This window comes from Miscanthus floridulus, chromosome 8, assembly GCF_019320115.1.
Source record: "Miscanthus floridulus cultivar M001 chromosome 8, ASM1932011v1, whole genome shotgun sequence".
Classification (NCBI taxonomy): Eukaryota; Viridiplantae; Streptophyta; class Magnoliopsida; order Poales; family Poaceae; genus Miscanthus; species Miscanthus floridulus.
The window spans coordinates 75,578,533-75,650,621 of record NC_089587.1 but is presented as its reverse complement, the minus strand read 5'-3'; the positions used below and the strand labels follow the sequence as shown (position 1 = coordinate 75,650,621).

General features: G+C 45.8%; 1 protein-coding gene and 1 long non-coding RNA gene across 3 annotated transcripts; both read right to left on the bottom strand.

Annotated features, from left to right (window-relative positions):
- Positions 1–19,208: 19,208 nt before the first annotated feature.
- LOC136476723 (uncharacterized) lies at positions 19,209–29,746 on the bottom strand. Of its 2 annotated transcripts, XR_010763706.1 has the most exons (5): positions 28,857–29,746; positions 27,603–27,738; positions 25,788–27,527; positions 20,025–21,628; positions 19,209–19,615 (listed from the first exon to the last, which is right to left on the bottom strand). XR_010763706.1 is itself a non-coding variant. In XM_066474661.1 (4 exons), exons 1-4 carry the CDS (start codon positions 29,567–29,569, stop codon positions 20,738–20,740), a joined length of 3,480 nt encoding a protein of 1,159 aa, XP_066330758.1. In that variant the 5' UTR covers positions 29,570–29,746; the 3' UTR covers positions 19,974–20,737. The 2 variants fall into 2 exon arrangements, 1 of the variants encoding a protein (XP_066330758.1); XM_066474661.1 differs by lacking the exon at positions 19,209–19,615 and having other exon boundaries at positions 19,974–21,628.
- Positions 29,747–40,078: 10,332 nt separating this feature from the next.
- Positions 40,079–40,902, bottom strand: LOC136472635 (uncharacterized). Its single transcript, XR_010762395.1, has 3 exons — positions 40,876–40,902; positions 40,594–40,779; positions 40,079–40,256 (listed from the first exon to the last, which is right to left on the bottom strand). It is a non-coding gene; the product is annotated as an uncharacterized lncRNA (long non-coding RNA).
- Between the last annotated feature and the right edge of the window lie 31,187 nt (positions 40,903–72,089).

Genomic DNA, 72,089 nt, shown 5'->3' with positions numbered 1-72,089 from the left:
TTTGCAATCAATCATTTTATTTAAGCCCCTTTTATGCTTTTTGACTTTAAAGCACTACGTGCTTAAATAATGGATGCGACATTTTATGTAAATTTTATCATCAATTGTATAACGCGCATGTTCCCTACTTGTTTATTGGCCATACACAAGGTAGCACCAATGTTGCTACTGCGGGATCTACACTAAGTAAACACTTAGTGACTATCCTCAACATGCGTACCCAACATCATAAATGAGAACATTTGGTCTACATCCTTTCACAAAGATGACTACCGTTAATTCGCATTTCTATTGGCCATACACAAGGTAGCACCATAGTTGCTACTGTGGGATCTACACTAAGTCCACAACTTAGTGACTATCCTCAACGTGCATACCCAATTCATTTGCGAATTGACTAAGGCCTACATCATTCTTGATGACTACCTTAAGACGTATTTATACAACTTGCATAATTACTTGACATCTACTGTTAATATAGACTATGCCCAATTTAAGGTCTACACTTTTATGGTGACTACCTCCATTATTTCATTATGCACATGATATCTTTACAACATTAATAATACAAGATTTATCTTGTCTCTATTTTGCATCCCATAATTACAATACACCACAACATTTTAATAACTTAAAATGTTTTGATGGTTTACGTCGTATAGGATCAATGACCGTCAAAGAATTTGATTTGCTTGCTCTAGACGGCCACAATTATCCCACATGGGCTGTGGACGTAAAGGTTAGTCTTGCGTCCCGTGGACTTTATTGAGCTGTGTTACCACTCGAAGAAGGTGTTGCACCACTTGAAGATCAACATGTATACACGGCCCTATATCTCATTAGGAGCCATATTCATCCTGACCTTAAGGCTGAATACTTGTTGGAAGAGAACCCACGAAATCTATGAAATTCTCTTAAGCAACGCTATGAACAACAAAAGGCACTTGTCCTGCTTGTGGCCAACTATGAGTGGACGCAACTTTGCTTACAGGATTTTAAAACTGTGAGTGATTACAACCATGTTGTTCATAGGATTTGCTCAAAGTTGCAATTCTACGAGAAAGAACCTACAGATGCGGATAAAATAGAAAAGACTCAGTCTACTATGCTTTCCTCTGAAAGGATTCTTCAACAACAATACCGTGAAAGGCGTTTCCAGGTTTATTCTAAGCTTATACAAACTTTACTTGAGGCTAAAAAACATTCTGAACTCATGGTTTGGAATAATCAGTGGCGCCCCATAGGGTCTGCTCCATTGCCTAAAGTATATGCCTACACTCAGAGTAAACCCAAATTTGATGGTGGATTTTCTAAGACCCATACTCAGGGAAATTCTAAGAAAGGTAAAAAACAACGCAGACGCAATAAGAAATCCCAAACTAGTGTTTCCAACAAGGGTAAGAACATTCTCAAACACAGGAATGACAAACCTGTGTGTCAGAAGTGTGGTTGTTATAACCATATTATAAAGAAATATCGTACCCCAAGTCATCTTGTTGATCTCTACTTAAAGTCTGTGGGTCGCGGACGTGCTGCACCAGGACAAAAGTATGAAGCCCACTTCAACATTCAACCTGACACCACCAGGAATGAGGCTGGTTGTTCACAACAAGTTGCAATGGAACCAAGCAACAACAACATATGAGGAGACGAGGATCTTGCTGATACGGGGAATATGATCGTGGAATATGCATCCAACGACATATTTGGAGACTTTGAATAGGCTCCCAATCCCTTAGATTCTCATGTCTTTATATCCCAGTGATTATAATAGTTAAAATAATTTATGTCCTATGTGTTGTAAATATTTAATAATGTCATCACTATTTAGTTTGAATACCCATTAAATGTATTGTACACATTTGATGTATTGTACACATTTGATATTCAATAAATAAAGTATGTATTCTATATATCATCAAAGAGTTTTATATCAAATTCTTTATTTATATATAGTTTCTACGGGGGTCAATCTGATGGAGGAGGAATTATGCCTAGTGAACAGTGGTACCACTAATTCTATACTTAGAGAAACAAAATATTTCCAAACTCTTACAAAGGACAAGGAAATGTTTTGACAATCGCCGGGCGTGATGCTACAATAGTTGGCTCTCGTCGTGCCACTATTGTACTCTCCATGGGTACCCAAATTACAATTGAGGATACATTATTGTATCCCGATTCAAAGCGTACCTTGTTAAGTTATAGAGATATCCGTCAAAATGGTTTCCATATAGAAACCCGTGATGACAATAATGAGGAAATTCTCCTTGTTACTAAAAATAGCGGATATGGCAAACGAATTATTGAGAAAATTCTCTCTTTTCTGTCCGGATTGTACTACACATACATCAAACCCGTACCACATGTTGCGTATAAGGTAATTTTTAGAATGTTGACGCATTCAAAATTTGGCATGAACGCCTTGGCCATCCTGATATAGGGATTGTTGACGAAATATGGTCGGCAGTCTACCTAGTGGTATACCCAAGGTAGTAGATTGTCAGCAGACAGATGCGCAAGCCACAAACAAGACGGTGACGCAAGACAGACATGAGGTTTTATCCAGGTTCGGCCGCCAAGAAGGCATAATACCTACGTTCTGCGTCTGATTTGTATTGCTATATGTCAATGAGAGATGTTTTTTAGAGGGATCCCCTGCCTGCCTTATATAGTTCGGGGGGCAGGGTTACAAATCTAGAAACCAATCCTAGTCAGTTATAATTGCCATATGTGGCTGGATAAGGATTCCTATTCTAACCGACCAGGATCCTGCTTGATCACCAAATCCGCCTTGACTCCTTGTGTGGGACTCCGATCAGGTTGGTTGGGCCGCACATCATCTTTCGGGTGGACCGGACCCATCGATCCAGGCTGGCCCAAGCTTAGCCATAAGGGTATAGGGGTTAATACCCCCACAGCTAGTCCCCGAGCACCATGTATTATGCTGGGAAACGCCATTTTAACCTTCTCCGACAAGTAAGGCTTGAGTTCTTGATGTTTCTAACCACCGTCATCGCCAAAGAAGTAAGTTGTCCAAAGAATGTATGGTGCTCTTAAGAAAAAAGAAAAAGATTTCCGTCTTAAAAAGTGTGCCCACTTGTATTTCTAGAAAGAAATGTAAGTGGTCTTGAAGCATAGCGTCCTTGAATCGTCAGAGGTGTAGGGGTCAAAAAAACCAACACATTCACCGCAAGGTGAAGTGTGCCCACTTAGTCCCTGAGCCTGGTAGTAGGTGACGTAGGCACGTGGTGCCAGGGTCTAAAAAGACTTTCCAGTTAAGTTGAGAACCCAATTGTCGTACAAACAAAAACAAGATGCACCGGCAGGTGCATCATACCGACGTAGTCCCCGAGCTTGCTAGAAGGCGATGTATGAACCTTGTAGCAAGGTCTAAATAAATATCTCTCAACTGTATGTGAGTACAACTCACATGTAGTCGAGGAGAACCATTCTCCGAGCAGTGGTCGGGACAGTCCCCGAGCACATTGATAATCCTTACAATCATTCAAAGCACAGGGGTCAATTAAAACACATTCACCACAAGGTGAAGTGTGCCAACTTAGACCCCGAGCCTAGTAGTAGGTGACGCAGGCACATGGTGCCAGGGTCTAAAAAAGAATTTCCACCGAAGTTAAAAATCCAATTGTTGTACAGGCGATACAAGATGCACCGGTAGGTGCATCGTACCGACGTAGTCCCCAAGCTTGTTGAAAGGCGAAATATGAGCCTTGTAGCAAGGTCTAAATAAATGTCTCTCAACTGTATGTGAGTACAAATCACATGTAGCCAAGGAGAACCATTCTCTGAGCAGTGGTCGGGACAGTCCCCGAGCACATCAGTTGTCGGAGCAGTCCCCGAGCACGGTAGTGGTCGGAGCAGTCCCCGAGCATGTCAGTGGTTGGAGCAGTCCCCGAGCACGGTAGTGGTCGGAGCAGTCCCTGAGCATGTTAGTGATCTTGGTAGTCCACGAGCATAGCAGTGGTCTGGGCAGTCCCCAAGCATGGCAGTGGTCTGGGCAGTCCCCGAGCACGGCAGTGGTCTGGGTGGTCCCCGAGCATTGTAGGAGTCTGATCCATCCTTGAGCACAAAACAAGCATCGAAAATACGAACGCCATTGATGTATTTATTTGGTGTATTTATTTATCTCCTTTCTCTGCCAACTCCAGTCTGACACGTCTGGTCAAAAAAGCAGATGGGTATAGTACGTCATTCTATCTTCTTACTCTTTTCTATCAAACAGTCGCTTGGCACCTGTATGGAGGTGCGTTAGTGTGGGCCCTCTTTCACTATCAACAAAGAGGCGCGTACACTGGTAACGAAGGGGCACGTTTATTGGCGTAGATCTTGAGGTTGTGTGAACAACCGTCTACAGCGCGTGCGCATGTCTCCCAATAATCTTGGGCGGACGAAACGATAGAGCTCTTTGTTATTTATAATGTAGATCTGGTAAGTTACTCATACCATTCCCCATTGTCATTCGCCGCTGCAACCTTCTTCTTCCTCTTGCCGAATCCTATTCCTCCAAAAATCATCGCCAACCCCCTCGCCACCACATCCACCCCCTTAGTAAAGACAGACTAATGGTGAAGAGAGACGCCCAGAAGAAAGGCAGAGTCATGGCGAAGGAGTGGTGGAAATCGCGGAGCAATGAGTAGACCATCGAAGACCTCGTCACCATGGGAGTGCTCCACAACAAGGCACTCGCGGGATGGCGTGCGTCGGAAGGAGAAAGCTTCCCCGATCCACAACCAGGTGAGATTGTGGTGTTTGAGGATTTCTTCAAACGGGGTTTTGGGGTTCCAGTGCACCCTTTTTTTCAGGGTCTCTGCTTGTACTACGAGATTGGGATTTGCAATCTACATCCCAACTCGATTCTTCTTGTCTCTACCTTCATCCATCTCTACGAGGCTTATGGTGGCTTCCAGCCCCATTTCAACCTCTTTCGCCACCTATTATGTCTACGAAAGAAAGAGAGCGGCGGCTCGAAGATAGCCGGAGGCGTCTACCTCAATCTTCGTGATGGCATGAAGACCTAGTACCTGCACTGCCCCTGGAACACCTCGCTGGACAAATGGTACAAGAAGTGGTTCTACATCCGTGAAGAGCCAAACACAATCACCCTCTATGACGTGGGGTTGATTCCGGAGAGGAAGAACAGATGGTCGGAGAAGCCCGAGAACTTGGAGCAGATCGCAGAACTGCTCGGGATGATCCTATGGAGAAAACTGGATGGTCCAAGCGTGGTTGGGAACTTCGTCAGCCGAAGGATCCAGCCCTGCTAGAAGAGGGTACATCCTAGCTTTGAGTACTAGGGAAGCGCAGATCCAACAAGGACCAGAAAAGAGGCGCTCGACAAGATAGAAGTCAAGGCCAGGATTGGGGAGCTATTCAACCTGGCTGATTCCAATTATGTCAGGTTGAACGACATCGAGCACGCCTTCAAGCTGGCCCAACCTCCCCCAAAGGTAAATGATGTTTCCTTTTAACTGTAGAATCATGTTGTAACAAGAAATAGACTGTTGTCTCCGTTATGTGTCTCAGAGTAATGGTCGTGACCGAGTAGCAGTGTTTGTGTCTCCACCCCCCGGTGTGGATTGGCCACAAGTTGCCGGCCTAGCTGCCCAGACCAGCGCTAGGACCGATGACGTCCATTGGGCGGCACTTGAGGCTATGGAGGATGCATCAACCAGAGCCGCTAGCAAGCGTTCGACTGCCAACAAACGACACTAAGCCATCTTCCCCCTTTCGGACGACGAAGCAGAGGATGCGGACATCTTTTGGCTCGTCCCTTGAAAGAGGAGGAGACAAATGGGGTCGACAGAGTAGGGTGACTCCTCTGTGCCAGCAGTGATCGCGTCACCGACCACTGCAACACAGAAGACAAGCGAAGGAAATGCCGAGCATCAAACCCCGACGCCTGTACCGGTGGTGGAAAGAGTTTCGGTGGAACCTGCCGAGCACGCGGAGCAGGGATGGTCGAGGAGACGCTCCTTTGCCACATCATTCCGTGCTTCGAAGCTATAAGTATCTATAACTTTGATTTAAGCTTGTAATTTGTAATGAATACTATTATCTTCTGAACTTTTCTCTGATAAATTAGGTCGGCGTCCACCAAGAACCCCGACCAGCTAGCCGGGTGTGGCACAACTTCACCAGCACTGGTGGGAAAAACTGTCCGGCAGCTAGCCATGGAGGAGCCTATAGAAGGAACTCTGCCGGGACCTCAGCAGGCGGACGACCAGACATTAGTCCCCGAGCGGCTGGTCGAGAAGACAGCCGAGCAGAATACAAGTGCCCCAAGCACAAACCCTGCTGAGGCGAATACCTTAGCGCCAAGGGAGCCGGATCAAGCCGAGGAGCAGTAGCCGGAAGTGGCACAAAGCACTCTTGTAGATGCAATGGCTCATGGAAAAGCCATGGTGGTCGCAGAGACTACAGACTCTAGACCAGCACCGCCCCCTAAACAGGAGGCTAAAGAGGATGAAGTAGAAGAGGTCCTGGGCCATCCCCAAGATAAGCGACAACATGTATATGTGTCGCGCTGGCGGAACAACGAATGGGTTATGCACGAAGAAATCCCAGAGGTCGAAGAGACCCTAAGAGTCGAACGGGCAGCAAAGCATCTGGTGACTGAAGTCTAGGTATGTTTGGCTTGACCACTTGATCCTATTATGTAGTCGATCTGTCTAACTTAGCTTATTTATGTGCAGGACTTGATGAAGACCGTGAAGTACCAAAAGAGGTGCTTCGACCAGATTGAGGGGATCACGGCGAATAATAAAGAACTGGTGGCCGAGGTGGAACAACTGCGCCGCCAACTTGAAGCCACCGACCAGAAGAGGGCAGAGCTAGAGGCACAAAACCAGAACCTGGTCAGCCAACTTAATAACAAAGAGTAGGAAAGAATAAGTAAGTTGTCACTTTATCACAGCAAGTGTGTAATATGTATTGTTGTGTTGCTGGTAGTGACAGCTGTAATGCAGGCTTAGAAGCTGAAGTAACCCGCCTCCAAGAGGGGAATAGCCACGTGACCGCAGAGTGTGGTCGTCTAAAGGAAGACAACGAGAAACTGGCACGCAGCTAGTCTCAACTCTAGGACCACACCACCAAAATGAAGGAGGAACTAAAAAGTAAGTATTCTAGACCACCTTTCTCATTTTGTTGCCCGCCTTGTCTTGTCGAGCCATAACATTTTGATGTCTCATACGGTGTTCAGTTTTAAAAGTCAATGCCAAGAGGCATTTGGAGGCCGTGATCAAAGAGTGTGATGGCTGGAAAGCACGATGCCTCGAGGCCACCGAGGAGCAGGACACGTGGAAGAACCAGTGCCAAGAAGTGGCAACTAGCATTGTCCTCGTCCTCGACCTTATCGACCCGGCGCTCACAGAGGAAGAGCCAAAGACACCCCAGCTCGGACTGGTCGAGAGATGCAGACAAGCGTGGGGATGGTTCCAAGAGTTCGTGAAGGAGGCGGGTGAGTACACAGGTGCTCATGTACAAAGCATGGTACATGCTCACTACCCCCTGATCGATCTCAAGCGCCTGGAGGCTGGGTACCCGAAAGAGGTAGACCTAGACAAGGCGGAGGAACTTCGGACAGCCTAGCTAGACTTGTCGTTAAAGATAATTGGCAACATTAACCTATGTGGAGGTGGGACAGCACATGTACAGGGTACGCCATTAACAAGTCAACTAGAAATGCCATCAGTTGCAAACCAACCAATGAAGCCTGCGGTCTCGACCAGCCAGGCATCGGTGGGGCCATCCCCTTCAGCTCGACTAGCACAAGAGTCCCCAAGACTCGAGTAGGATGTTGGAATCAGTGAGCAGTAAGTGCCACATGCCCCGACCAGCCAATGTAATAGGCTTAGAGCTGTAGAAGGAGGACATAGTTGTGTTATTGTAAACTTGAGCCTCTTTCGGTAAGCTTGTAATAACGTAACTGTATATCATTATAAGCTTGTTTGCTTTGTATAAAACTTATTTAAGCTTGAAACTTTATGTTGGTGTAACTAAGTGAGAATATGTTAACGTTCTGTTTAGTTGTACCATTTTGCTCGACACATCATCCTAAAAAGTTTGTGCGGCCCTAGCTTGCCATGTGGTCGGAGTGTGAGGTACAGTGACCTATGCACACGTAGACGCGGACAAGTCAAACCAAGGGGTACCTGCCGATCACCCGTAACATAGAGAGTGGATCCCATGCACGTGTTGGGAGGAACCAGAGACAGGGCCTGCTCCAAAAATCGTAGAAGGAGTGGTGGTCGGCTTTTACTGGCTAAGTTAGAATAACCATAAAATTCAAAGTGACACATTAGAGTGGTCGGAGGAATCATAATTGCTTTATTGAAGTAAATCGAAAGTACAAGAGGAGTACATATCTCAGTAGTTAAGCATAGAAACATCTAAGCTTGTCGATGTGCCATGAGTTTGGTACGTCCGTACCGTCCAGGTGAGCTAACCTATAAGACGTTGGTCATGTGACATCCTTGATCATGAAGGGTCCCTCCCATGGGGTTGCGAGTTTATGGACGCCAGCCTGGTTCATCTTCTAGTTCAGGACTAGGTCCCCGACCATGAAGAAACGCTCTTTAATGTTCTTGTTGTAATACCAGCACAAAACAGCAAGGTACTTGGCCATACGTACACAAGAATCGAGCCTTTTCTCTTCTGCACTGTTCACTTCTAGCTCCCGTACTTCATTGACCTTGCCTTCGTCGAAGTTCTCTACCTGTGCTGATCTAAAAGTTATATCTGGTGGGAGGACTGCCTTAGTGCCGTAAACCATAAAGTATAGTGACACACTGGTGTTACGACTGGGCTGAGTTTTGAGGCCCTAGACCACGGCTGGTAACTCTTTTAGCCATCGTTCAGGAGCTTTGTCGTTTTCTCTGTACATCCACTTCTTCAATGCATCTAGGATCATGCCATTTGCCCGCTCGACTTGTCCATTAGCTCTAGGGTGAGCCACTGAGACGTATTTTACTACTATGCTCCTTTCATCATAGAAGTCCCAAAAAGCGTTCCCGATGAACTGAGTTCCCAGATCGGTGATGATGCTGTTGGGTACGCCGAAATGATAGATGACCTAGTCGAGGAATGTGATAGTCTTCTCTGAGGATGCCTATACTAAAGGCATGTATTCTATCCACTTAGAAAATTTGTCGATCAGCATGAAGACGCATGTAAATTTCCCAGGAGCCAGTTTGAAAGGCCCGATCATATCCAGTCCCCAGCATGCGAAGGGCCAAGAGGCTGGAATCATCTGGATCTCATGTGCTGGTACGTGGATTCTCTTGGCGAAGAACTGACAACCCTCACAGTGGCAGACTAGCTTCTCTATGTTGGCTACTGCTGACGGCCAATAGAACCCTACTCAGAAAGCCTTACCGACCAGTGTTCTTGAGGCCACGTGGTTGCCGCAGGAGCCAGAGTGGATTTGGTCCAGGAGATGTTCGCCTTCCTCCTGGGTTATACACTTCATCAAGATTTCCTCCTTTGTGTTTTTGCGCCATAACTTGCCACCGACGAGCAAATACTGCTTACTACGATGCATCAGGCGCTCATTTTCTGTCCGATCAGTATAACCGCTGCCATCTATTAAGTACTTGATGAAAGGTGTTCTCCAGTCTGGCTTATGAGTGGTCGGAGGTAGCTCGGTTGTGCTTGGTGCCGGAACCATAGCCACCAATTGCTGGTCTAGAGCTTTGTCAACCGTGGAATCTTCCTCTTCGATGGAAGGCATGAGCAGGTCTTGGACAAATATGCCATGTGGGATTTTGGCTCGGGATGATCCTAACTTTGACAGCGCATCCACTGCTTGGTTCTTGTCCCGGACCACGTGTATATACTCAATGCCATAGAACCTGCCCTCTAGCTTTCTTATCAATTTGTAGTATGCATCCATCTTTTCGCTCGTCGTGTCCCAGTCCTTGTTGAGTTGGTTGATGACCAGAGCCGAGTCTCTGTAGACATAGAGACGTTTAACACCAAGCTCAACCGCAATGCGTAAACCATGCAGGCATGCTTCATATTCGGCGGCGTTATTAGATGCCGGGAAATAGATCCTGAGGACGTACCGGAGCTGCTCCTTGGATGGTGACACGAAAAGAACTCCTACTCCCGCACTGTCAATGTTGAGAGAGCCATCGAAGTACATCGTCCAATATTCGTTAGATCCTGGAGAGGCAGGCGTGCTTAAGTCTATCCACTCAACGATGAAATCGATGAGTGCCTAAGACTTGATTGTAGTACGGCTTGCAAATTCCAAGGAGAAGGGGCATAGCTCCATTGCCCATTTGACGATGTGCCCGTTCGCATCCTTATTGCGAATGATGTCCCCCAAAGGGTACTCGGTCATGACCACCACACGATATTCGTCGAAGTAATGTCTCAACTTTCGGGATGTTATCAGTATGGTGTAGAGCAGTTTCTGAACCTGCGGGTACCTGGTCTTGGATTCGTTGAGTACCTCACTAATGAAATAAATTGGCCGTTGTACCTTATAGGCGTGGCCCGACTCGTCGTGCTCGACCACCATGGTAGTGGAGACCACCCGATTGGTTGCCGTAATGTAAAGTAGGAGAGTTTCGTCTTCTCTAGGAGCAGTGAGGACCAGAGGTGATGTAAGGTATTGTTTTAGCTGCGTGAAGGCAGCGTCTGCTTCCTCCGACCACTCAAACTTCTCAAATGCTTTGAGTAGTTTGAAAAATGGTAGCCCTTTTTCTCCTAACCTTGATATGAAACGGCTGAGAGCAGCCATGCATCCGGTAAGCTTCTGGACATCCTTCACCTTTTGGGGGGGCTTCATGTCTAAGATAGCATTGACTTTCTCCGGATTAGGGCATATGCCATCGTAACTGACGACGTTGCCTAGCAATATACCAGAAGGAACACCAAAGATGCACTTCTTTGGGTTTAACTTCCATTGGAATGTATTAAGGGCTGTAAAGGTACGTTTTAGGTTGTCAACAAGGGTATGTGCTTCCTTGGTTTTGACAACTACATCATCCACATAGGCCTCTACAAGGTCATCTTTTATCTCGTCTGTTAGGTAGGCCTGAATGGCGCGTTGGTATGTAGCCCCAGTGTTCTTGAGCCCGAATGACATAGTTGTGTAGCAGTAGGCGCCGAAAGGCGTGATGAAAGACGTCTTGATCTGATCGTCCTTTTTGAGAGCGATCTGGTGATAACCATAGTAGCAATCAAGAAAGGAAAGGAGCTCGCAACCGGCGGTTGAACCTACGACCTCGTCTATGCGAGGTAAGCCAAAGGGGTCCTTAGGGCAGTGTTTGTTGAGATCAGTGTAATCAATGCACAATCTCCATTCATTATTCTTTTTGCGTACAAGAACCGGGTTGGCTAACCACTCCGGATGATACACTTCTTTGATAAATCTGGCTGCCAAAAGCCATGTCACTTCTACCCTAATCACCTCCTTTTTGTCGCGAGCGAACCATCATAGCTTTTGCTTGATAGGTTTGGCCTTGCTGTTGACATTCAAGGAGTGCTCGATCAAGTTCCGAGGTACACCAGGCATGTCGGCAGGTTTCCATGCGAACACATCCATGTTGCTCCTCAAGAACCCAATGAGCGCATCTTCCTATTTGGGATCCAGGTTGGCCCCAATAAGGGCCATTTTGCGGGAGTCGCCGTCGACCAGCTGGATCACCTTGTGCTCCTTTGACTTGATGTTCTTGCGTGGAGCCTCGAGGTCTGGGATCTCTAGGTGGTCGGCTGAGGTCTTCTTAGCGTCGAGCATGGTCACGGCCATGCGAATAGAGAGGTCGTGGGCCTCTGCTATTTTAAAACTGTCGTCTTCACAGGTGTAAGCGGCATACACGTTACCTCGGAGGGTTAGGACTCCTTTCTCGGTAGGCATCTTGAGCACCAGATACCTGTAATGAGGTATGGCCATGAACTTGGTGAGCGACGGTCGACCAAGAATAGCATGGTAGGTGCCGTCGAAGTCAGCGACCACAAAGTTGACGTAGTCGGTGCGGAAGTGGTCTAGGGTCCCAAACTGCACAGGTAGCATGATCTGCCCTAGAGGTGTAGAGCTCTATCCAGGGAGAACACCCCAGAACTATGCCTCGTATGGCTTAAGATCCGCCTGAGCTATCTTTAGGGCAGGCAGACTATTCTTGAATAGTATATCGATGGAGCTACCACCGTCGATTAGTACTCTGTTGAACTGGACCTTGTTGATACAAGGATCGAGGACTAGGGGAAAACGTCCTGGCTCCAGTATTGCGGCCCATTGGTCCTTCCTGCTGAAAGAGATTTCACGGTGAGACCATGGAGGGAGTCGTGGATCGGCGAGGAGGTTATCGACGTTGGCCACGTTCAAGCAAGCTTGGGCAAGCAGCTTGCGTTCCCGCTTGGTCTCAATGGACACTTTGCCTCCAATGATGGTGTGCACGCGATTGGTTGGCTTGACGTACTTGTGACAAGGGTCTGCATCGTCGTCGTCGTTATCCTCGTTGCGCTATTCCCCTGCATCGTCAGGCTTGTCGGATGTGTCTAGAGCCTGTTGACGCGTATAGATAGACTTGAGAACGTGGCAATTCTCCATGGTATGGTTTGACTTAGGATGGAGCTGGTAGGGCCCTTTCAATGCTTTGGCGTAGTCGTCCTCGTAGTTACGACGTCCGCCACCCCTTTTAACGGTATTGACCTCGCCGTCGTCTTCCCAAGCACGCTTACTCCTGTAATCATCACAGCGGTTACGCCGCTGATTACGTTGGTCGTGGTGGTCACAGGAGTCGTTGCGCTGGTTGCGGCAGTCAAAATTGTCATTCCGACCATGGTTGCCACGGTAGTCGTCGTGGTGTGGGGGTGGTCGGAGCGTGGAACCCTTGCTGCTTCTTCAATAATTATCTTCTTAGCGTCATCGGCGTCCGCATATTTCTTGGTGGTGGATAGGAGTGCCGTGACCGATTTAGGTCTCTTTCGGAGGAGCTTGTCTCTTAGGGCGTCATGGAAGTGGAGGCCAGTGATGAAAGCCTCGATTGCCTCATTGTCGGAGATTGATGGGACCTTGATGCGCATCTCTGAGAAATGCTGGACGTACTCACGCAGTGGCTCATCTTTCCGATCTCGGATCCGTTGCAGATCGTACTTGTTGCCCGGTTGTTCACAAGTAGCGATGAAATTGTCGATGAAGGCTTGCTTAAGCTCCTGCCAAGAATCAAAGTAGTTCGCCAGCAAGCTGACCAGCCATTGGTGACCTGCATGGCCAACAGCGACTGGGAAGTAGTTAGACATGATGTGCTCATCAGCCATGGCTGATCTGCACGCGGTTTCGTAGAGCATGACCCATAATTCAGGGTTTTCTTTGTCGTCGTACTTCTGAAGTTTCTCGAGCTTAAAATTCTTGGGCCATATGACTTGGCGAAGGTGTGGAGTAAACTGCTTCAAACCTAGTGGATCGTGGGCAGTGTCATACTCCATACGGCGATAGCTTTTGTGGGATGCTCGATCATTAGCTCTCTGGTTGACGCGAGCACGCAGATCGCGTCCACCAAGGTAATGGCGAAGATCGTTATTGCCATCGCGGTGATCTCGATTGCCATCTGGATTAGCCCTGTGACCGTGGTTATCGCGGTGATTGTCGTGGTTGTCTCGGTGATTATCGTCCTGGACGTCGCGACGGTTGTCCTCCCGACGATGGTTGTCATCCTGATCACCGTCATGGCCACCGTTTCTTCCTTGACGGTTGCCTAATGGGTCGTTGTTGCACGAGCCACGTGGGTTGAGTGGCTGTGAGCCACTTGGGAGCTGGCGGCTGTGGCTTGACTCGACTGAGACAGATGGAGCTCGGACTTGATTTACAATCTCTACGGTCTGGGCCATGGCAGCCGTCAGATAGGCCTGTCGAAAGCATCGTTGAGGTTGCGTGGCTGGACCCTTATGCGTCGCGCCTCCTGGTCTGCTTTGGCTTCGATCTGTCGGCGATTGAACCGGTCAATATTGCGTGTTTCGCGCGCGGTCCTTTCTTGTTCTATTTCACCAACCGCTGGCGGTTCGTCATTGCTGACAACATGGATTAAATCCCCTCGTCTTGGCAGGAAAGACGGGAATTGCAAAAACCCCGAGGCATGGTCTGGCAGATCCAGATCGTACTTGGTGCCATCGTCTTCATAATGCTGAAGCTTGGTGTGTACAGATTCTTTGGATGCGCTGCCAGACGAGAAGCTGGAGTTGCCCTCTTGGACTGTGTGGACGGATCCTTCTTGATAATCTTCAGTCCGGATCATGTTGACGAAGTCGCGCAGCTTCGACCGAGGTCGGTGCATAAAACACAGATCCAAGCGGTGTTGTAGGTTATACGCATAGCTGGAGGTAGCATTTCGCAGGCCGTAGGGCTGGACCTGGTGGTTCTTTGTCGAGGCTTCGTACTCGGAGAGCCGAAGACCCATCGTGGAGGCTGGCCGACGATGAGCGGAGCGCCCTTCAGGAGTAGATATGACCACGAGATCTGTACCAAGTCATGTAGGATGACTGGTCTGAGCTGGTCGGGTAGATCTATTATGGGGAGCGGTTACCTGCTCGTTAGGTTGACTTTGAATCATACTTACCAAAGCTAGGGTTTCAGCGAGTTTGGTGTCGACCCGATCAATGGAGTTGAGCAGGTCGGTGTTGTCGATCTGCTTCCCTTTGTAGCGGGGAAGCGGACGATGAGTTGTCGGCGTGGCTGAAGATGATGCAGGCGTGGTCGGAGCCAGATGTACCATGGTTGGAGCTAGATCCATCATGGTCAGAGTCGTACCCGTCGTGGTCGGAGCCGTAGCTGATGTAGGTGAAGCAGTGGTCGGCGCAGACTGAATCCATGCCTCCTCCGTGGTCATGGCGATGAAGTCGTCGGAGTCGGTGGTCCAGGTGATCTGGCCGATGGTGAAATTGAGGCCGTTCGGCATAGCCATGGAGGCGGAGACGATGACCATCTTGTTTGCTTGGAGAGCAGTACGCACACCTCCTACCTGGCGCGCCACTATCGATGAAATATAGTCGGCAGTCTACCTAGGGGTATACCCAAGGTAGTAGATTGTCGGCAGATAGATGCGCAAGCCACAAACAAGACGGTGACGTAAGACAGACACGAGGTTTTATCCAGGTTCGGCCGCCAAGAAGACATAATACCTACGTCCTGCATCTGATTTGTATTGATGTATGTCAATGAGAGATGTTTTTTAGAGGGATCCCCTGCCCGCCTTATATAGTCCGGGGGGCAGGGTTACAGATCTGGAAACCAATCCTAGTCAGTTACAATTGCCATATGTGGCCAGATAAGGATTCCTATTCTAACCGACCAGGATCCTGCTTGATCGCCAAATCCGCCTTGACTCCTTGTGCGGGACTCCGATAAGGTTGGCTGGGCCGCACGTCGTCTTTCAGGTGGACCGGACCCATCGATCCGGGCCGGCCCAAGCTTAGCCGTAAGGGTATAGGGGTTAATACCCCCACAGGGATGATACGAAAAATTATCAGCAATTCTAAAGGTCAAATACTGCTAAATTCCTAAAATCTTCAGATTTTATGTGCACTTCATGCACTATAGGGAAATTGATCATACGGCCATCTTCCATTAAGATCCAAAATGAGCCACTAAAATTTCTTGAACACATTCAAGGAGATATTTGTGGCCCCATACAACCAACGTATGGACCGTTCAGGTACTTCATGGTTTTAATAGATGCATCTACTAGATGGTCTCATGTGTGTCTTTTGTCCACACGTAACCATGCATTTGCAAAAAAAAATTGCTCAAGTTATTAGACTTAGAGAACATCATCCTGAACATCAAATTCAATCAATTCGAATGAACAATGCTGCTGAATTTTCCTCAAAGGCTTTTAACGATTATTGTATGACTTTGGGAATTCAAGTTCAGCACTCTGTCCCATATATTCATACACAAAATGGTTTAGCAGAATCTCTTATTAAGAGAATTAAACTCATTGCAAGACCGTTATTACAAAATTGTAACCTACCAACTTCATGTTGGGGTCATGCAGTCTTACACGCTGCTGACTTAATTCAATTGCGATCAACTGCATATCACGTAGTCTCCCCATTGTAATTAGTACGTGGAAATATGCTAAATATTTTCCATCTGCGAAAATTCGGTTGCGCTGTATACGTACCGATCTCACTGCCTAAGCATACTTCTATGGGTCCACATAGAAAACTTGGTATCTATGTGGGATATCAATCTCCATCAATTATCAACTACCTCGAGCCTCTTACAGGGACTTATTCATGGCCCGATACGCTGACTGCATATTTAATGAGGACCATTTCCCAGCATTAGAGGGAGATTTTAAGTACCAAAACGAATGCCAGGAAGTCATCCGGAATGCCCAAGGCATTCCCCCCTCAAATCCACGTACTCTAGAGACTGAACAAGTTCAAAAAATCATAAACTTGCAACATATTGTAAATAACCTACCAGAAGCATTTACTGATTATAAGGGTGTCACTAAATCCTCTTAAACTGCTCGTAATGTGCCCGAAAGAGTGGAGGTACCAATAAAAACCATTCAACTCCCACTTCTAAAGAAGAGGGGGAGAAGTACGGCCGCTCCTAAGGATAATGCTACAAGTAAGCGTCCGAGGATATCGAGGGCTAAATCCTCCAAATCAGTAAATCTAAGCCAACCTTAAGTTGGTAGGCACCCAATAGTGGATAAAAATCCAACATTAGGACTAAATCCACAACCTGGATCAACGGTGCATCCAAATTCTGATCCTAGGATATCAGAACACCCTAACTCCATTGTTTTGGGAAATGTTGAGTCAAATAATGGGGTGAAAGAAATTTCCATCAATTATATAGATTCTGGAGAATCATACGATCGTAAAACTACTATTGTCGACATATACTTCTCCGCAACAATTGCTGAAATCTTTCTCAATGATCCAGGTCCTAAGACCATGGCAGAGTACAAAAAGTGCTCGGACTGGGCTCAATGGAAAGAAGCAATTCAAGCTGAGATAGCATAGCTCACTAGAAGAGGGGTATTCACATCTGCAATACCTACACCTTCCAAAGTCTTTCCTGTAGGCTTTAAATGGGTTTTCATCCGGAAACAGAATGAGAACAATGAGGTGGTGAGATATAAAGCGAGGCTAGTAGCACAAGGGTTCACGCAGAGACCCGGCATTGATTACAATGAAACATATTCTCCAGTAATGAGTGGAATTACTTTTTGATACTTAATATCATTGGCAGTTCAAAATCATCTATCTATGCAGTTGATGGATGCGGTGACAGCATACCTATATGGGTCACTTGATTCGGACATATACATGAAGGTTCCCGATGGAATCCAAACGCAAATCACAACATGTATTGTGTAAAATTACAAAAGTCATTATATGGCTTGAAGCAGTCGGGACGAATGTGGTACAACAGACTGAGGGAATTCCTTCTAAAGAAAGGATACACTAACAATGATGATTGCCCATGTGTTTTCATTAAGAAATCTCGAACGTGATTTTGTATTATATCCATATATGTTGATGATTTAAATATCATTGGCAGCCCAAAAGATATAGATGAAGCACGCAAACATCTAAAGAGGGAATTTGAGATGAAGAATTCGGGTAAGACCAAGTATTGCCTAGGCTTACAACTTGAGCACCGTTCTTCAGGGATTTTAGTGCATCAATCAGCCTATATCCAGAAAATATTGGAGAAATTCAATATGGATAAATCATACCCTAATAAAACTCCGATGGTTGTTCGTTTCTTAGAAATAGGGAAAGATCCATTTAGACCACGGGATATTGGGAAAAAGATGTTGGGACCAGAGATCCCATATCTCAGTGTCATTGGCGCACTTATGTATCTTGCAAATTGCACCAGGCCTGATATCACATTTGCAGTGAACTTACTAGCTAGGCATAGTGCGGATCCAACTCGCCGTCATTAGACGGGAGCGAAGTGTATCCTCAGATACCTTAATGACACAAAGGATCTTGGTTTATTCTTCAAGAAAAATCATGATCCTAGTATGATTGGTTATACTGATGCTGGTTACTTATCTGATCCTCATAACGAAAAATTCCAAACAAGATTTGTATTCCTACATGAAGGTACAGCTATTTCATGCAAGTCTTCTAAGCAGACTCTGATAGTGACCTCTACTAATCATTCTGAAATTATTGCTCTATACAAGGCATCACGAGAATGTGTACGGCTTCGTAGAATGATTAACCACATACAACCGTCATGTGGTATTGGTTCAATTGAATCACCTATAATTATCTATGAAGATAATTCCGCTTGTGTTACACAGAAGCAATCAGCTTACATAAAGAGCAATATCACTAAGCATATTGTTCCTAAACTGTTTTATTCCCATGAATTACAAGAAAACGGGGAAATAACCATCTTGCAAATCAAGTCATGTGATAATCTCGCTGACCTATTTACTAAGTCCTTATCAACTTCTGTGTTTCAAAAATTGGTACATGGAACTGGTATGCAGTGACTTCGAGATTTGCCAGAATCAGGGAGAGACATCTTCTAAATGTTACCTGTACCAGCATCATATTATACTCTTTTCTTTCACAAGTTTTACTTACAAGGTTTCTTGTTAAAGTTTTTAATGAGGTAATATTAACATAAGCATGTGTCATATTTCCTATTTTCCCCACCGGGGTTTTTTTGGGAAATATCAAAGACACATATTGCCCTCACGACTCATACATGGTTTTTTCCTAAAAAGGTTTTTCATGTGAGTTATCCAAGAGGCAATACCAATAATATGTCATCATATTTTCTCCTAATTTTTCCACTGGATTTTTACAGGAGTTTTAGCGGCATATCACTTTATATTGCTCCTCATATTTTTCCTGAAATGGTTTTTGGGGGAATAATCTATATGTCGTATCTCCTATATTTTTCCCCACTGGGGTTTTTAATGGGATACCAATGACATAATGATTTATTTAAATCACACTCATATATGCTACTTTCTCCTTATTTTCCTATAAGGTTTAAAGGAGTTTTTATAGCATATCTATACATACATATTTCTCAGATTTTTTCCATAGGGTTTTTTGAGGAATTCAAGCATACAGCTACATTGATCTCAAAGAAGATTCGATACGGGAGAGTGTTATGAAACAATACCCGCCAACAGACACCTATTCATCGATGATCTCATCCAATTAGATGTGCAGTTAGGATTAAGATTAGCATAGCAGTTAATCTAATTGCCAAGGGGCCTGTCCTTTGGTGAACGGTTGTCTCTTGAAGACACCCTCTCAAATGTATATAATCCCCTTTACAGATCAATAAAAAAGTTGTTCCCAAATTATTGTTCATTACATTCACTGTTTAACAGTTCGATCGCCCCGCCGCTGCCCAGCTCAACGCAAGGTCACCGGTCGCCCTGCCGTTGAGGATGAAAGAGGGACGAGCCCCGCCCCCTCGTTTCCGAGGGATGGAGGTTTCCGAGGGATGGAGGCAACCTCGATTTGGAGGTATATTCCTGAGGGAGATGGACCCCTCTCAACCAAACACCATCAAAAGGGCATCAATGTTCCATCCCCTTCCGTCCTCCGAACTGAACATTGAACACACCAAAGCCGCTGCCCTGGGCTGTCAGCACAACAGTAGTACTTACGTTGTTTGGATTTCCACAGGGTTCAAAATTTCTCATGAATTTCGATAATTTCAGTGGTGGCAAAAAAAAAAATCCAAGATTTTATAATACACTAATACATATGCTATATAACTCTAAACTCATATTTTCTATTATTTATATTACATATTATTCTATTCAATAGACGTGTAGTCATAAATCCTACTAATATTTGTTTAGATCCACTTTTTTTTTAGAAAAAGCATACTTCATGTGCTGGTCTCAAAAAAATTCTGCGAAATTTCAGCCGTCGCAAAATTCGGTAATTTCGGTGGTGGCTGAAATTTTTGCAATACCAAATTTAAAAGCCCTGGATTTCCTTATAGCCTCCTAGCATTAAATCAAACAATCAAGAGCCACGCTTACCGCAAAATGTACTTCAGCTTGACTAAATAGAACTTCAATAGGCAAGGATCGACAAAGGCTCCCAGGAGTTGGAGAAATATTACATTACATCAAGAGCTGGAGGCCTAATCCACATGAGCTAACACATACTTTACACAACCACCAAGAGACTGGACTGGAGTCATTTCAAGTTTAGTACCAATAACAAAGGCCACTCCCATCGCAGCTAGAGCACAAAGTAACCAGAGATAGTTCGAGGAACCGACAAACATGCCAGCTTGATCCCTAAACATCGAAAGCTTTACCTGAGTGGCAACATCCTTGGTTCCTCGGAGCCCAATGGAAAATTGGTTGGGTCATCTGAGAGCAGCAAAATTTCAGATGTAATGCCAACCGGTGAACTGAAGACATTCCCACAGAATGTAACTGGTGGATTCAAGAAAAAGATGTCCTGAATTCATCATGGTCTCCCATTGCTATCTTTGACAAGTAGCAGAAAAACCAACTTATCTCATTACATACCCTGCTACCGACTCAAGCATTCCAGCACCCAGCTCAAGACCATGTCGATACAGATACCATCCATTCCTTGACAGTCCACTCAATGGCAGACCACTGCTGCTTGTGCAGACAATTTTCAGTCCTCTGACAGTCAACAGACATGAGTAGTGCACAGAAAACCACAAGATCCCTAAGATGCAGCAATACAGATGATTAACAAATGACACCACACCTCAAGGCTGCCATGAACCATTGTTGGGCATATTGTTATGACCAGACATCCGATCTTTACAGGTGGGGCAAATGAAGCCAAAAGAACTAGGCTGCTGTCCATCGAAAGGGCCAAAATGATGGAACTGACTGTTGCACCATATACATAAACAGGTGACCATGCTGCCGCCAGTAACCATCCTTGGCAAGGACAAATCCCATCCTAACTGGACTTGAGGTGGAGGGCCACTTCCAATCTGCGGTGCATACCCCAAAACTAGAGTTGGTTCGGATGCGCTCACAAAATTTTGACTGGGCATGTTAACAAACTGTGACGATACAGGAGGTACAGAATTTGGTCTGGCCATGCTCCCAAACTGTGAGGATTCTGGAGTTACAGAATTTGGTCGAGCCGTGCTCCCAAAAGACTGAGAAGATTCAGGCGGTACAGAATTAGGTCTAGTCATGCTCCCAAACTGAGAGGACTGAGCAGGAGGTACAGAATTTGGTCCAGCCATGCCCCTGAACTGAGAGGTTTTAGCAGGGGGTACAGAACTAGATTGGGCTTTGCTTCCAAACTGAGAGGATTCAGCAGGAGGAATAGAATTCGGTTGAACCAAGCTTGAGCATTGAGAGGATTGAGCAGAATGCACATGATTAGGTTGAGCCATGCTCCCAAACTGAGAAGGTGCAGCAGGCACCAAAGTAGGCCTTGCAAAGCCCCCAAACTGAGATGTTCCAGTGGGGAAAGATTTAGGCCCATCCATGCTCCCAAACTGTGAGGATTCAGTGGGTACAGATTTTTTTTTGGAAATGCTCCCAGGCGGAGGGGATCCAGCTGTAGCCATTCTAAGCTGTCCATGGCTAGAAAATATCTGCTGCTTCTGTGCGCCAAATCCAAGTTGCAAATCACACTGTTTAAAAAAAAATAGCAAAGTATCACATTGTTACCCAGCATTAAATGTCATGAATATCCATGTGGCAGAAACCACTTGATACATGCTAACGACATCAAGAACAAAGAATTGGTAAACATACCAAACCCCAACACATAAAGGTTTGGGCCAAAAAAAAGGGTATAAGTTAGAGCAAGACAACCATCAACAAAATTTTTAATTGGTTTTACAAATTGGGCACAAAAGTATAATTATTTACCATATGAAAGTTATATTAGTAAGTTTCAGGAAAAGTTGTTCACAAATCATATTTTAACGATTTTTTTTCTGCTAATATATATTTACAAAAAAACAATAGTCAAATGTGGGTTTCAGAGACAGTTGATGTCCAAGATAACAGGTACCAAGCTGTAGTATATATATACTAGTTCATAAACACATTAGATAATCAAAGAGGCATTATGCTTCTGCAGAACAGAATAACCGGCATGCTATGTTGACAAGATGCAAATAAAAAAGTTTCTAGTAATGGAAAATTGTTGACATCTATCGATATTCGTCTTCTTTATTTATAGTCAATATATGTTTCTAAGCTACAACTACGCCTATGTTGTCTCAACATAGCAGGTCCCAAGCCCTGGTAAAGGAGGAGGGTTGTGTTAGGCGTGGCGAGCCAACGTTAAATCTAGCCATTCTAATGGAGATGAAACCCGAAAGAAAATCGTTGGGGCGTAACCCTCTTAGCGACACGCCATATCGGAACCCGGGTATGGTGTTAAATGAGCAAGGGCCGGGTCGTCACCCCCGTGACGCGCCGTGTCGCGATCTGGGCACGGTGTCAAGTGATCAAGGATCGGGTCGTCGCATCCTTAGTGGCGCGCTACATCGGCGCCCGGGTGTAGTGAAAAATGAGCAAGGGTCTTCACATCTGATTCGACGGCTGCGAAGGGTAAGGAAGCTAGCCGAACCAACTAGGATCTGTTTAGGCAGTTGGAATGTAGGGTCGCTTACAGGTAAGTTAAGAGAATTAGTTGATACCGCGACTAGGAGGCGTGTAAATATATTATGCGTTCAAGAGACTAAATGGAAGGGTCAGAAGGCGAAGGAGGTGGACAATACAGGTTTCAAGCTTTGGTACACAGGGACAGTTGCGAATAGAAATGGAGTAGGAGTTTTGATTGATAAGAGCCTCAAGAATAGTGTGGTGGGAGTGAGAAGGCAAGGAGATAGGATTATCTTAGTCAAGCTTGTCATTGGTGATATGGTCTTGAACGTAATTAGTGCGTATGCCCCCCAAGTAGGCCTCGACGAGAGTGCTAAGAGACAGTTCTGGGAAGACTTAGATGGCCTGATTAGAGCTGTACCCAGTAGTGAGAAGCTTTTTATAGGAGGAGATCTTAATGGGCATGTAGGTACTACAAGCGCAGGTTTCGAGGCAGTTCATGAAGGTTTTGGGTATGGTAGTAGGAATCAGGAGGGGGAGGAAGTTCTAGACTTCGCGGTAGCTTTTGACCTGATGATAGCCAACACTTTCTTTAGAAAGAGAGAATCTCATCTAGTGACCTTCAGTAGCGGACAACACTCTAGCCAGATTGACTTTGTCCTCACAAGAAGAAAGGACAAACGAGCATGCTTGGGTTGCAAGGTGATACCAGGAAAATGTGTTGTTTCTCAACATAAGCTTTTGGTGACAGACTTTCGTTTTCAGGTGCGTGCCCGTAGGGATAAACAAGCTAAGATTGAAAGAACAAAATGGTGGAAACTGAAAGGGGAGACGTCAGAGGTATTCAGAGAAAGGGTTATCAAAGAGGGCTCTTGGAAGGAAGAAGACATAAACAACATGTGGGAGAAAATGGCAACCAACATTCAGAAGGTGGCCTCAGAGGTGTGTGGAGTAAACAAAGGAAGCGGAGGCGAGGCTAAAGATACTTGGTGGTGGAACGAGGAAGTCCAAAGGGCTATTAAGGAGAAGAAAGAGTGTTATAGACGCTTGTACCATGACAGGAGTGTGGACAACATAGAGAAGTACAAGGTGGCAAAGAAGATTGCAAAGCGAGTTGTAAGTGTGGCAAAGGATAGAGCGTACGAGGATCTTTACCAACGTTTGAGTACGAAGGAAGGAGAGAAGGACATTTATAGGATGGCTAGAGTTCGTGAGAGAAAGACAAGGGACTTCAACCAAGTTAAGTGCATTAAGGATGAAAGGGAGCATCTCTTGGTGAAGGAGGATGAGATCCGACATCGATGGCAAGAGTATTTTGACAAATTGTTCAATGGTGAGAATACGGACACAACCTTTCAGTTGGATGACTCTTTTGATGACACCAATAGGCGTTTTGTGCGGAGAATCCAAGAATCTGAGGTCAGAGAGGCGTTGAAAAGGATGAAAGGAGGTAAGGCAATGGGACCGGATGGTATCCCAATCGAGGTGTGGAGATGTCTCAGGGACATAGCTATAGTATGGCTAACCAAGCTGTTCAACCATATTTTTCGATCGAACAAGATGCCTGATGAGTGGAGGAGAAGTATATTGGTACCGATCTATAAGAATAAAGGGGATATTCAAAGTTGTACTAATTACCAGGGAATTAAGTTGATGAGTCATACCATGAAGCTATGGGAGAGAGTTATCGAGCATCGCTTGAGAGCAATAACGCGGGTCTCTATGAACCAATTTGGTTTCATGCCCGGAAGGTCAACCATGGAAGCCATTTTCTTAATAAGACAAGTTATGGAGCGGTATAGGGAGAAGAAGAAGGACCTACACATGGTTTTTATTGACTTGGAGAAGGCTTATGATAAAATACCAAGAAATGTTATGTGGTGAGCTTTGGACAAACATAAAGTCCCAACGAAGTACGTCGGGCTCATTAAGGACATGTACAACAATGTTGTGACTAGAGTTCGAACAAGTGATGGAGACACGGATGACTTTCCGATTAGGATAGGACTACATCAAGGGTCAGCTTTGAGCCATTATTTGTTTGCCTTAGTAATGGATGAGGTCACAAGGGACATACAAGGGGGCATCCCTTGGTGTATGCTTTTCGCGGACGATTTAGTGCTAGTTGATGAAAGCCGAACAGGAGTGAATCAGAAACTGGAGTTATGGCGGAAGACTTTTGAGTCCAAAGGTTTTAAACTCAGTAGAACTAAAACTGAGTATATGAGATGTGACTTCGGCACTACTATTCGGGAGGAGGAAGATATTAGTTTGGAAGGTCAAGTAGTGCCTAGGAAGGATACCTTTCGATATTTAGGATCAATGCTACAGAGAGACAGGGATATTGATGAAGATGTTAGCCATAGAATCAAAGCAGGGTGGATGAAGTGGCGGCAAGCATCTGGTGTCCTATGTGACAAAAGGGTACCATAGAAGCTAAAAGGCAAGTTTTATAGGACGACGATTAGACCTGCTATGTTGTATGGTGCAGAATGTTGGCCTACGAAAATACGACATGTTCAACAGATAAGTGTAGCGGAAATGCGTATGTTGCGTTGGATTTGCGGTCATACAAGAAGAGATCGAGTTCGGAACAATGATATACGTGATAGATTAGGGGTAGCACCAATTGAAGAGAAGCTAGTCCAACACCGGTTGAGATGGTTTGGACATGTCCAACGGAGATCTCCAGAGGCACCGGTGCGTAGTGGAATCCTAGGCCAAGATAGTAACATGAAGAGAGGCAGAGGAAGACCGAAGTTGACTTGGTAGAGGCAATAAGAGGAAACTTGAAAGGATGGAATATACCCAAAGACTTAGCCTTAGATAGGAGTGCTTGGAAGACAGTTATTCACGTGCCTGAACCTTTGCTTCTGCTGGGTTTCAACTCTAGCCTACCCCAACTTGTTTGGGACTTAAAGGCTTTGTTGTTGTTGTATATGTTTCCAAGCTACATTGCTGTAAAACTTGTGGAATAATGAACTTAAAGGCCATCTACGTAATAAACAGCAGCATCTATGTTACTCATTTATCCAGTCATAAAACCACATATGAGATACGAAATAAAACAACTAACGAGGTAAGGGGAAACGAAATAAAACAACTAACGAGGTAAGGGAAGTACTAATTTAAGTGGGTATAATATCATCATGATCCACTAGATGTTTAACAGTATTCTTATCATTGCTAAAGAGCGCAACAGTTAAGAAAGTCTACAAATTCTGATATGTTTACCTGATCTTGAGATGTGCTGGTCACTGAAACATCAGCAACAGATTGAACTGTAGAGGACATGCGACCAAAATTGGTCCGCATAGACACAAGGTCATTGGCATTCCGGCTAGCACTAGCTGCAGCATGAGGGTCAAAACCAGGAGCATGATCATTATAGTGGTTTTGCATCTCATTATTCAACTTTCCCATCACCTCAAGCCTAGCTACATTTGGTTCATTGTTGTTGATGGGTCTATTGACAAATGAGCCCTTTGTGAAGCTAACATCACCTCTACTAACCGAAGAGCCCTTGATGCAATTGATATCACTTCCATTTGTTGGAGTTTTTGGTGCAGGTAGTGAACAACGGCCAGAAGAATTGGAATTTGTGTGAGTAAAACTGTTACTGAACTGTGCAAAACCCTTTTCAGTAAAACTGGATGCAAGTTCTTTATCACTATTCTTTGTCTGCATTGAACCAGAAGCAAAACAATCTGCCCTAGTTGCCACAGCATAGACAGGTGGTGTGCCCAAATTGGACTGATACACTGTGGTATTGTTCTTGCTTGCAAAAGGGTTATCTTTAAGAGCACCAAAATTTTCACCATAAGGCTCATAGCTTGCACCAATGCATCTGGAGCCAACAGCTTGGGTTTTGCTTGCTGTGCCAAATGAACTAGATATTTTATTGATCGATCCGTAACAGGAAGACGCACGAGATGCACCATCATTGTTATTGAAACTGCCACTAAAACATTTTGCAGTAGAAGATGACCGATTAGCTTCATTAAGGGCAGCTGATGTTTCATTATTTGCATTAGCAATAGGGAAAGATATTGTATTTACACATGAATTGAGGTTGACATCTCTTGCTTTCACAGTATTATTGTCAGCATGCCTCGGAGCAGCCTTGCCACGATCAATAATCTGGTCCTGATAATGATTGGCTGTTCCAAAGGCAGTAGATCTGACAACATGGTTACTTCCCGGCTGATCACTAAACATAGCCACTCCCGCAAAGCTACTAATGTTGCTAACAGATTGATTATTGGAGATCAATGCCCTTTCTGGAACTGTCACATCAGCATGGCCTGTAAAATTTGTATATCTACATACACTTGGAGCATCATTAAAGGAAGGACCCACTTCAGGCCTACTCCAAGTTTTATTTGGCCTAATGAAATTATCTGAATAATTTGTACTAAAAAGCTCAGTGACTGTAGAGTTATTGTCACCATGTTCGTTTGAATGATTGTGGTGCTGAAAGCCTGCTTCACCATAAGAAACCTTGTTGTTCTGTCCATGTGATTCAGTCAACTCCTGAAGACTAAATGAAATTTCTGCCGAGGAATCATTAGTTGCCCTTCTGGAAGTGGCCTTATCCAGAAATGCTTCAGGAGTCAACCCTTCGTACCTTGCATGAGACCCGACATGGCCAAAGTAACGTGATTCCTCTTCAAAGGTCTTACGACAAATAGGGCATTCAAACTTACCATCTTTCCCTACTACTGGCTCACCAAACTTGCCAGTCCTGCGCCTCTTAGCACTCATTTCATGATATGACAAATGGTGCTGTACATATGAAGTCCGGTCACCAAAGGTCAAATTGCATTTCTGGCATTCATAAGCATTTACTTTGTCTGCATTCCTTTCATCCACATCGGTTGGATCACTGGAATAGCTGGAGAAGGCAAGAGAAGAAACTGAATGTACATTTGTCTTGTCCATAATTGAACCAATTTGATCTTGAACACCTAAAACCTGTTACATACTTTATTAATTAAAACAGGGTGAACTTAAGTAAATAAAACTTAGTTTCGTACACGTCAAACTTACACCATCGTTAACACTCAAGTAATGTTGTCCTGTGCTTTCATACTGAATAGTGGCTGGTTTGAGCTCTGGATACCCAAGAAGTGACATGAGGTATGCAGAAACCTCCTTGCAAGTAGAAAACTGACTTCCCTTGGGGCTGGAAAGTATGGCGTGCACATTTAGCTAGTTGAAGTCATATAGAAAAGAGACATGCAAAACACTCAAATCAAAATGGGCAGGAATTTTCGAAATGCATCAACCTAGAAGGACAAATAATACATATTGTGATTGTGAAAAATAGATTTAACATCTCAAGTTCTCAACCCGAATATCCAAGCAGCAAACATCAAGCAAAGTATAGTAATATATAAGTTTACGTCTAAATGAGGAGAAATAATCTCTAGTGTTGTTATACAAGAAAAGGTAGATTGAAAATGCAAGTGGTAAATCTGAGTGCATATGATTGGATATATTAGGAACAATTAAGATGATAGGAATGCTCACATGTCCTTATTTTTCAGATTCCCTCTCACTAACAGATGGGGGACTGGATTGCATGTCAGTGAAAGAAACTAGTGGCCAGATAAATCCATTAAAAATTAGTAAGTCAAAATATTTCGACATGATAGACAACTATCAGCATTCAACAACAATGACAACAAAGCCTTTTAGTCCCAATCAAGTTTTGGGTAGGCTATAATGAAGCCCAACATAAGCCACAAACAATAATAAGGAAAATAAAATAAATATCTAATAAGCATCACACACAGCCATGGGTACATGGTCAAGTAGTGTTGGCTGAATGCACATACTATGCGTGCGTCGAAGAGTACATGAAAACAGACTATCAAAACGGCATGAACACTGTTGATACTTAAACAACAGCATCAAATGCAGCTACACCAATACAAGCACGAAGACTGTCTTTGCAAACCCACAAAAGCCAGCAACCCAGCATTATATTCAACAAACATCTCACTCCAGTGATGTAGTAATATTATTAATTAACATCTAAAACATGCATCCATTCACTCAAACAGAAGCATCCGATTTCCAAAGCTAAGCAGAATCAACTGACATTGTTGGCTGCCAGAGGTATCACTATCACCATGTAAACCCAATCCACCACTTCTATTGTGCATGTCTCAGGCACACTACTAGAGGATCTCTGAACAAGTATACATCGCATCAGGTAAGGTATTCCAGCATAGTTCCATTCAAGATACTAACACTAGCATAGAGAAAGAATGACAGGGCAGGGCAAAACAGGCAAACCTCACGTATCTGAAGCAGCGCGCCCAGACGAGTCCCCCCTTTCGCTTGAGCCCGAGCTGCAGCTTCCACCCGCGAGGGAGGTGATCCCCAAAGAAGGAGGCGTCCACATTCTTCCTCCGCTGCCTCTGGCTGACAAACTTCCCTGCAAGGCTGTCGATGAAACCCTGCAGCTCGGCCTCGGAAGCCATCCCGGCCGTCCGCCTGTGCAGCTCGGCATCGTAGGGGTCCACCATCCCCGCAAGCCTGAGCAGGTCAACGGAGACGCCCTTGGCATTGGTGGTCTCCCGGTCGGGGTCGGGGGGCGGCGGCGGAGGGGAGGAGGGTTCTTGTAGTAGGGCTAGGGTTTGGGGCTCGAGAGGGGGCGGGAGCGAGGGGTCATCGGGGACGAAGAGGCGGCGGAGGTGGTACGCGACGATTTCGCCCTCGGGGTCGTACTCCCGCCCGGCGGACGACTGCGTGGAGGAGGTGTGACGGGCGGGCGAGGGCGAGGAGGAGGACGCGGCGGCGGCGCCGAGGCGGCGGCGGGAGAAGGTCTGCTTCCGGGAACCGGCGCTCTCGTTGAAGACGGCGCGGTCGATCTTGAGGGGCGGGAGCGGGTCGGCGTCGGGGCAGGTCCGCGGCACGAGGGCGTGCGCGGAGGCGGCGGCGAGCGCGTCCAGGTCGGGCTGCGAGAGCGCCCCGATGTCCACCACGGGGAGCAGCTCCGTCGCCATTGGATGCTCGAGAGGGGGGGCCCGATTGGATTGGAGAGGCCGAGAGGGCGAGGTGGGCGGCGGCGGCGGTGGAGCACTGGAGCGTGGACCGATCCGAGCGTGTCGCTCGCCGAGGAGACTAGGGGAAGTATCAGCTTGGGTTGTTGGGGTGTCCCCCAGTTCCAGTTCCACACTACTATTGCTATTGCTACCCCTCCTCTTTGATGACGAAATGAAACGGGGGAGGCGGACGCCGGACGGAGCTGTTTCGTTTCGGGCTTTCGGCTGCGGCCCGTTGGTTTGGTTGGTTTGGTTCCATGAGGGCGGCTCATGGAGTCTGCGCCTTGTGGGCTGCGCTTGAATTGGGCCCGCAGTACGTTCCTTTTGAGTATTGGATGGGCCGTGGCAAAACTCACCGTGTGCTTTTCGTTGTTGCTAGACTAGATGGAATTCTTGCGCCTGTTGTGCTTATGCACCAGGAATAAAAAAAAAGGAATGTGTTTTTTCTCCTTTATAAACAAACATGTACCCCCTCCATCCATCCAAGAGAAAATTTGTCCTTCTTATTTAATTTCTAGAGCAAATTAATAGAGAAGGAACACATATATATGTTTGTTTCAAATGCATGAATAAATATTTTGCCTATATTTATTCAGGACACTCACAGTGCAGAAACTATCGTAGTTTCTGTCAGGGTTCATAAACCCAAGGTCCCTGATGGGCCGCTTCCTAGCAAAAACTCGGCCCTCGGCCCAGCAGACGGCATTACAACGACGCACGACTCCTGGGCCGGCCCTAGATACCTAACGACAAGCTAGAAGAGCGATCCAGTCTCTGACTCAAAGGCCTGGCCAAGGAGGAGACGGCGCTCGCTTCCGACTCCGACCCGCTTTTCCGACCGAGAATACATCGAACCTCTGCTTACAGCTCTTCTTCGACCAGCGCGCGGTCGAAGCCGACTTGGAAACAACCGACTGAGAACGCCCGCTCGGTAAGGACCCAAGAATCAAGCGAAGCAGATAAGGCAAGGCGCTCAAGTCAACCGCAATACCGAGGACCTGTACCCTGCATACCTGCAGGACAGTACTGACAGGCCATGCCTAGAAGGGTGCTTTGCAACCTTTCAGACATGTCAGAACAACCGACTGTGCACGATTGAAGCTCCCGTCACTCTTGGCCCTTCGGTTCAGAGCTCGACTGGACCTTTAACACCCCCTTCTTATTCCCACTCGTTTGTAACCCCACAATAAACTTTGAGCACCTAGGCTCAGGAATAAAGTCACCGACCGACTGAAACTGGACGTAGGACATGTTGCCTGAACTAGTATAAACCCTATGGCCCCGTTCGCTGGTCTGAATCTTGGCTAAAACTGACTGAAAAACACTGTTCTGGCTGAATTGTTGTGAGAGAAAAATACTGTTCCGGCTGAAAAAACAAGCCGAACAAGCCGAATATGGGGTAAGCCGAACGAGGCCTATGTCATTGAGTGCTAGGTCACATCCGATCACAACGTATGGCAAAACTACAAATATTTACTTGTTGGTCACTTTTCGCACCGACAGTTGGCGCCGTCCATGGGGAGGGCGCCGTACATTCACACTTTTGGTCATCGGATGGCCCACCTTTTCGCCATCTTCAGCATGACGGCCTCAAGCGATACGATTCGTTTTGGCTCGCTGGAGTTTTCCACGCTCCTGCATATTGGGATGTGGGCTCCTCCCGTCTTCGAGCCATTCCAGACCTTTCTCTTTGGAAGCCTGGATTTCATCGCGTGACCAGCTCGGCGTGCTTCACCTCCGTGAGGAGGCACTTGTCCCGACGCACGTCGGAGGAGGAGCGCCCTCCGTCAGCTCTAGGCCACCCGGCGACCTCAATGACGAGACACCTGCGCTTTGCTCTAAGCCCATGCTGGGCTCAAACCCTACTGTGAGTAACATACATAATTATTCTTTACTCGCTATTTAATATCTTCCGCCGACTCTCCAGAGGGACCCCATTGTCCCAACCGCAACCGCCGTGTGACCTGGTTCCCCTACGGCCTCGCGTCCTCCATGGACGCATATGCGTGGGGGCTCCAAAGATGCTGACGCTGTCCCCCTCTCACATCCAAAATTGTGGGGATGGCGGGCTACGCTCCTGCCTCTTTCCACGACCTCGTGGATGACGAGGTTGAAAGTGATGGCTCTAGCATCAGCGACGTCGTGGCACCTAGCCACCCTCTGTCCGAGGAGTGCGCTATGGCGGATGCTTCAGGATAGCCGCTAGTGATAGCGGAGTCTCTATAGGCCCACACCCCTCTGGACTCTTGTGCGGAGGCCCTCACTTGTGCGTAGGAGCACGACGAAGAGTTATGATAAAGGCAGTAGAGCCAACTACCACCTGCGCTGGCATGCTCGGCGTAGCACGCTATGCCACACGTGCGTAACCCGACAAGCGGTGCCCGGGGTCGCACCCGTCAGGTCCAGCGCAACATCATGGATGGAGAAAACGATCCCCCATAGTTTGCTCGGGCTGGCCAGAACATCACAGTTGCGGCGATGCTTCTGCGCGGCCTTCCCGAACCTATCGACCCCCAAGAGCAGGCGATCCACTAGAACCTCTGGGCGCTGGTGGAAACCGCCACCATTCAATAGGCGGAGAGCTCCGCATCACGACATCGGCTCGCGGCCTCTTTGCCTACCAGGGGAATAGGGGCGCACCAGTCGAATTGCTCCATCCACTCACCACTACAGTCACTAGGCGTGGAATAGGAGGCCGTAGCTGCACCATGGCCTAACCCAGCACCCGCTCCACACCGACCGCCTATGCGCGAATGGCTCAGGCCAAACCAAGACGCTCATAGCATCATCAACAATCAGCATCAAGCCCAGCGTGATGATGATGTCCATCAAGGAGCGGTGAGGGCAGGCAGCACAGGCCCCCGCCAGACCATCGAGGGGAGCGAGGAAATGTACTCCAGGCATGGTTGCTGACCAGATGATAGGAATCCTAGCCCAGATGGCCTAGGACCATGAGCCTTTGGCCGTCGCATCTAGAAAGCGTCGTTCCCATAGTGCTTCCAACCACCTACCAACATCACCAAATACACTAGGGAAATGAATCCTAGTATATGGCTCGAAGACTTTTGGCTCACCTACCGAGCCGGAGGAGTGGATGATGACCACTTCATCATTAAATACCTCCCCATCTGCGTGGGGGAGCATGTTCAAGCATGGCTCGAATTCCTCCTACCTGACAGCATCCGCGACTAGGTGGATCTCAAGAGGATCTTCATCAGGAATTTCTAGGGGACGTATGTTCATCCTAGGAATTCCTAAGACCTCAAGAGCTGTCAGCAGGAGCCTAATGAGTCCCTACGGGATTACATCTGTAGGTTCTCAAAATGATGCAACTCCCTTCCTGATGTCATTGATGCGGACGTCATCAGTGCATTCCTCTCTAGGACAACCTGTGAGTCCTTGATCCATAAGCTCGGCTGTCTGAAGCCCCGTACCACCCGTGACCTGCTCGACGTCATCACGAACCACACCTCCAGCGAGGAGGCGGTCGGAGTGGTCTTTAGTGGAGGCCAGGACAAGGGCAAGGCCAAGCGCAAGGACTAAGACAAGGGCCCCTCCATGCAAAGGGACAAAAAGAATAAGAAGGATCGGCGCCGACCAGCCAACTCCGCTTTGGTCATCGCGGTCGATCATGCGGGCAAGCAGCCCTAGCAAGGGCCAGCCTGACCACTTCGACAAGCTCATGGAGAGCTCATGCACCAACTACGCCTACCCCGTCAAGCACCTCTACAAGGACTATGAACTCCTCAAGCGCTTTCTACGACAGGCCAGCGGACTGAAAGAAGGAAAGGGCAAGGAGGTAACTGACCAAGAGGGGAGGCATGGTGGGCAAGGATGGGGACAACTTTCCTGATCCCTGAGGAATGCCTCATGATCTTTGGGGATCCTGATGCCATCTACTCTAAGCAGCTAGCACAAAGTGCGCTATAGAGAGGCATGCGTCGCCGAAACGGCCATTCCCTCTTCCCTCAGCTAGTCAGAATCTCTGATCATTTTTTATCAGAGAGACCATCCTTCCCACATAGCTAGACTAGGTCACTACCCGCTCATCGTCGACCCTATTGTCCACTAAGAAGCGTCTCACCAAGGTGCTCATGGACGGAGGTAGCGGCCTCAACATTCTCTACGTCGACACCCTTGACGCCATGTGCATCCCCCAGATCAGAGCTCCGCCCAGTGAAGCTCTCCCTTCCATGGCATGATCCTAGGGGACGCAGGCATACCCGCTCGGGAAGATTGACCTGCTCGTCACGTTTGGCGACCGAGCCAACTTCCGCTCGGAGGTCCTCACCTTCGAGGTGGTGGCCTTCCTAGGGTCCTACCACATCATCTTGGGGCGGCCATGCTACGCCAAGTTCATGGCGATCCCCAACTACACCTACCTTGAAAGCATCTAGGCCCCTAGTTGGGTTTCGGTGATTAATGATAATACATGATTACTATGACTAACATATGTTTTATAGAGGCAATTAAGTTAGGTCATGGTAATAGAGGTCGATTGGGCTATCGTGGTGGTCATGCCCCTACGATGGAAATTGTTTTGGTTTTCAAAGGATGGACGACAAGGTTAAGGATGGACTAGTTCTAAGTGTCGTTTGGTGTTGAAGAAACACTTAGAGTAGTTTAGGACTTTGTTTTTCCTTTGGCCGTACTATTAAGGGGGGTATGGATGGGTAGCTTGACCAAGGTGAGTCTAGTGGGTTAGGTGTGGTGCACACTTGCTAAACCTAGCACTAATGGAGCGTCAAATACTGACCAGACGTTGGCTTCGGTGTGACCGGACGCTAGCGCAAAGTCCGGTCAGTTTCATTTGATCAAGGTGAAGTCATCTAGAAGTGATCGGACGCTGAGAGGTGAAGTGATTGGATGCTGAGGGTCAGCGTCTGGTCGACTCTAGTAAGGTTTTAGAGAGGGAAAATCACGACCGGACGTGTCCGGCCAGTGCTGACCGGAAGCTATTTCAGAGAGGGAAAATCACGACTAGACGCGTCCGGTCAGTGCTGACCGAACGCTGGCTAGCGTCCGGTCACACTTTAAATACTGGAGTTCGAGGTGAACTGACCAGGCAGCGTCTGGTCACCCCGTAGAGGCACATAACAGGTTTGTTTTTTAGCCCATAGTTATAAATACTTTCCTCCATTCAGTGTGTGGGGGTACTTTTGCTCATTCTAACAACTGAGAAACACATTTGAGAAGTGCCAAGAAGAGTAAGGTCCTAGTGAGGTGATTGAGATTTGAGAATCCCAAAGAGAGTCACTCATTAGTGAGATCAAGAGTAGCATAGTGTGCATCCACCCTTCTCATTAGGCTTGCTGTGGTCAAGTGAGAGTTCGTGCTTGTTACTCTTGGTGATCGCCATCACCTAGATGGCTTGGTGGTGATTAGGAGCTTGATGATCATCCGATGGAGCTTGTGGATGACCCAACTCAAGTTGTGAACGGTTGTGGGTGATTCACCACGATGGAGTGTCGAAGAATCAACCCGTAGAGAGCACTTGATCCTTGCGTGGATCAAGGGGGAGTTATACCCTTGCGCGGGTGCTCCAACAAGGACTAGTGGGGAGTGGTGACTCTTTGATACCTTGGCAAAACATCGCCGCGTTCCTCCTTCTCTCTTTCCTTTGAGCATTTACCTTGAGCATTTACTTTGAGCAATTCAATATTTGTCTTTACATTCATAGAATTGCCATGCTAGAGTAGGATTGGAACTTAGGTTGTAAGACTTTTTGTGTGATAGAACATTAGAAATACTTTCTAGGTACAAGGGGTTAATTGGGCTAACAATAGGATTTAATTATTGTAAAGAAATTTAGAATTAGCCTAATTTACCCCCCCCCTCTTGGGCATCTTGATCCTTTCATACCTCAAGCTGAAGATGTCAGGGACTGAACGGCGTCATCACTATGGGTAGCACCTTTTCGTATGCCTACATGTGCGACCAGTGAGCATTTCGAGCTCGCCACTGCCATCATCAACTCAGCCGAGCTCCCTCAGCTCAGAAATTTGTCATCTTCGGTAGTCCCAAACTGCAACAAGCCAACCTCCTCAACTGCCTTCTGCCCAATCGAGGAAACTAAGGCGGTGGAAATCGACTCCACCGACCCAACTAAGATGGTGCGGATCAGGGCCGAACTCCCTGGCCAAATAGGAATGCGAGCTCGCTGACTTTCTATGCGCCAATCAGTGATGTCTTCGCAAGGAAACCTTCTGACATGCGGGGCATATCACGGGAGGTTGTTGAGCATGCATTATGCATCGTCCCAAGCTCAAAGCCCACCAAGCAACGCCTGCGTTGCTTTGACGATGAGAGACACAGGGCCATAGGGGAGGAGGTCGCCAAACTTCTAGCAGCCGGATTCATCAAGGAGGTATACCACTCTAACTGGATAGCCAATCATGTTCTTGTTAAAAAGAAGACCAAGAAATGAAGAATGTGCGTTGATTATACTGGCCTCAACAAAGCATGTCCAAAGGACCATTTTCCTTTGCCACGAATAGACCAGATAGTCGGCTCCACCTCAGGATGCGAAATCCTCTCCTTTCTGGATGCCTACTCAGGTTACCACCAGATCGCGATGAAAGAGTCCGACCAGCTCATGACATCATTCATCACCCCGTATGGTTTGTACTGCTACGTAACCATGCCTTTCGACCTGAAGAACGCTGGCACCACCTATCAACGTGGCATGCAGCAATGCTTCACCGACCAAATCGACTAGCTCGACCAGCCTAACCAAGTGGAGCGGCCAAAACAAATAATCACCATCTATGTAGATGACATAGTGGTCAAAACGGCTCAAGCTTGTGACCTGATCGTGAACTTGGCCGCAACGTTCATGAACCTCCAAAGGTTCAACATCAAATTGAATCCCGAAAAATGTGTTTTCGAGGTTCTAAAGGGGAAGCTGCTTGGATAGATCGTGTCCAAACACAGTATCAAGGCCAACCCTGAAAAACTCACGGCCATCTCCAACATGGGCCCTATATGAAACATCAAGGGTATACAAAGGCTCACCGACTGTTTGGTCGCCCTAAATCGGTTCATCTCCTAGCTAGGCGAGTGGGGGATGTCTCTCTATAAGCTTTTCAAAAAGATAGATGCATTCATCTAGACTGAGGAAGCACAACAGACTTTGGAAAGCCTCAAAACATCACTGACGTTGGCCCCAATCCTTGTTGCTCCTGAACGGGGAGAACCCCTCCTCCTTTATGTCATAGCAAGCAACCACGTGGTGAGCGCCACCCTAGTCATCGAAAGGGACAAGCCGAGACACCACCTAAAGGCCCAGTGACCTGTATACTTCATCGGTGAGGTACTCACCAATGCCAAGGTTTGGTATCCCCAGGTGCAAAAACTTCTATACGCCATGTTGATGGCGACCCAGAAGCTCCTACACAACTTCATCGACCACAAAGTCATGGTCGTCACTTCATTCTCACTAGGAGACATCATCCACAATCGTGACGCCGTAGGACGGATCTCCAAGCGGGCACTCGAACTAATGGGCCACGACATCAGGTATATCCCCTGCACCGCTATTAAGTCTTAGGCTCTCATGGACTTTGTCACCGAATGGACGGAGGTCCAGCTCCCAACCCCAGACGTCACCCATGAGTACTGAACAATGTACTACGATAGGTCAGTGATGGCGCTAGGCTCGGGAGCTTGAGTGGTTTTGATCTCCCCGAATGGAAGCAGGCTTTGCTACATGATCCGTCTCTACTTTTCGGCCTCAAACAACGCCACGGAATATGAGGCCCTCATTAATGGACTGTGCATCGCCATTGAGCTTGGTGCTACGCGGCTGTACGTCCGCGGTGACTCAGAGTTGGTCATCGACCAAGTCATGAAGGAGTCCTCTTATAAAAGCCCCCTCATGGCAGCATACTACCAGGAGGTATGCAAGCTCAAGGACAAATTCTAGGGGATCGAACTACATTATGTCCAATGAAAGGACAACGATGCCGTCGATTTTCTCGCAAAATTGGCTGCCTAGGCTGGGTTCCGTCTCCAGATGGGGTCTTCATCAATGACCTTCATGAGCCATCTACCCACATCCTGGAAGGATCCGATCTGGACACACTCCGACACCAATCCAGGCACTCAGGGGGCTCCGACCTCGGTGCCTCCATGATGACGTCGCCCACCGACGTTGCCGTGGTAGCACTCGATCAAGCTAACTAGAGAGCACCGCTACTCACCTATCTCCTTGAGGAGATTCTCCCACCAGAAAGGATAGAAGCATGACAAATCGTTGAATGCACCAAAATGTTCATCACATTTAGTAATGAACTTTACAAGTGAAGTGCGTCGGGAGTACTCATAAAATGCATCCCTACCGACCAAGGGAAACAGCTCCTCCTCGAGGTCCATGCTGGAATCTCCAGACATCATGCGGCTCCGAGGTCTATGGTTGAAAAAGCCTTTCACCAAGGTTTTTACTGGCCCACTACGATATGAGATGTAGAGGAGGTTGTCCGCAGGTGTGAGGGATGTCAGTTCTATACTTGGCAAACTCATTTGCTGGCACAGGAGCTTCAAACCATCCCTATCACCTAGCCATTCATGGTCTGGGGCCTTGACATGGTCGAACCCCTCAAAAAGGGCCTGGGTGACTTCAGTCACCTACTCATAGCGGTGGACAAATTCACCAAATGGATAGAGGCAAAGCCCATCACAAACATTCACTCAGAAGAGGCGGTCAAGTTCTTCCTTGGCATCATCTACCATTTCGGTGTCCCTAACTATATCATCGCTGACCACAGAACTAACTTAATCAAGAAGAAGTTCCTAGACTTCTATGATGGATATGGCATTAGGATCGACTAGGCCTCGATCGAACATCTACGTACTAATGGTCAGGTTGAACAGGCCAATGGCATGGTCCTCCAAGGACTCAAGCCATGCATCTTTGACCGACTTAATAAGTATGCCAGATGATGGGTTGTAGAGGTCCCAGCGATCCTCTAGAGCTTGAGAACGACCCCAAACTAATCTATAGGGTTCACACCTTTCTTCCTGGTCTACGAAGCTAAAGCAGTGTTGCCCTCTGACCTCAACCACGGCGCCCCAAGAGTGAAGGCCTTCGACTAAGACTGAGCCATGGAGGCTCAGCAAGATGTGGTTGACCTACTTGAAGAGGCTCATGAGATGATCGTCATCCGCTCCGCTCACTACCAACAAACTCTCCATAGGTACCATGAAAGAAAAATCATAGGGAGGATCCTTGAGGTCGAAGACCTCGTGCTCTGAAGAACCCAATCAACCAAGGAGAAACATAAACTCTCTCTACCATGGAAAGGACCCTATACGGTGACCAAGGTAATTCAACCAGGCACCTACCGACTAAAGGACGACGATAGCAACATTCTCACCAACACATGGAACATCGAACAGTTATGTCATTTCTTCCCTAAAAGCTCAATCTTACCATTTTCTTTCATTCAACGTTCACTCCTACAAGCACCGCAACCCGAGCACTCTCAGCCTGGGTCGCTCGGGGGCTCCACGAGGGTGCGATACTACCTCTCTCTTTTTTACTATCATATAGTAAATACTTTTCACCCAAACGAAAGGGTACACTACAAGATTTTCGGTCTACTGCAACGCCAAAAAAGTGTAGCAAAAGACCCAAAAATGGTAGCCATAGTAATTTTGCTACCAATTTTTTTTGGTTAAATGTCGTTGCACTTGTAAGGGTAGCAATAGCATAATGCAATGGGTTACATTTTAGTTGCGACACACAGCCCCTCTATTGCAACACTTTTGACGCTTTTGCAACACCTGGTGAGTGTTGTAACAAAAGCAATTGCAACCACTATGGGTGTGGTAATAGTATCAATTGCAACGAACTAGGCGTTGCTAGCGATACGTATTGCGACACGCTGGTCGTGTAGCAACACAATGCAAGCGCAACGCAACACAGGTGTTGCAATCGTGGTTGTTGCTACGCAGAGAAAGCATTGCAATAGAGGTTCTCTATTGCCACGTCGCCTAAATGGTTGCTATAGGTGGCTTAGGTTATTGCAACATCTCTTCAGGTTGGTTGCTACAGAGAGGTCGTATATTGCCACGTTTCTGAATGGTTGCTATAGATGGCATAGGCTATTGCCACGTTACTTAGGTTGGTTGCTACAGACAGGTCATCTATTGCCACGTTACTAACTATCTGGTTGCTATAGGTAGATTCCTCTATTGCCACCGTCATCTTTTTGTAGTTGCAAGAGATAGTTTCTCTATTGCCACGATTATCGTACCTATTGCCACGACTAAATGTGGTTGTTATATGTGCCATCATATATTGCAACGCCAGATTAATATATTAATAATTCATGTTGCGACACTTTGTTTGGTAGCTTAAATTAATAATCGCAAAACGACAAATACATAATGAAGGAAGCATCGACATCCATTAAAACGAAATATAATTTGTTCATACAAAATCTTTAACAAAACACACCTGAGTGTCAAACTAAATGAGAACACAAGTAGATAGCTTAACACATAATAATGTGTTAAGCACAGACAACTGTTTGAACTCATTCGAATCAAAAGACTAATGTCTACTGTAGCAGCGAAGGTTCCCTTGATATGTATGTTGGCCATCGTCCCACCATTCGCATGCTCCTTCTCAAACTCAAGATTCCTCCTGAAAAAATCATTGACATGCATTAGTTAAACTGAGACTAGTGGTGGCAAAGCTAATTGAACACTGAAGCAAAACACGAGCTGCAGTACTAGAGTTCTGTGAGCTGCAGTACTATCAACCATGAACTTTGAAGCGTAAAGCAAATATAAACATACATGCAGCTGCCTCCCAAGACATTTTATGAGCACAAACACATCCATATATATTTCTAATCAGCAAGAGGAAACTAAGCCTGGACCATATTTAGGAGCAGAACAAAAGAATAGCTATGTACTTCTCCAAAAGGACTATATGTTCCTTTTTAATGCAAAGAGAGATAAAAGGTTTCACATAGTACCTGTGTATTCTTTTTGGACAATGCAGATCTTTTCCTAGCCGCAGTTTCCTTCAGTTGCTTTGCTGTAGTATAAACAGCACCCGAATTCGCTGCCAAATTACTTCTAGTCATGCGCCCTCTAGTGAGACGTTCTTCAGCTGCGGAAGAAGGGGGTTGTTGTTCTGGCTGGCTGGTTTCTTGGGTAACCTGAAAAATAAATGGTTGGTGGTAAAAATTACACCCCTTGACAAGAATATGACATGCATGTTACAATTAAACATTCTTCAATTATCATCAAACTACCTGCTGACTATGCATCATGTGTTCTCCATTGTAGTTGTTACATTTTGTGTCCCCTCAATTGTTGCAGCAGCAGCAACATTTTCAGTTGGCTCCACAATTGTGCTAGCCTGCATTTCGAATTGGGTTCAAGATCATGATTTTCAGTTCAATAAACTATGAGAACATAGATGTTGTTAATATTACCTTTTGTACTGAAGCTTGCTGTTGGGCTGCTTGCAACATTAACATAGCTTGCCTAAGTGCTTCTCTATCAGCCTCCCTTTCCTTGTTCATCTGTTCAAGCTGACGCCTATGTTCTTGCCTCTCGGCTTCCCTTTCAACTTCTTGAGCTTCTAGTCTATCTTGCAGCCGTCCAAACTGATTCAATGAGGGCTTCCTCCTGTTGCAGTTTGCGCTGGTAGTCCTCCGATAGTAGCTCCTTTCTAGTTGGGTACCTTGCAAGGTAACCATTAGCATGCATCTTGTTTGATTTGATTTTTCTCGTTTCCTTGTAGGTTGATTGGAAAATCTGGTTCTGCTCCAAGTCTGAGACGACATTTACGTCAGGCCTTGACTCCAGCTCCATAATCTTCCTGGTTGCATTGTCCTAACAAAGCAAAGACATTTAGTTAATTAAAACTTTAATTCTAAGCGAGGACAGTTACATCACTTAATAAGGGTTGTAAAAACTGTTTAATACTTACATAGACTTCCCTAGATTCCTCGCTTGTCCATTGTCCATTTTGTTGGTGGGTCATCATAAAAGGCTCCATATCATTTGGCTCTTCACCAGTTAGTTGGTCCCTCTAATTAGGCAAGAATGTAAAAAAATTAGCCATATTTCATAATCTAGTGAAATGTAGAAGCTTTTATAAACTGTAAAGATCAGGAAGATATCCACCACGAATTTAAAAACAGAAGATAACAGAAATATTTATTGCTATTGAAAAAGTACAGGAATCCAAGTTCTTCTTTTTGTTGGCACACATTAGTTTTAGTACTTTTCAGCTTTCTGTATACAAGGATGCAAAATATATTTTTTTGTAGTGGGCAGTGGGCTAAATATCTCTATCAAATACAAAGACTATATAGGTTATAACAATATCATGTCATTGTCATTCAGGGGCACAAGCACAAACCATAAAAAATGCCTGAAGGAAAACCTTGTGACAGAATTTTTTACCTTCTCATAGCTCAATTGAGAAAAACCCTTTGATCCTGTAACATGGTGTATCTGTCGATTGTGCCGATTCTGAGAATTCTTATTGCTAATCCTCTGCACAGAACCAGCAATGATTTGATTTTTATAAAATCAGCAGTGCGCAAAACATAAACCTTGACGTTAGAAGTGGAATTGGCAAGTTTTTTAAAAAATTGGGAACAAACCTGGAATTCTTCGGTGCCAAAATACGACACCAGATAGTGCCACTCAACAATATCTAATTCTTCTGGCCTATGTCTCATTCTCTCTTCATAGGTGGTGTACTCCATGTAGGTAGCACTAAATGTAGATCGCCATCCTTTGTAACGGTCATTAGCCACCGTCCATATCTTGATTCTGTTCGCCTTGTTATCCTCAAGGTCCCACTTAGCCTGCTCAAGGTAAAGCCTAAATAAATTACTTCTTAAACAATAATTTGGTATTGAAATTTTGACATCCACATGGATAACAGAAGCTTACCAGCACATTGTTTGCTATTGCAATTTTGACATCCACATGGATATCTCTCCATGTTCTTACTCCGATGAGAGGTGCTCTTTTTCTCGTGAACAGTGTTATTTCATCAACAAATATTCGTTTGTTTGAACCTACAGGTCCTCCAAGCCTAGAGAACTGGATGCTAAGCTTCTGAGACGCCTCCCTGGTTCTCTTGTTTGTTGCTGTCCATCCTTTCAAGTTACCTCTTGGCTTCCTTTTAGTACACCATCACAAACATGATCATGACTCCCTATTAAAAGTGAACTAATGCTTACCTACTGTTACTGGTTACCTGAGATAACAACCAAGCTGCTGATGTGTTGCTGCCCACCTACTTTTGTTCAACAACTGAAGCTGAAAGCTACCGCTGGAAATTGGTAACAGAAGGACCTCCCATGCTGCTCTGAACTGTTGAAACCTGCAAGCAAAGAAAAGGTAGGACACATAACTCAAATTATGTGTGTAGTTTTATTTTTGACTTGAGAACTAGTGCTCACTCAGCTAAACAAAAAGAAATACAAAGAACAGGTGAGAACAGTTACCTACACATAACAGAAAGTCCATATAAGTGATCAGTAAAAAAACAGATGCTATACGTCTCGAGAATGTGTTCACATGAAAAAGAATATTCTTAACTCAAGCCATGCAGAAAGTCTATACAAGTGATCAGTAAAAGATGTGGGAACGGTCACCTACCCATAACAGATCTTAGTTATCTATTTACTGTTACAATCTACATTTCAAAAGTACGGTTACTGTTTGCAGCAAAGCAACATACCTGGCAGAATGAGTGGAGTTCATCTTCTAGCTGTGCTCTCCTATAGAACAGCCTACTGGTAAGCTCTACCTCTGTCACAGATTTGTAGGTTTAGAACATTCAGGCATTACTAGACTTGTATAAGGCCCCAAATTCAATGGACATAAAACATTAATCATTGTTATGTAAAAAAATAAAGTCAACAAAGTTGCAGATAAAACTAACGTGAGCCTTTGCCTATGCGGAAGCCACTGAATGCAAACTTAGGGATTAGTGGCAGGGGAATTCAGTAATCAATACATCAGTGGTCACATTCAGATGGGCTGGAGATGGTGCGGATTGATCAAATTGCATGGACTGGGTGGTTACCTGAACCATTCGTCGAGTTCATCTTCGTCTAGCGGTTGACCGGCTTGGATCGGCTTGAGATCTCGTCAAGGGAAGAGTGACCACCCTTGCGCGCGGAAGCAGAGAGGCACTAGTGCGGACTCCAGGATCGACTGATAGGATCCGACGATCCTCCTCCTCGACGCAGAAGCTCCGGACCTTCGTGGACGTGGCGGCCGCCTTGCTTGTCTGGTTAGGGTTGGTGAGTGGGGGCGGCTGAAGTTGCGGCTGAAATCACCTTTGGCTGCTTCCCCTTGCCATCCGGCACTAGTCCAACTCCAACAAGGGGAGGAGCCTCCTCCACATGCCTGCCTCCTCACCACATCTGGCCTCCGTGGTGCCATCGTGGTTGTGGGGAGGGGGAGGCGCGGTGGCAGCAGAGGAGGAAGAGGGGAGGTGGCAACGGCGGCGGAGGGGAGAGAGAGTGGGAGCGGAGGGGCGGTGGCCGGATCTGAGCGCTCAGGCCATTTAGGGTGTGGCCGTGGCTAGCGCGCACGCCAGTGGCGTAGGCGGCGGGCACAGAGGCGGAGGTAGGTGTGGGTGTGGGGGCAAAAGGAGTGCAAGACGAGCGACGCACGTGCGTAGGATTACCGAACGCTGCGCGTGGGGATGGTGAGATTGGAGCGAGCGTCCCTACACAGTTGATTTTTTTTTCAAATTTCTAAATCAAAATGAATTATCCACATATAAATAATAAATAATACAGTACAAAATTTTATAATTATTTTTTATAGATATATTTACATATACAATAACTAAAACAACTACAACAGTTTAAAATTGTAAAATTGAACCTTTAAAAATAGGGAAAAAATTTAAATTTTAAAAAATTAAAATCAAAACTACTAAAATAATTTTGAGACACCAAATGATCTCAAATGAAAATTTGATAAACATCAAAGTTGTTCAACTCATTAAGATCTACAACTTTTATTTCGGTCATCTTGTCATTTGACTAAATTTGAATCTTTCAAATTTGAAATTTTAAAAAATGACAAGTTCGAACCAAAATTTGAGACCCAAAATGATTTCAACATAAAAAGTGATGAATACCAAAGTTGTTCAACTCATTAATATCTACAACTTTATTTTAGTCATCTTGTCATTTGACAAAATTTGAACCTTTTAAATTTAAAATTTTGAAAAACTACAAGTTCGAACCAAAATTTAAGACCTAAATTGATTTCAACATAAAAAGTGATGAATACCAAAGTTGTTCAAATCATGAATATCTGCAACTTTTATTTTTGTCATTTCTTCATTTAACAAATTCTTAGCACACATTATTCACTAATCTTACAGATGTCTCGTATAGTTTATAAAACCTTATGAGAGATGTGTCATATTTGTGAACAATGTCAGTACCACTTTGTCATATGAAGAAATGACCAATACAAAAGTTGTAGATCTTGATAAGTTATTCAACTTTGGTATTTATCACTTTTTCAGCTGAAATCATTTGGGGTACCAAATCTTGTCTGAAGTTGCATTTTTTTGAAATTCAAAATTTAATTGCTCAAACTTTTCATATGTATATATTGACAAAACCAACAAAATAAATTGATAGAGAATGATTTTAGAAAATTTTAGGAAAAAAATCATCAGATTTAGAGTTAGTATGAGGAAGAAAAACTAGTTACAAAGTTGACCCACAGATTAAAAAAAAATCACACTGTTCACTATGATCATGTAAGGATCATCTAGAATAGTACGATTTCTCTTTTTAATATGTGGGTAAACTTTATAACTAGTTTTTCTCCCTCATACTAACTCCAAATGTGATGGTTTTTTTTCCTAAAATTTTCTAAAATCATTCTTCAGCATTTATGTTTGATCAAACCTGGATGTGACAATGTTTTACACATTTTAAAATTTGAAATTTGAAATTTGACAAGTTCAAACTAAATTTTCAAACCCTAATTGATTTCAGATGTAAAAGTGATGAATACAAAAGTTGTTCAACTCATCAAGATCTACAACTTTTATTTTGGTCATCTTGTAATTTGACTAAATTTGAACCTTTCAAATTTGAAATTTTAAAAAATGACAAATTCGAACCAAAATTTGAGACCCAAAATGATTTCAACATAAAAAGTGATGAATACCAAAGTTGTTCAACTCATTAATATCTATAACTTTTATTTTAGTCATCTTATTATTTGATAAAATTTGAATCTTTTAAAATTAAAATTTTGAAAAACAATAAGTTCGAACCAAAATTTGAGACCCAAATTGATTTCAACATAAAAAGTGATGAATACCAAAGTTATTCAACTCATGAATATCTGTAACTTTTATTTTGGTCATTTCTTCATTTAACAAATTCTTAGTACACATTATTCACTAATCTTACACATGTCTCATATAGTTTATAAAACCTTACGAGAGATGTGTCACATTTGTGAACAATGTCAGTACCACTTTGTTATATGAAGAAACGACCATTACAAAAGTTGTAGATCTTGATAAGTTATTCAACTATAGTATTTATCACTTTTTCAGCTAAAATCATTTGGGGTACCAAAATCTTGTCTGAAGTTGCATTTTTTTGAAATTCAAAATTTAAATTGCTCAAACTTTTCATATATATATATTGACAAAACCAACAAAATAAATTGATAGAGAATGATTTTAGAAATTTTTAGGAAAAAAAACCATCAGATTTGGAGTTAGTATGAGAAAGAAAAACTAGTTACAAAGTTGACCCACAAATTAAAAAAAGAAATCACACTTTTCACTATGATCATGTAAGAATCATTTAGAACAGTGTGATTTCTCTTTTTAATCTGTGGGTAAACTTTGTAACTAGTTTTTCTCCCTTATACTAACTCCAAATGTGATGTTTTTTTTTCTAAAAATTTCTAAAATCATGCTTCAGCATTTACGTTTGATCAAACTTGGATGTGACAATGTTTTACACATTTTAAAATTTGAAATTTAAAATTTGATAAGTTCAAACCAAATTTTCAAACCCTAAATGATTTCAGATGTAAAAGTGATGAATACAAAAGTTGTTCAACTCATTAAGATCTACAACTTTTATTTTGATCATCTTGTTATTTGACTAAATTTGAACCTTTCAAATTTTGGCTGCTATTTATTCGTGCGCCATCAGTAGGGGCGGCTGGTGATTCAGCCGCCCCTACAGTTGGGCACTGCAGGGGTGGCTGGTGATTGAGCCGCCCCTATAGATTAGCCCCAGCTATAGGGGCGGCTCAGGTTACCAGCCGCCCCTACAGTGCCATCTGTAGGGGCGGCTAGGCTGCTGGGGCCCGATGACGCCCACTGTAAGGGCACCCCCAACCTCAGCCGCCCCTACAGTAAAAACGTCCCCGTTCCTACTGTACGAATCTGGCGTAGTGCATGTGACCGATGGTGCACGGTCAGGCATTTACTATCGCTAACAAAGTGACCAACCACCCCGGTACAACTTCAAGTACTAATTAACATCCACGCATACTTAACATCAAGTACTTAACAGCAACTACTACTTAACAGAAAGTTTCAGACACCAGGCATAAGGACGGAGATGCCAAGATGGGGCCAGGGTTGGGGCGTTTTATAACTCATAAGGTCTTCAATCATATCAAATAAATTAAAACCTGAGTTACAACGAACACACCTAAATAGCGCAGTGGTGGAGAAGGTTTTATCTGAACTAGAGCTCCATGGTTTGAATCCTATGGGGAGCACTTTTTAATTTTAATATATGCGTCCCCAATTCTTTTCTTTCCATACTTTTTTTAAGTTTTAAATTCGTTGCAATTATCAAAGTATATTGCAACCAAAAATAAGCGTTGCACTTGAACACAATTTTCGCTTTGACCCCATAGATTTCGTTGCAATAAAATTTAGCACTTGCAACAATATCAAAGTATATTGCAACTGCCAAAAAAGGTTGCAATTGACCCCCACTTTTGCTTCGCCTCCAAGAGTTCTCGTTGCATTAAGTATCTAGCATTTGCAATGCTTGTCAAATTTTATGCAACACAAAAAAACTGTAGCAATAGTCAAAACCAAATGCAACTAACGTAAATGTAGTTGCAGTACTACCACACAATTGCAACCAAAATCAAGTCTACTGCAACCATTTTTCACCATTGCAATATTGTCCACCAAATGCAATAGAGCTTTGCAACATCTTGAAAACCGTTGTATTAAAGGCATGTATCGCTACCATTTTTTAGAATGGTTGTAATACAACAATCTCTAGCAACCAAATTTTCTACGTTGCAATTCTTCGGCGTTGCAGTAGACCAAAAATCTTGTAGTGGTAGTCCATTCCTTTAATTACCCTATGTTACTTATGTTTTAAACTCCTGACTAATCACACCCCGCCACGACCTATGATTATGAGCAGCTGGGCCTCGTGGGCCACGCTCGGGTTCTTAAGGTTGTAGCCTATGGCTCAAACGGGCAGGTGCAAAAAATAAAGGATAAAAAACAAAGCTATGCTAGGGTAAAAATAAGGATGGATGGGACAAGCTTCCCCTTACGAAGTGATTCCATCACAAAATGAAACTGAAGTATTCATGAATACCAAAAACTGTTCACATGGGGGCTCCCCCACAAGCTTATCCTTTACATATACTGACTGTTTCTACTCTAAATTCTACTATGGCCTCCCGGTGGCATCGGCTGACTGCTCGGTCGATGAGGATAAGGGCTGCTCGCTTTCCGACGGGACAACATTTGGCTTGGTCGAAGGCAGGACAACGCTCATTCCTGACCCGATCTCCACTCCATCCGTAGGCTGGATGACATCTTCTTAGTGCATGCCTTCAGCCATGCTCGAACGGTGAGCTTTTAGCACCCACTGCATGGAGACTTGCTTAGCAACCATCTGTGCGTATGGCACCAAGCTCTCCCTAAGTGCATGGATTGCATCTGCGCTCCAACCATCGGCGTACCCTCTACAAATGGCAGCAAAGTCTAGGTCTAGGTGGTGCATCACCACTGAGGTCAGCACCCCCGACGTCCCATAGAACATGTCATCGGAGATGAGCGCCTGAACTTTGCTTGGGACCTTCACCAGCTGGACGGCGGGTGTGCTGGTGCTCGACGCTGACCCGAACACCTCGGAAACAACCACCTGGGTGACGTTACAAATCTGGTTGAGCTCCCCCTTGAGAGCATGTCGCTCTTCAAGGGACTTGGCTAGCACCTCCACGCTCCAACCGATCACCATCTTGGCTATCTCTAGCTCTCGCTCCAGAGAATCAATTTTTCCACCTAGTTCTGGAAAAAGACGACAAGTTGATGAGCGAAGGAAAGGAAAAACCAAGGCATCAACCAAAGGTGGAACAAATACATACCAAGGCACATGCTTTTAAGAATGGAGAGTCCCTCCTCTTGCTGGGTCACCTTCTCGAGCAGTCGAGCGTTTGACTCCTCTGCCCCAAGCACCTACCCCCAGAACATGAGCACTTCTTGATCAGCCTCCGACTGGGCCCTTCACTCTATCTCCAGTGCCTCTAAGGACTTCTAAAGCACCGCCTCGGTCTCCACTAGGTGGACCTTCGCCGCGTCAAGTCCTCGCTAGGCAGCAGTCACCTGTTTCACCATGAGTAGTTCTGCCGCCTGTGCTCCCGTCACCTCGGCCGCCTGGTCTTGGGACTCATGGTGGGTGGATTCTAGTAGGTGCTCAAGCTCGTCATCATGCCACAACATCGCGGCTTCCCGCTCCATCTACCCATGTTCCTCCTGAAGGAAACGAGACTTATGAATTGACGTCGTCTCTAAATACTGTAAAGCGAGAAGCAAACATGCTGAAACAACCAGTAAAAGACCAAGGAGTCAAGGATAAACACAAAAAATGCATAAAGCTTACCCCTACAATGCATGGTAGGTCGACTAAAACCGCTTGATGGATGAGCTTGACCCACTCTAAGGCCTCCTTGAGCCTCGCCTTGGTTTAGGCGAGATCAGACTCCATCGATAGTCCTCTCTTTTCAAGCAAGTGCTAGAGCCCCACCTCCTCATCACAAAGTATGAACCAAGCCTTCCTTGAGTCACCAGGGCAGGGCCACACTAGCTTGCGAGTTGCCCCCAACCTGCTAGAAGATCTAGCCGTTGCAATATCGTGTGACGATCGGACCAGAGTAGGGGATCTCCACTGTGACTATGGGGTGGCTAGCGGTTCCACCCTAGTGCCTACCTCACCAGAGTAGGGGATCTCCACTATCTTGGCTCTATGACCCATCGATAGATGTTCTGCCTCTGGCCTAGCCATGTCTCCTCCTAACCCTCCAGCTCCGACCAGTAGGGTGAACCATGCGTTCCTCCACCGGGTGAGGCAGGAAGCCCAGTTTCCCTCTTCTTTTCCATCATGGCTGTTGGGGGAGGGATCACAAGGGTCACCTCCAACCCAAGCTCCATCATCACCATGGGGATCACCACCATCACCGCTGCCACAGCTACCGTCGTACTCACAACCGGTCAGGAGGGCGTAACCCCTAGAAGGGAAGCTTGCACCGCTGCCAGTTTGCTTTCCTTGCCGCTCGTCACGACTCACTACAGGATGGGTCTCCACTCCTCTCACATAGGAAGCGGGGCAATGCCCAGTCCCGTTAGTCCCTAGATGCTGTCAAATAAGTACAGGTCAGTCACGCACATAGAACTCAACTGTGAGATCGAAAAGGAACAAAGATGCATACCTAGATGAAAGTGGTAGTGCCCTAAAGCCCCGACCCATTGGCAACGAGCCCACTAGATGAGGACCACTCACGGGTCATGACCCACACCCCCTTGTATCGATCGAGGGAGGAGTCTACCCATCCAGTTCTCGATCGACCCATGAATGGCCACGACTACTGGCTAGTGGCGTACCTAGCGGAGCAACTGATGGGGCATCTCCCCGTTGTGGGTCGCATGCATGCATCGACCCCAAAGATGCAGGGGTATAAGCATGCTCCTTCGACCGACTAGTGTGCCCCACCACGCTCGGAGCAGGGGGGGTGCAAAGCCAATGATGCCTCCTTCGACTAGCCGGCATGCCCCACCACTTTTGGAGCATGGGGGTGCGAAGCCAACGACGCCTCCAAAGGCCTCAGTGACCATGCCCACTTCACCCCTCGCTCGACGGCGGTGTCTGAGCTTGCGGCGCGTGTGATAGAACTGCCTAATCTAACGCCTCCTAGGAGTGCTCATCTTCCATTAGACACTAAGCACTCAATGGAGAATATCAAATTACACGAGTTCGTCGAGCACACCCCAAGAGAGAACCCAAAAATCCACATTTTTCCATCAGGATCACAAATCATAGAATAACGCTTATATTATTCTTAATCATTTCTTACATCACTTTTAATACAACATCAAAGTATAATATTTATTGTTATAACAGCGGAATATAATCATATTACCAGAGTTATGAATAATTTAATTGAACAATGGAATATAACACATGCGAACAGAGTTACAGCAGAATTAAACATCTATTTATGACGTGATGAAATATTGATATATAAACTACAACAACAGATTATAAAACTTTTGTTCATAAAAACATTTAGTGAGAGTTAGAAATAAAACTATAATCACAGCATAAAGGAAATCCTCTTCGAGCCCACCAGGAAGAATCCACACATAAAGGTCAGCTCTAGCCTCCACCTGTCACCTACAACAGGGGGAAATAAAACCCTGAGTACTCAATTGTACTCAGCAAGACTTACCCGTCAGGAGAAAAGAAAAGACCCTAAGGATATGCAAGGCTATTTGGCTTGTGGGTTTATTACATCTGCAGGAAGCATTATTAAAAGTATGTCCTTATATTCGATTTTTATTCACAGTGCATTAGTTTATTAACTGACCAATCCATGTAAGCACCTGTGCAACTTTCAAGCAGGTGGTAAGCAATAAGATTTTCTTTTTCCATCTTTCATCTTCTAGTTCTTACTACAGTGCTAGACCGTCGACCAGCCGTACCAGAACACCGACGATTCATGAATCAATACCCCTAAGTGGGTACCCCAAAAACACATGCCCTACTTGTACCTCGGGCATAAGCAGGACCAACCCATCACCCTCCTATCATGGGGTCTAGGTCCCCGTCCAAACTTAGACTCTAAGCCCCTGCTCCCGAGTCCTACACTTAGTGCGGTGCAAGGACCTCCACCATCCCCGCCTCCAATTAGTCGGTCTAGAAAGTGCCAGAACCCACGACAAGAGAGCAACAAGTCTTCCAAGCGCCCATACCCAAGTATGTGCTCGGGATAATAAGTCTGTGACTTGCCTAGAGTCTTATGCAACGGCCGGTCCTTAACCGACATAGACAGGGAAAGTAGTGTAACTAAGCTATGTCCCGTTGGCCATAGGACACAACCTCTTACACCCACCAATACACAAACCATATCCCTATCTGGTTACCATTTTCCTTTCCACCATTTATATGTCCAAGTGATAATAATACAATAATATATCTCCTAACTCTCGCGAGTGACAGGCAACACTTGACTTCTACCGGAGTTCTATAGCATAGCAATCTACACGATTCTGTCATACTAGTAAGACTCATAGGATAAAGATATACATATGCAAGTGGGTTAAATTCAACTCCTTAAAACTTAATGCACAAATATAATTTAAAGTGCAGAAAAGTAGGGGTTATGCACCGGGGCTTGCCTGGGTAAAATTTAATCAGAAGTAAACTTTCTATCATGGCGACATGATCTCCAAAAGCACCATTTCTCCAGCAACTCCTGATGACTCTGTGATCCATCGACGTCCCTATTATGATATGCAATGCGATGCAATGCAAAGACGTAATTAATCAACTGCAACCGTGACTCGTAAAATACGATTTACGCCTCTCAAGTTAACGAGCTAGTTCTAACGATGATCGTACTTAGGCTACATATCCATGTTGTCGAATAAGGCGTTATTTCCCAACAAATATTTTAGTTATACAAACCCAAGTTGTTTATTTATTCCATTCTATCAATTTAACCTTTATTCAAAATAGGGCATCATTATCTATCTAGCAAACTAATTATTCTGGAGCTACAAAAATTACAGTGAGTACCTAATATTGCTAGAAACCTACTATAAAAATTTTAGAACCAACACTATTACCAATTTATCACAACAATTCTTATAAGTTTATATTTTTACAATATCAAGTATCTCAAATTAATTGTATAGCTTCCAAGAATATTGACAAACTATGTGAACAACATATACTAGTAAATAGATTATGATTTTAGGAGACTAACAAAATTGGTTTCACAATTTTTGGACAAATACACAAATTTATATTGATTTTATAAGTTTGCTTTAGCATTAAATTAGAAAATATCTTAAAAATAAAAAAGGGCCAGCGGCTCTAAACTGGCCCAACAACCCCACGATAATGGCACGGGCAGCCTGGTGCACAGCGCACACGTGGCCCAGCGCAGGCGACACCAGTCTGGCCTAGGCGGGCGGGGTGCACGCGTGGCCTAGGCGTAGGCAGGCGACACGAACGACCCAATGGAGGCCGTCAGCCCACGTGGACGCGTGGCCCAGGCATAGGCGGCGCAAGACCAGCCCAAGCAAACATGGCAGGGCAGCCTAGCTGGGGAAGCCTAGGGCGCCATGACCATTTTGCAAAAACGTCCTCAGGCTTCTACCTATTTGGTATGCTACTGTTCATATGTGTCACTGACTTTGCATCGAGAACCCTGGAAAGATTCTATTCTCACCATCTCACCCTTTTCTCCTTCCTCAAAATAGAGCATGTGCAGGGAAGGTCCTCCAACGGCCAGTGCTATCGCGGTGGGGGCGCGGGGAGGTGTGCGGCCAGGACTGAGCTTGCCTAGCCTTGGCACGGATGAACCGGTTGGCGAGGCAGGCCCCTCGGCACCGGTGGACAAAGCGCACACTCGGCCAGGGCAGTGTCGTGGACGTGGAGATGGTGGAACAACGTGGGGGCATCAGCGACTCTGACACAGACAGCACGGGAGGGGCGGCAAGGTGCTACGGGCAAGAGGAAAACAGCGAGAGAGCGAGGAGGACGAGCAGGAGCAGGGGCTATGACTCCAGCGTGGGACCAAGGGAGCCTCACATGCGGGGGAGGGCTGGCACCAGCGGATGTAGCCATGGTGGGGGTGCTGCGGCTCGGGCGCACTGAGGAGCCACAGGTCTAGCCTAGGGAGGGAGAAGGAGGGCGAGCAGAGCTGCGGCTCATTGATGAGGACATGGCACCTTCGGATACGAACAATGATTATAAGGTGCGCTCGTTCCTATATTTGCATAGTGGTTTTGGTTATAATTCACTTGGTTCCACATGTACATGTCACTATTTGATTGTAGGTTCAAATGTGTTTCATAATGGAAGTTCATCAAAGTTGAACTTTTGGTTCATCGGCAGCCCGACAGTGCCTCATTGGGAAGGCCATAACTCATCCATCCGGAGTGCGATCGAGGTTAATGAGCACTTGATGGAAAGCTTGTTTGATAAGCTTTCAAATAGATCTGATCCCATCTCAATATCACTTTGGCAAGGCCTCCAAAGCACCAATATATTCTATCGCTATTTCTGGCGGGAGCTACACTGTCATATTGGGCTTGTTAGACATCCTTGGGACCCAGGCCCAAGTTGGAGCACGCCCCAAGAAGATGGAGAGCATCTAAGAGATGGCCTTGGACGTTCTCCTCCTTGGCCACCACCTTAGGAGGCCAGCAAGGATGTCCAAGCCAAGCCAGAGGCCTAGTCCAATCCGAGTTCGAGTCTGCCTCGGCCGTCAGAACCAGTCTGTAATAAAATGAATGCCCAGGACGCATCCAGACTCCATTTTCGATGATCCACATATGGATGGAAAGATAATTTGATAAGGAAACCAATCTAAGTGGTTTCACATCAAAAGCTCTTCGAAATCAACAGGAATTGTCGAAACAAGTCAGCATCCAAAATCTACCAGGGTGTTGCGACACCTTCTTTTGGTCTGTTGGACCGTGTATCGTGTTTGGGCCCATTAGGGGGCGTGTCCAGGGTAGGTGACGACCCTAAGACCTTTATAATCATATGCCGCCACCATTATTAGGTTTTGGGTTTTGCTTAGATTAATCTGTCAAGAACAGTTTCGCCGTTCATCGGTTTATGAGACCCCAACTCGCGAGATTAATCATTCATCTGCAATTTAGTTGCTTTCTTTCTTGTTCTTGCTTGTGTTCTACGTTGCGCGGGTAGGGATTAGCCTTCTTGGTGAGGTTAACCTGGTTCGTGACTTGGTTGATAACTAGAGGAGCTGTGGTGCTAAGATTGCAAGGTTCGATCTTTCGATCTGAAGCCAGATCGGTGTGTCATTCTCCGCCACAATGATAGTTACCATCACCTGACAGAAGATTGGGATCCCTGTCTCCATTACACGGGTTATAGATCCCTACCGCATCTTCCGAGGGGGCTAGAGGGCGTAGCTCGACAAGCTACTCTAAAGGAGGCAGCGGTTGCCAAAAAGAAGAAGAGAGTTGAGAAGGCCCAGAGAAGGTTTGAGAAGGAGAAGGAGATTAGCCAGCAGGTCTGGACAGGTGAAAATAGGAGCGACATGGAGGCAGAGCTTGAGTCGGTGGAGCCCATGGAGATGGGTGGCTGAAAGGATCAAGATGCCCAAGAGGGGGGGGGGTGAATTGGGCTAATTCGAAATTCTCTTGCAATAAACAAATCCTACGGATAGCCCAATTAACCCCTTGTGCCTAGAAAAGTGTTTCTATCAAACTAATGCACACCGAACTCACCACCTATGTTCCAACCTTACTCAAGCAAGCAATTCTATGGATGTAAAACAAGTATTGAATTGCTTAAAGTAAATACTCAAAGTAAGTGCTCAAAGTAAATAGGGAGAGAAAGGAACGCGGCGATGTTTTGCCGAGGTATCGAAGAGTCGCCACTCTCCACTAGTCCTCGTTGGAGCACCCGCGCAAGGGTGTAGCTCCCCCTTGATCCGCGCAAGGATCAAGTGCTCTTTACGGGTTGATTCTTCGACACTCCGTCGCGGCGAATCACCCAAAGCCGCTCACAACTTTGAGTCGGGTCACCCACAAGCTCCGCCGGGTGAACACCAAACTCCCAATCACCACCAAGCCGTCTAGGTGATGGCGATCACCAAGAGTAACAAGCACGAACTCTCACTTGACCACGCGAAGCCTAATGAGACGATGGATGCACACTTTGCTACTCTTGATTTGCTAGTGAGGCTACTCTCTTGGATTCTCAAATCACAAACACCTCACTAGGAACTTGCTCTTCTTGGCACTCACAAACGTGTTTCTCAGCTGTTGGAATGAGCAAAAGTTACTCCACTCACGAGTGGAGCTTCTATTTATAAGGCAGCCTGAAAAACTATCCGTTATGAGCTTCTGCGGGGTGACCGGACGCTCCGGTCGTGATGACCGGACGCTCCGGTCAGTTCTACCCGCGAACCAGTATTTAAAGAGTCGACCGGACGCTGGCAGGGTCCGGTCAGCACTGACCGGACGCGTCCGGTCGCATAAAACCCTTACTGGAACCTTACTGGACTCGACCGGACGCTTAACCCTCAGGGTCCGGTCGCACTGACCGGACGCGTCCGGTCACACTTTTCCAAGTCTGGACCCTTACTGGAGTCGACCGGACGCTAGCTCTCAGCGTCCGGTCACACGACCCTCCAGCGTCCGGTCACAACAGACTTAACCACCTCAGTCAAACGAACTGACCGGACCCTGCGGCCAGCGTCCGGTCGCACCGGAGCCAGCGTCCGGTCAGTGTTTGACCCTCCATTCACTTTCAACTTTCGAACATATGTGAATGAAGTTTGCTCCAAAGGATCTTAGGCATTCATAGGAGCTACCTAGAGCTAGTTTTAACAAGTGTGCACCACACCTAACTCACTAGACTCAACTAGGTCAAGCTACCCGTTCATACCCCCCTTCATAGTACGGCCAAAGGAAAAAACAAAGTCCTAAACTACTCTAAGTGTCTCTCCAACTCCAATCGACACTTAGAACTAGTTATCCTTAACCTTGTCGTCCATCCTCTGAAAACCGAAACGATTTCCATCGTAGGGGCATGACAACCTCGATTGCCCAATCGATCTCCATTACCATGACCTAACTTAATTGCCTCTGCAAAACACACGTTAGTCATAGTAATCTTGTATTGACATTAATCACCGAAATCCAACTAGGGGCCTAGATGCTTTCAATCTCCCCCTTTTTGGTGATTGATGACAATACTACCTCGAGTATGTTATGGAGTGAGGTTTTTGACGGGCTTGGTTCATATAAGCTTTTGTCAATAAGAGCAAAGAGTTAGTCAAGCTTATATGACCCAAGCCAACACAATGTACTCAAAGGATATGAATTAAGCATGAGTACAAATAACAAAGCTCATTTGCTTCGAAGTATAAACGCGGAAGCAAACGCAAATGAGCATAATCACAAGTGATATGACATATAGAAAAGCGAAGTAGAAATCACACATGTCAAATATCACAACCACGTAGATAGCACTATCACATATATATAATAGTATGCATGAAAGTAAACACACGAATGCATAAGTAATAGTGTATCACACAAATAAAACTCCAAATGTATATAATAAGCTAATACTAGATAACTAGCTCCCCCTAAAACTCGCTCCCCCTAAGTCTACATACTCAAACCCTCTCCCCCTTTGGCGTCAAACACCAAAACCTAAGGGTCGGACGGCGGGGCTGCAGCGGACGAGTCGGGCGCTGAAGTACGTGGAGCAAGATGGAACTGGGCGCCATCATCATCAGATCCTGAGCTCTGAACTGACTGACCCTCTGAAGCAGGAAGTGTCGCTGAAGCGGTCTGGGTCTGAGCTGGGGCTGGTGCTGCCTGTGACGCTGCAAGTAAGTCTGTCGTAGGATCTGACGAGGCGACAGACGAGGGGAGCCTCTGAGTGGTCATGATAGCTGGAGCTGCTGTAGACGGACCGGCAGTATGCATGTGAGGCGGAGTAGGCATGCCGGTCAACTCGCTGAATGATGCTCCAAGACTCCTGGAGACTGACGACTCAGGCACGAACAGCGAGGAAGACTGCTCTGGTGTAAAGCCCGTCTGAAAGGGCGTGAACTGCGGGGCAACACCCGGTGAGGCTAACCACTGGGACACCTGTACTGGAGGTGACGTGAACTGAACTGGAGGCTGTCCCTGACTCTGAAGCCCGATGGGCTGTACTGCTGGAGTCGTCGAAGTGGTAGGAGGCTGTGCAAGCTGGGGCGAAGGCTGTGGCATTGGGACCCCAATAGCTGTCACTACATGCTGCATGAATCCCATGAGCTGCTGCTGCATTAGTAGCTGCTGGTGCTGAAGGAGCTGCTGCTGCCGCTGGAACTCGTCCTGACGAGCCTGAAACTGTGCGAAGTTGGCAGCTGTCTCCTGTGCCTGTCGTGTCTGATCCTGCTGCATCCGCTCAAGAATAGCAATGAGAGCGGGGTCTGTCTGTGGAGCAGGTGGAGCAGAACTGGAGCTACCGGCCTCTGCATCGTGTCTGCGTGGAGGCATCTGAGGTATAGGCTGGTAGTCGTCGTCGGAGCTATCACTGTACTCGCTCACCTCCTGCTGTGCCTCTAGCTCTGCCTCCTCAGTAGCTGCAATCCCTCTGATGATCTCATCCTGCTGAGCTGCAGACTCTGGCACGTCGGGGCGACGGCTAGGCTGACTGGGTGCCTGAGGAGTGGCGTGTCTGATCCGCTGTGACAGGTTGTAAGCTGGGAACTCTGTGGTGGCACCTGTATACTCATCTATCATGCCAGGGGGCTTATCCATCACAACTCTGCGAATAAGGAAGGTGATCCAGTGAGCATAGGGAAGCTGCCTGCGACCCTTGAATCCCTCAGCTATAGTATCCTCCATCTCAGAAAGAAGGAGGTCCCAGATGTCAAACACTGTCATCTGCATGATGGCATTGAGAAGCCAGAGCTGTAAGCGAGTCAGGCCCTCCCTGTATCCCAACCTGGGAAGCAGTGTCCTCCTGATGATGGCCTCTAGTATCCTCGCTGTAGGAGTCAAGTCACTGGGGTTCCTGCTCGACCCCTCACCAAACGGCTCCTTGAAGCAATGCCGCACTAAGTCTGTAGAGGGCACCAACCCTCCATGGGGACGCCTGGGAGGTCCCTGCTGTTCATAGCAAACCTCATGCATCTTTATGGGTTGCTCCTGTAGTCTCAGTATCTCCCTGGCTCTGCCACTAGTCACTCTATGGTCTTTGCCGTTGAAGGCAAAGTGAATGAATCTGTGATGAGGATCAACATAGAGCGAGGCATAAAACTGACGGACCCAAGATGGTACATATATCCCCGTCCGTCCAATCAGATCTGACAGTCCTGGCAAATATGACAAGTATTGCCGAATGCCCTCTCCGGCTGCTGCCACAATGGACTCTATCTGACAGACCCTCTGTGATCTGAACACTGCCCCACTGTTAAGATATGCATTGTAGAAATCCTCATGCAGTGGCGTGTAGAACCCCTCAGCTGCTCTCTCATCCCTCCTCGGAGGAAACCAGATCTCGAACTCAACAAAACGCAGCTGCTGAACCTGCCTGGCTGTAGCGGCCCTCAAGTCGAGGTGTACCACTGGAGGCGGACCCTCTGGTCTGGGCGGGGGACGTGAACCCCTGCGCCGTGTAACTGGCCTCGGTGGAACTGTAGCACTGGTACGACTCGAGCGGCGTAGCTGAGGTGCCGGCTCGGTCTCCTGACTCTCCTGAGTCTCCTGGGCTGGCTGAGGCTCTGCTGGTGGAGGCTGCTGCTGTGCTGACGGACCCTCCTCAATGGCAACCCGTCGTCCTGCCAACGTGGCAGTCCCAGCTGGACTACCATGACGACGCTCAGCCTCCTCAATCGCAGCTCTGAGTGCGGGTGAAACTGGCTGATCTGCAATAACAACTCCGCTGCGGGTACCACCTCTCTCTGCACGCTCTGCGGCCTCTGCAACAGCTGCTGCTCTCGCTGTCTCGGCGTCGGGGTACTTGCGCTTCTTGGATGTTACTTGCTTGGTTGACTTGCCCTTGGATCCGGCTGGCTGACGAGGCGGGGGCCTCCGATCATCATCGCCTGGGCCACCACCAACATTCTTGGTGCGAGCCATCTGAGCTGACAAGATGGTGAACTGCCGCTGATGAAGATCAACTGTCAATACTGCTGCTTTCGAGGCTTGGCCTCGATCCTTACTCGCGAGCTTGGCTCCGAGTTTACTGCCAACTGCCAGACGAAACACAACGGAACCGACTCGCTGCACGATGGAATAGATGGATATACAAATAAATACAACATATCTAATAGATGCGAAATCCTAATAGAGAAAGCAATGTAGATGCGAAATTGAATCGTATGGCTTTCTACCTGACGAAACGCGAACCGAGAAGAGGTAAGTTGTCACGCGGGGGATCTCAGAACCGGCTAGGGTTAGGTCAAACGCCCTGAATGCAATGGGGAATCAATGTATTTAGAATTGATCGAGATCACAATTTGAGATCAAGATTGAAACACAAAGATTGCCATACCAATCAACTGGGAGGATAGCCCTGGGCAACAATTGGGCAGCGAGGTGACCGGCGAGGTTGGTCGAGAGGAAACCGGCGAGGAGCTGAGCAGGCGAGGTGGCGCGGGCGGTGCTCCGAGATGAGATGGCGCGGGGCTCGGTAGCGCGCGGCTGGGCTGCGGCGGCGCGTGGCTAGGGCACGGCGTGGTGGCGCGCGGCTGGGCAGGCGTGGCGCGGCGAGGCTGCGACGGTGGCTCGGGCTAGGGCACGGCTGCGCGGGCGCGAGGTACGGCGGCGACTTGGCGAGGCAGCGGCGGCGCGTGCGCGAGGTAGGGCGCGAGGAGGTGGCGGCGCTGGTTGGGTCAGAGGAGAAAAAGGAGATCCGGATTTATAACCCCCAACACGTGACAGAGAAGGAAACGGGAAAAGAGTCCTTAAGACGCGCGAGATCCACTGACCGGACGCTCCGGTGGTAGCGACCGGACGCTACCACCCAGCGTCCGGTCGATTCCAGAGAGGTCCAAATCCTCTGGAATCGCGACCGGACGCGTCCGGTGGTCCTTGACCGGACGCAGGCAGGGTCCGGTCAGTACAACTTTGTCATCCTCCGATCGACCGGACGCTGAGCCCTTTCTGACCGGACGCACAGACGCAGCGTCCGGTCACTCCTTCAACAGCAGTTCACCTCCTGTGAACTGACCGGACGCTGGACAGCAGCGTCCGGTGCAGCGTCCGGTGCACCTTTTTCAGCAATTCTTCAACATACCTGCGCGCTACCTGTTCCCAATCAAGTCCCAACTTGAATAAGATCCAAATAAACACCAATTGGGACTGATGTGAGTGACCTCTCTCAAACCCTCATATTTTTCAAAATATTTTGCCTTAGGCTATAATTCTTTTTAGGAAAGTAGGCAACAAGAGGGCAAATGGAACAAAACGACAAAACAACATTCATGCATATGTAATGCTTGTAAGTAAATCTAGTTGCTTGTCAAGTTTGATCCAAGGTTAAGCTTCTTCACACGCTTTTCGGCGGTTATCTTAACCATGTTAGACAAGCCCTATATGCATTGCCACAAATTAAACATGTTGTATTTTACAATGAATGCAAGGGACAACACAAGCTCAATTTTTTGTGAAGTTACTAAAATCAAGTACATTGAGCTCGTTCCGCAATCTACAAAATGTAGCTTCATCTAGCGGTTTAGTGAAGATATCCGCTAATTGATCTTCGGATCTTACACCTTCTAGTGATATATCATTTTTGGCTACATGATCTCTTAGAAAGTGATGGCGGATATCTATATGCTTGGTGCGAGAGTGTTGAACCGGATTATTTGCAAGTTTTACCGCACTTTCATTGTCGCACAAAAGAGGTACTTTCTCTAGAACTACTCCATAGTCTAGTAAAGTTTGTTTCATGTATAATATTTGTGCACAACAAGCACCCGCGGCAATGTATTCCGCTTCGGCGGTGGACAAAGCCACACTATTTTGTTTCTTGGAGGACCAAGACACAAGAGATCTACCAAGCAAATGGCACCCTCCGGATGTGCTCTTTCTATCAACTTTGCATCCGGCGTAGTCCGAATCGGAATAGCCAATTAATTCAAATAAAGCTCCTTTGGGATACCAAAGGCCAATGCTTGGTGTGTGCTTAAGATACCTAAGGATTCTTTTTACGGCAATTAAATGTGTTTCCTTAGGACTAGCTTGAAATCTAGCACACATACACACACTAAACATGATGTCGGGCCTAGATGCGGTTAAATATAACAAGCTACCAATCATAGAACGGTAGAGAGTTTGATCAACCGAGTTACCTCCCTCATCTAGGTCGAGATGTCCATTTGTAGGCATTGGGGTCTTGATTGGCTTACATTCATCCATCTTGAATCTCTTGAGAAGATCTTTTGTGTATTTCTCTTGAGAGATGAAGATGCCTTCTTTCATTTGCTTGACTTGAAAACCAAGAAAGAATGTAAGCTCACCAATCATTGACATCTCGAACTCCTTAGACATCAATTCACCAAATTCTTTGCATGAGTCTTCATTTGATGATCCAAAGATGATATCATCAACATATACTTGACAAATGAAGATATGCCCATCAAGCTTCTTGGTGAATAGTGTGGTGTCGACCTTCCCAATGGTGAAGCCCTTCTCAATAAGGAAATCCCGAAGGCGCTCATACCAAGCTCTTGGGGCTTGCTTAAGCCCATATAGTGCCTTGGACAACCTATAAACATGATTAGGATATCTAGGGTCTTCAAACCCGGGAGGTTGATCAACATAGACTAGTTCATTAATAAAGCCATTTAAGAATGCACTTTTCACATCCATTTGATATAGTTTCATTTCATGATGTGATGCATATGCAAGAAGGATACGGATGGCTTCTAATCTTGCAACCGGTGCAAAGGTTTCTCCAAAATCTAAACCTTCAACTTGAGAGAACCCCTTTGCTACTAGTCTTGCCTTGTTCCTCACAACAACACCTTGATCATCTTGCTTGTTGCGAAACACCCACTTCGTTCCAATGACTCTTGCATCTTTTGGTCGCTCTTCAAGATTCCAAACTTCATTGCGAGTGAAGTTGTTCAACTCTTCATGCATGGCATTTATCCAATCCGAATCTTTAAGAGCATCTTCTACCTTGGTAGGCTCATAGCAAGAGACAAAAGAGTGATGAGCAATAAATGAAGTAAGTTTTTGAGATCGAGTCATCACCCCCCTTTGTTGGACTCCCTATGATGAGATCTTGTGGATGATCTTGTAGGAGAGGTGTATTTCTTCTATTGACCACTTGAGGAGGAGGTTGTGGAGCATCAACATCTTGTGCTTGTACCACCATTTGCTCATGGGAGATATGAGTATCTTCATTTTCTACTCTCCCAACTTTTTCACCATCTTGTGGTACATTTGATGAAGAGGGTTGATTAATGACTTGTACATCATCTTCATCATCTTTTGGCTTGATGTCTCCCACCGGAATATTCTTCATAGCCTCCCTCAATGGTTCATCACCTACATCATCAAGATTCTCATGTGCTCCTTGGGAGCCGTTAGATTCATCAAATTCCACATCATATGTTTCTTCAACCAAGCCGGTGGCATGATTAAATACTCTATATGCTTTGGACTTCAATGAGTAACCAACAAGAAAACCTATATCACAACGCCTTTGAAACTTCCCTAGGTGTTGCCGCTTCTTGTAGATGTGGCACTTGCAACCAAATACCCTAAAGAAGGAGACGTCCGGCTTCTTCCCATTGAGCAACTCATATGGTGTCTTGACAAGGAACTTTTGAAGAAATAGGCGGTTGGATGCATAACATGCGGTGTTGATTGCTTCCGCCCATAGAGCTTCGGGAGTGTTGTACTCATCTAGCATTGTTCTTGCAAGAGTGATCAAAGTCCGGTTCTTCCTCTCAACTACACCATTTTGTTGAGGAGTATAGGTTGCGGAGACTTCATGTTTGATTCCAACTTCATCACAATAAGCTTCTATGTTTGTGTTGTCAAACTCTTTGCCATTGTCACTTCTTATCTTCTTGAGCTTCACTTCAAATTCATTTTGAGCTCTCTTGGCAAACTTCTTGAAACAAGATGCAACTTCGGATTTGTCATGAAGAAAGAACACCCATGTATATCTTGAATAGTCATCCACAATCACAAGACAATAGAGATTTCCTCCCAAACTCTTGTATGTTGTTGGTCCAAATAAATCCATGTGTAGGAGTTCTAGCACTCTTGTGGTTGACATGAAAGCTTTGGTTGGATGAGTGTTTGCAACTTGCTTGCCGGCTTGACATGCACTACAAAGCTTGTCCTTCTCAAACTTCACATCCTTCAATCCTCTTACCAAATCATTCTTCATAAGCTTCTTGAGTGAGCTCATCCCAACATGAGCAAGTCTTCTATGCCATAGCCACCCAAGTGTTGTTTTGGTGAATAGGCAAGTTTTCAAGTTTGCATCTTCGGAGGTGAAGTCAACTAGATATAAGTTGTTGTATCTAAATCCATTGAATATCACTTGATTGTCATCTACTTTGGATACAACAACCTCCTTTTCGGTGAATAAGCATTGAAATCCAAGATCACACAATTGCCCAACGGATAGCAAGTTGAAGCTCAATGAAGCAACATAGAGTACATTGGAAATGGAATGATCATTTGATATTGCCACTTTGCCCAATCCTTTAACCTTGCCCTTTGAATTATCTCCAAATGTTATTTTCTCTTGTCCATCTACCTTTTCATCTAGTGAGGTGAACATACGAGGATCACCGGTCATATGTTGAGTGCAACCACTATCAATAACCCAATGACTTCCACCGGTCTTGTAGTTCACCTACACACAAGAGATTCAAGCTTTAGGGATCCAAGCTTGTTGAGGGCCCTTCACCTTCTCAACAAGTGACTTAGCCACCCAAATTTTCTTAGGCCTACTCTTGTTGGGGGGACCTAAGAACATGACTTTCATCTTTCCACTCGAATCTTTTCTAAGCATGTAGTGAGCATTGAAGGCAAAGGGTCTAGCATGCTTGGGCAAGGGTTGTGGTGGTGGAGTTTGACACTCATGAGCAAAGTGGCCTTCTTGTCCACACTCAAAACATCTCTTTGGCTTTGGCTTTGGCTTTGATTGTTGGTGTTGAGCTTGAGCCTTCTTCTTCTCTACACTTGCCATATATCCAATGCCACTTCTATCCATCTTCATGATGGTATTCATGAGTAGCTCACTTTGGAGATGCTTGCCTCTAGCAAACTTGCTCAATCCCACCTTGAGATGCTCTTTCTCCATCTTGAGCTTCTTATTCTCTTCCTTGAGAATATCATTGTTCTTCTCCTCCTTGAGTTTCTTGATTTCTTCTTTTAGCTTCTCATTCTCAAGGATCACCTCTTTGTCATGATCAAGAGTTTCTAGCACAATGGTGTTGTGACTTTTCATCTCTTCAAGATCTTTCATGAGCTTTTCATTGTCACTCTTGAGCTTGACAAACTCATCATAGTCATTGCACTCAACCACTTGCTTGCCCTTGCTACTAGATCCATGCTCAATGCTTTCATCAATTAAATCATCACATGAGGTAGCTATATCAATCTTAACAACATGGTTAGTAGCATCATGTGGCTCATTTGGTAAGAATTCTTGTGCAATAATAAGGGTATCATAATTGATCTTTAGAGTTGTATATTCATCTTTTAGCTCATGGTGACTAGTGACAAGCTCATTGTGCACCCACTCAAGTTTTTCATTTTTATCTTTAAGCTCTTTCTTAGAAGCTTTGAGCTCCTTGAGTTTGGATGATATAGAATCATTTGTTTCTTTGAGCTCATCATTAGCCTTTTCTAATGTATCACACTTAGCTAAGAGTGAATCATTTTTAGCATCAAGTTTTTCATTTGTAGCTCTACTCTTTCTAATGATCTTTGTATATTTTCTTAGTATTTTGACAAGATCGTCATATGTAGGTGAGTCATCATCATCGCTATCACTATCATCATCACTAGCATGTTCATCATCACTACTATCATCACTCTTAGTTACCTTGCGTTCACCTTTGGCCATAAGGCATAGGTGTGTAGAGGATGATGGCGATGGTGGTGGTGAAGATGCAAGATCAATAGCAATGGCGGCCACCTTTTCATCGTCACTCTCATCATCGGATGATCCACTTGATGAATCAATGTCCGTGAGCCAATCACCGACAATGTAGGCCTTGCCACTCTTCTTCTTCTTGTAGAAGTCCCTCTTTTTGCCATCTCTCTTCTTGTATGGCTTGTTCTTCTTCTTTTCATCTTCATCACTTGAATCATCTTTCTTGCCCTTGTTCTTGAACTTGTCTTTCTTGGGCTTTGTGCATTGATGAGCTAGATGGCCAAGTTCGCCACAATTGTAGCAATCCATCTCGGAGATTGGCTTTCTTCTTGAGCTTGTGAAGAACTTCTTCTTCTTGCCATCAAACTTGATGCCACTCTTATTTAGCCTTTTTAGCATCTTGGTGGTCTTCTTCACCATGAGGGCAAGACTTTCTTCATCATCTTCATCACTTGAGCTCTCATACTCAAGTTTTGCTTTGCCCTTGTCTTGGCTAGCTTTGAATGCTAAGTCCTTCTCTTTCTTCTTTGTAGAGGATGAGCCGTCTTGTGGTGTGATGTGCATGTACATCTCATGAGCATTGATCTTTCCCAAGATTTGTGTCGGTGTAGCGGTGGAAAGATCACCTTGATGTAGCACGGTCACAATGTGCCCATATTTGTCAATGGGGAGGACACTCAAGATTCTTCTCACAACGTCGGATGGTGACATTTGAGTAAGTCCAAGCCCATTGACTTCCTCTACAAGAACATTTAATCGAGAATACATCTCATTAGCACTTTCTTTGGGAAACATCTCAAAAGAATTTAGCTTTTTAATCACAAGATGATAGCGTTCCTCACGCTCACTCTTGGTTCCCTCATGGAGCGCACAAACGTCCGACCATAGTGCATGGGCGTCTTTGTGATTCCTTACACGATTGAACACCTCTTTGCAAAGGCCTCTAAAAATGGTGTTGCGAGCCTTTGCATTCCATTTTTCATAATTTACTTCATCGCCTTGAAGTTGTGCGGCATTCCTAGGTGCGGGGAACCCTTGGGAGGCGGCTCTAAGAATTCCAATATCTAGAGCTTCTAAGTATGCCTCCATGCGGATTTTCCAATATGGAAAATCATCTCCCTCAAAGATAGGAGGAGGTCCATCCCCGTGAGACATCTTGCTCTAAGCGATTAAGCTTAAAAACGTGAGCACGAGGCTCTGATACCAATTGAAAGGATCAAGATGCCCAAGAGGGGGGGTGAATTGGGCTAATTCGAAATTCTCTTGCAATAAACAAATCCTACGGATAGCCCAATTAACCCCTTGTGCCTAGAAAAGTGTTTCTATCAAACTAATGCACACCGAACTCACCACCTATGTTCCAACCTTACTCAAGCAAGCAATTCTATGGATGTAAAACAAGTATTGAATTGCTTAAAGTAAATACTCAAAGTAAGTGCTCAAAGTAAATAGGGAGAGAAAGGAACGCGGCGATGTTTTGCCGAGGTATCGAAGAGTCGCCACTCTCCACTAGTCCTCGTTGGAGCACCCGCGCAAGGGTGTAGCTCCCCCTTGATCCGCGCAAGGATCAAGTGCTCTTTACGGGTTGATTCTTCGACACTCCGTCGCGGCGAATCACCCAAAGCCGCTCACAACTTTGAGTCGGGTCACCCACAAGCTCCGCCGGGTGAACACCAAACTCCCAATCACCACCAAGCCGTCTAGGTGATGGCGATCACCAAGAGTAACAAGCACGAACTCTCACTTGACCACGCGAAGCCTAATGAGACGATGGATGCACACTTTGCTACTCTTGATTTGCTAGTGAGGCTACTCTCTTGGATTCTCAAATCACAAACACCTCACTAGGAACTTGCTCTTCTTGGCACTCACAAACGTGTTTCTCAGCTGTTGGAATGAGCAAAAGTTACTCCACTCACGAGTGGAGCTTCTATTTATAAGGCAGCCTGAAAAACTATCCGTTATGAGCTTCTGCGGGGTGACCGGACGCTCCGGTCGTGATGACCGGACGCTCCGGTCAGTTCTACCCGCGAACCAGTATTTAAAGAGTCGACCGGACGCTGGCAGGGTCCGGTCAGCACTGACCGGACGCGTCCGGTCGCATAAAACCCTTACTGGAACCTTACTGGACTCGACCGGACGCTTAACCCTCAGGGTCCGGTCGCACTGACCGGACGCGTCCGGTCACACTTTTCCAAGTCTGGACCCTTACTGGAGTCGACCGGACGCTAGCTCTCAGCGTCCGGTCACACGACCCTCCAGCGTCCGGTCACAACAGACTTAACCACCTCAGTCAAACGAACTGACCGGACCCTGCGGCCAGCGTCCGGTCGCACCGGAGCCAGCGTCCAGTCAGTGTTTGACCCTCCATTCACTTTCAACTTTCGAACATATGTGAATGAAGTTTGCTCCAAAGGATCTTAGGCATTCATAGGAGCTACCTAGAGCTAGTTTTAACAAGTGTGCACCACACCTAACTCACTAGACTCAACTAGGTCAAGCTACCCGTTCATACCCCCCTTCATAGTACGGCCAAAGGAAAAAACAAAGTCCTAAACTACTCTAAGTGTCTCTCCAACTCCAATCGACACTTAGAACTAGTTATCCTTAACCTTGTCGTCCATCCTCTGAAAACCGAAACGATTTCCATCGTAGGGGCATGACAACCTCGATTGCCCAATCGATCTCCATTACCATGACCTAACTTAATTGCCTCTGCAAAACACACGTTAGTCATAGTAATCTTGTATTGACATTAATCACCGAAATCCAACTAGGGGCCTAGATGCTTTCAGTGGCGATGTGAGCACCTCTGATGATGAAGGGGACATGGGCGTCGTCGTGACCTCGGTGGAGCGTCGTGAGCCTACGATCACGTCCATCGGTGGTGGGTGGGATACGGAGAGATGTGGTGATGTTCTGTGTCAAGGAAGCACGCTGTAACACCTCTGGTGTTACGAGCTTGCTTAGCATCGAGATTTAGACCTAAGAGGATTTACCAAAACGATTGTCTCGGATTTTAAAATTTAACTTGGATTTAAAAGTATCAATTTTGGTGAATTATATTGAACAACGGGTTAATTAGTTTCTAGATGTTTTGTTTCTACGAGTTAGTATGACGTATGGACTAGTGCTTAAAATGTCTGATAGCAAATAAAAGGGCTAATGGCTTGTTTATTTGATTAAGCATGAAAAACAAATTTATAAACAAAAATACAATATGACTGGTATATAATACTTAAGAAAAATTCAGAGCATAATTTTTTATTGCATTTAAAATATCGAGTAACAAACTTTAGTACTTTAGCCGTGTTTGAAAATATATAGTCAGCTTGGAAAAATGAATATTTGAGAGCGCGATTCTTGAATTGGTCCATCACGTAGGGGTGTCAGAAGCGGGGCATGTGGCCCTGCTCCCACCCAGCTCGGTGTCATTACATCAACATGATCATGCTGAGTAGGCTGAGCCACCGTCGAGTAGCCACTGCCTCCGTTGTCTCGTCGAATTAATGACCTTGTGGTGTTACCGCTTCATAAATTCACGTGATTGGCGTGAAAGCACGTAACAGACAAGAGACAATGCAGCAGCAGCTCTACATGCTTCATTTGCTTTCCATGGCGTGACGTACTGCGTACTCGCCTGATATTGCTATTGCTCACCATCTTGTCGCTCGTCGTGGCACTCTTCTGGTATTTTAATTCACCTACCATGGCAGGGCCATCCGGCCCCCGGCCTCTACGGTGATGGTGACTTTTCCTTGCCGCGCCTCACTTTGATTAGCTACCCACCATGAGTGAGCCCCGCTTGCGTACTTGCTACTGCCGAGTTGCTGCTCGCTCTGTCCCCTTGCCTCTATTGCCTGCCTTCCTTGGCTCCATTGCTTGTCTTGTCTGCCTCTATTATCTGCCTTTGCTCGCCCTGCCTACCTTGGCTGAGCCAAGTACCCATCGTGGCAGCGTCCATGGCCTTCGTGTATGCGCGGCCGTGTTTTCACTCCGTCTGCTGGTCGTGCTGAGCCCCACGTGCACCTCACTTTTCCCCGCTATCTCACGCCGCACCATCGCTCTGCTCCTCCTCCCTCTATTTTTTCTACTGCCATGGTGGATGAGTAATGGAGACGGGGATCCCGATCTTCCATCAGGTGATGGTAACTATCATTGTGGCGGAGAATGACACACCGATCCGGCTTCAGATCAAAAGATCGAACCCTGCAATCTTAGCACCACAGCTCCTCTGGTTATCAACCAAGTCACGGACTAGGTTGACCACACCAAAAAGGTTAATCCCTACTTGCGTAACAAAGAACACAAGCAAAAACAAGAAAGAAAGCAACCAAATTACAGATGAATGATTAATCTCACGAGTTGGGGTCTCACAAACCGATGAACGGCAAAACTGTTCTTGACAGATTAATCTAAGCAAAACTCAAAACCTAATGACGGTGGCGGCATATGATTATAAAGGTCTTAGGGTCATCGCCTACCCTGGACACGCCCCTAATGGGCCCAAACACGATACACGGTCCAATGGACCAAAAGAAGGTGTCGCAACACCCTAGCAGATTCTGGACGCTAACTTGTTTCAACGATTCTCATTGATTCCGAAGAGCTTTTGATGTGAAACCACTTGGATTGGTTTCCTTATCAAATTATATTTCTATCCATATATGGATCATTGAAAACGGAGTCCGGATGCGTCCTAGGTGTTTGTTTTATTACAGACTAGTCCTGACGGCCGAGGCAGACTCGAACTCGGATTGGACTAGGCCTCTGGCTTGGCTTGGACGTCCTTGTTGGCCTCCTAAGGTGGTGGCCAAGGAGGAGGATGTCCAAGGCCATCTCTTAGGTGTTCTCCATCTTCTTAGGGCGTGCTCCAACTTGGGCCTGGGTCCCAAGGATGTCTAACAAGCCCATGACGATAGTGTAGCTCCCGCTAGAAATAGCGACAGAATATATTGGTGATTTGGAGGCCTTGCCACCGTGATATTGAGATGGAACTAGATCTATTTGAAAGCTTATCAAACAAGCTTTCCATCAAGTGCTCATTGACCTTGATCGCACTCCAGATGGATGAGTTATGGCCTTCCCAATGAGGCACTATCGAGCTACCGACGAACCAAAAGTTTAACTTTGATGAACTTCCATTATGAAACACATTTGAACCTACAATCAAATAGTGACATGTACATGTGGAACCAAGTGAATTATAATCAAAACCACTATGCAAATATAGGAACGAGCGCACCTTATAATCATTGTTCATATCCAAAGGTGCCATGTCCTCATCATCCTCCCCTTCTTGACAACAAACCGTCCTCGGTTTGGGATTAGCTGAAGGAAACGTTGTTGGTAGTAGCCAACATTGCTCTCCTTCTTGAAATTTAACATGTTTCTTTATAACAAAACTAGGGAAACTCGACATGACAAGATTATAGCAATTGGAATCCTTTGGTTGATCATACTTTTGCGCAATATTAGGAGATTTCAGAGTTGAACAAATATAGACACGATGCACCATATACTCTCCTTTACAATTATATTTTCCAATAAAATGATATATACAAGAAGACAACTATGGCAATTCAACACATTTAAGTTTCTCTTCTAAACTACTAAGAGCATATAAAGTATCAAACTCAATATAACCCAAAGTATTTGAAGAATACAATAATTTCTTTTCTTTTTTTCGGTAGCAATGGGAAGCAAACGTTTATGTTTAGCATAAGTAATTGGTTCCAAAACATGGAAAACTGAAGCATCATCAACTAATTCATCTTTATCATAAGGAACATCAAGCAAATTATCACGGGACAAAGATAAATCAAGAGAGGGTTCCACTAACAATTGCTCTATGATAGCATGGTTTGTGGAAAAATTTAGTACATTAAGACAATTTTCACCTTCCGTGAGTGTAACACCATGGGCATTACCTGTGTTCTCAGCAGGAGTAATAGGTGCATTATGAAGTGATGGTTCTGAATTTGCATATGAGGTTGTGAGCTCCTCATTTTCTTCCATGTCATCCTCTCGCTTATGGATATTATCCTACAGAAGGTTAGTCATAGTAAGAGGAATAACAACAGATTCTTCCTCCAAATGGTGCACCTCATCATATGAAATCAAAACAGAGGTGGATTAACAAAGGTTTCTCGCATAAGAAGTTTCATATCATTCCAAGTTTGAGGTTTATCAGAAGGATCTAAAGACTTCCACTAAGATAAAGCAGAATGTCGCAAAACACTAGCTGCATTTTTTACCTTCCTCCTTAGACACATAAAGCGAGTAGCAAATATGTTGTCGATGGCAATTTTCCACTCCATGTA

What these genes read in the sequence shown, in the direction of transcription:
- LOC136476723 (XM_066474661.1), bottom strand. Translation starts at nt 29,569, where the DNA reads ATGGCGACGGAGCTGCTCCCCGTGGTGGACATCGGGGCGCTCTCGCAG. An exon ending in CGCTGCTTCAGATACGTGAG is followed by an intron (nt 27,739 to 28,856) that starts GTTTGCCTGTTT and finishes CATACTTTCCAG; the next exon opens with CCCCAAGGGAAGTCAGTTTT. An exon ending in ACTTGAGTGTTAACGATGGT is followed by an intron (nt 27,528 to 27,602) that starts GTAAGTTTGACG and finishes AGTATGTAACAG; the next exon opens with GTTTTAGGTGTTCAAGATCA.